This window comes from Cornus florida, unplaced genomic scaffold (assembly GCF_030987335.1).
Source record: "Cornus florida cultivar Cherokee Brave unplaced genomic scaffold, ASM3098733v1 CherokeeBrave_3.0.0_Hap2_Chr11, whole genome shotgun sequence".
Classification (NCBI taxonomy): domain Eukaryota; kingdom Viridiplantae; phylum Streptophyta; class Magnoliopsida; order Cornales; family Cornaceae; genus Cornus; species Cornus florida.
Genome location: NW_026775581.1, coordinates 21,525,793 through 21,597,881, shown reverse-complemented (window position 1 = coordinate 21,597,881; position 72,089 = coordinate 21,525,793). Strand labels below are relative to the sequence as shown.

At 35.6% G+C, this 72,089-nt stretch overlaps 2 protein-coding genes across 3 annotated transcripts; one reads left to right on the top strand and one right to left on the bottom strand.

Moving 5' to 3' along the window:
- The first annotated feature begins 31,795 nt into the window (after positions 1-31,795).
- Positions 31,796-41,091, top strand: LOC132280775 (uncharacterized). Of its 2 annotated transcripts, none has more exons than XM_059782512.1 (4): positions 31,796-31,910; positions 32,137-32,313; positions 35,728-37,035; positions 40,730-41,091. In XM_059782512.1, the coding sequence occupies exons 1-4, from the start codon at positions 31,896-31,898 to the stop codon at positions 40,763-40,765; spliced, it is 1,536 nt and encodes a 511-aa protein (XP_059638495.1). In that variant the 5' UTR covers positions 31,796-31,895; the 3' UTR covers positions 40,766-41,091. The 2 variants fall into 2 exon arrangements, with proteins under 2 accessions (XP_059638495.1, XP_059638496.1); XM_059782513.1 differs by lacking the exon at positions 31,796-31,910 and adding an exon at positions 34,080-34,505 and having other exon boundaries at positions 32,175-32,313.
- An 8,346-nt stretch (positions 41,092-49,437) lies between these two features.
- Positions 49,438-52,129, bottom strand: LOC132280774 (cytochrome P450 78A5-like). Its single transcript, XM_059782511.1, has 2 exons — positions 51,005-52,129; positions 49,438-50,200 (listed from the first exon to the last, which is right to left on the bottom strand). The coding sequence occupies exons 1-2, from the start codon at positions 51,977-51,979 to the stop codon at positions 49,586-49,588; spliced, it is 1,590 nt and encodes a 529-aa protein (XP_059638494.1). The 5' UTR covers positions 51,980-52,129; the 3' UTR covers positions 49,438-49,585.
- Between the last annotated feature and the right edge of the window lie 19,960 nt (positions 52,130-72,089).

The following is a 72,089-nucleotide window of genomic DNA, read 5'->3' as shown; positions in this document are numbered from 1 at the left end:
ATCATTCTTATCGAATGGAAATATCATCGTTCGAAAGTCGAAGAGGTCTGGCGACTGGTCAACACTTAGTTTCCTCTGTCGTTAGGTCAAGGTAGGTTAGGTTTATTTTTCCCTATCAGTACTCTTATAATTTAAGTTTAGTTATAAATATATATAATATTTCTGGGCTCGAGTTGGGGTTCAGGCTTCATCTACCCAGACTGAATTAAATTCAGGCTCAAAATTTATAACCCAGACCCAAATCAAAATTAGAAAAACATTGCTCAAGACCAAAAATTTCGGATTGGGATCAGGTTATTTTGGGTTGGGCCTACCCTAGTTGCAGCCCTAGTTATAAGTGATAACTAATAATTTCGACACATAAACGTGATTGGGGTGGAGTTTCAAAATATATTTTTTCACTTTTTATAATATATTATTATTTATTCCAAAAAATGTGTAAGACACAAACACATCTCCCAAACTATTAAACATGTATTCCTTTCTCTCCCCTCCAATACTCAATAACAATAATAATAAATAAATAAAATATATAGTGAGACCTCAATAGGAGAATGAGTTGTTAAACCAAAGAGAGAAAAAAAAAATGAAATAAAATAAATGGAGAGATAGACCACTATGAGAGTGGGAGTTGCTAAATTTGAAATGGGCCAAAAGAAAATAAAACGTTATGACACTTTATGTGTGTTAAAATTGAAAGAGGGTGTTTTGTTAAAATTGAAATCAAAAGAGATAAAAAAAAAAATAATAATAACAATAATAATAATAATAATAATAATAATAATTAGGGACAGAAAACACTCTTAAAGTATATCTCACGTAGTACTTTTATTCCTATTTTAAAAAGTGCGCAAAAGATATTCTTAATCTTTTCACATTGTGCAAAAATATCTCTATATAAAAAATTGACATAAATTACTGCTATAATACTCGTTTTACTCTTTTACTTTTCGAAAATGTCCAAGGGAGTATATATGCTACTAATCTCATAGTATAAGGGTGTTATGTGCACATTATCTTATTTTTTATTTTTTATTTTTGAAACTTTTTTCTCTATAAATATCTCTAAACCCTTTTTTTTTTTTTTTTTTTTTAAAAAAAAAAATTGAGAATTTGTAGAACATGGATTTGAATTTTTTGATATTTCAGTTTACTGTTTTCTACTAATTTTTTTTCTTTATTTATTTTTTTTTGTACCAATACTGTTAAAAAAAAGGAAAAAAAAAAAAAAAATCCCAATATCAATGTGCAGTACTGGTTTTCAGAGTTTGGAACAGATTTGTTTTCTTTAGTTTGCACTTTATTTTCATTTTCTATTTTCTTATTTTATCTTTACTTATCCATTGCCGGTGTACTCCAATAGTGTCATTTTCGAACATTTTACAAAATTATTTATTTTTATATATTTTACAAATAGTTCAGTAAGGGTAATTTAGTCAACTTAGGGTTCAAATTTGTCAGATTGACCTATTTGCGCCAAATTAAAACTTTATGGGTGTTTTTTGCACGTGAGGGGCGTCCTCCAATAGTGTCTTTTTTGGTCATTTTATAAAATTATTTATTTTTATATATTTTATAAAATGGTTCCGTAAGGGTAATTTAGTCAACTTAAGGTTTAAATTTGTCAGATGGACCTATTTGCACTAAATTAAAACTTTAAGGATATTTTTTGTATGTGAAGAGGAGTGATATGCACTGTAAGCATACTTTTGGGATGTTTTTTTTTGCACTTGACCCTTTCTAAAATACACATATATGCATATTGACAAGTCATAGTTGATTGAAATTTTGTTTCATGCATGTGAAAATTGAGCGTCGGACCACATACATTACTCTATATACACTTATGCATACACACACACACACACACACACACATATACATAAATGAAAATACAATCAATAAGAGTGTTGTGGCCTAGTGGTATCTTGTTACAAGTGGGGACTTATTCCACATCAGATCTGGATGGGAAATTGGATATGTATATATGGGTTGGGTGTTAGTGTGATGACTAGTTTTCTTTTTCCATTTTCTCTATTTTCTTTTTCCGTTTATTTTTGCGTTTGGATTGTGTGGGTCGGGTCGAGTCAAACGCTTGGGAATTTTTTCGACACTGTTCCTTTATTTCATTAGGGCACATTCATCATTCATATTATTATGGGGTATTTTATCTATGTATGTGTATTTATTTATCTCATTTGGGGTTTTAATGTAGTTGTAAGACATGTGGGACTTATTGTTGACTTTTGTGATTTATGTGTGTGGTGGAGAATGAAGATGGTGTTGTGTGTGATATATGTTATACATGTGAGGTGAGAGTATGAAGCGAGCCAACCCCATTTTCCTCTTTCCATCTGGTCAAACTCTTTCCTAGACCTATCAACGGGTTGGATTTAGATCAGATCAGTGTTAGTTAATTCGATCCAAATCTGATTAGTACAATGAGTGATCCGATCCGATTATCTGACGGATCGTTACTTGCTCAATCCAAATACGATACTTACCTTTTTGGATGTCCGATCCGATTAGAAATTATACCCTTTTGCAATTTACACAAACATGAATCAACACAAACCAAACAAACTGATTCAAGTAATCATCGTACTAGAGAAATCAAACACTGAATCTCAATATGCATGATATGGTTTCGGCTACTGAAAAATATGGTTAATATCTTCTGATGAGCGCTGAAAAGTACGCATTTAAACCTCTTAAGCTTAGGTATTCTAGGAACTTTATCTATCTTATTTTCATGCCTTAGATTAATTTCGTGTGTGACGACCCTGGTTTTTAGGCCAGCATGTCCTGTGATAAACCGTAAGGATGATCCGATAACGGATCCGAATGCGGAAGCGAAAACAGAAAACAAGACTCTAAGAAGTCAAAGTGACCTTCCATGAGGTCGTGAAACTCAACAAGAACTGATGCGGAAGTAAAAGATCGAAAACATGACAAATAAGCCCCCAGGGGCAAAATACTCATTTCTAAAAACTATAGATTCGGGTGCCACCGAGCATACCGCTGGAAGGACAACGAAAAACTAATCAAGATGGACTCAAGAATCGCATGATTCGGAGTCCGGACGAAGGAGAAACGGCATGACGAAGAAAAACGAGTACTTAAGGCAAAAAGGGTAAACTGGTAATTATCCAGGAAGAACTGGGTGCAACAGAGCATACCGTTGGAAAGAAAGCGAAAAATTAGTCAAGTTAAAAAAAAATTTCACTTGAATCGGAATCCGGACGAAGGAGAAAAGCCCAAAAGAAGAAATGACGTCGCGGCGGCCCGACGAGGGGCCACGACAGCCCCATGTGCACGCCCATGCGCGCGCCCATGCACGTCGCGCACGCGCAGGTGCACACATGGCTGGCAGCAGCAGCCCATAAAGCTGCTGTGGGTTTGTTTTTCAGAAAAATCCGGAACAGAGGCTGAATTTGGAGGCCTAGATGATTTTTTTTGCAAAAACACAGAGAAGAAACCCCCCTCAAAATTGAGTTTTCTATGTGACTCGCGAGAGAATTCAAAAAAAACCGCAATGTAAAATGCCCAAAATGCCCTCCCAAGAAATCTGGTCCAGAGGGTCGAAAAAGCTGCTAAATAGAAAACTGAAAGCTGAACTTTGCGATCGATTTCCGGCGCCAAGACGACATTTTCTGGAAAAACACGAAAAAGAAACACCCCCCCCCCCAAATCACGTTTTCTATTCAACCATGTTGAAAGAAGGAAATAAAACCACCGTGAAAGGTCCATAATGCCCCTAGATCAGAATATGCAAAAAAAAAAATGCGAAATGAATTCACAATAGGCTCAAAACACAAACGATAAGGTTTTGCCCGGAAACGACCATGCACGCAAGCGTAACTTACCTATTTGGACGTGCTACAATGGTCCACGACTTAAAAATACTACCGATACAAAATCCGACCCCCCAACGGGCTAAAAGGCAAAAATGGAACTTGGAATGAAAACTCGGAATCCAAAAATACAAAACGGGATCAAATGACCGTTTGGCCCTTGGCCACACTTCAAACATGATTTATAAGACCCTATGAAATAATGAAAATGGAATTCCCACACCCAATGCAACCACGGTGAAGCAATGACTTGCGATTTTTCAAGATTTTCACAATATTTCAAGAAGTTAAAAAGTACATAGAATACAATATACATGTCATTGGCTTCCGGCCTCATCTCATACACATCAAATACATTGAAAGGAGTGTACTTAATGTAATACCCCTAATTTTAAAAAGATATTCTCGGTATTTATTTATTTGTTTTAATTGTATTTTTTAATTATTTAATTAATTATTTGACTAATTGCTTATGTGTTTAATTGAATTAGGTATTACTTGATTATTTGATTATGTGTCTATGTATTATTTGTATTTGTCTATGTATTAATTGTTTAATTAGATTATGTGCTTAAATGGTGTTTTGATTAATTGTAAATTAAATATTTTCTTTTCTTTTATTATTTTATTTTATTTTTCTTTTATGGTTATGGTTAGTAGTAATGGGCCAACCAATTGGGTCCCATGGACTACTTGGATAGGAGGTTGGATGTGTATGAATTATTACCCATGGATAATGTATGTGTATATATAGATATATATTATATACATATATAAAAAGGAAAGTAATTTATTAATTATTTTTATGGTAACTTGGGTAGTAATATTTAATCTGATGTATATGTTTTATATTTGAATAATAAAAATATACATAGATTTGATACGTATTATGTTTTAAGTTACTTTATAATATTATGTTAACTTAAGTATTATTGGATAATCCATTAATAAATAATGGAATGTGTATAATTTATTTATTTAATAAACATATACATAAATTATATACGTGACATATTTTACTTACCTTTTTAATATATATATAAAAGAGAAAGTAATTTATTAATTACTTTTATGGTAATTTGGGTAGTAATATTTAATCTGATGTATATGTTTATTTAAATAATAAAAATATACATAGATTTGATACGTGTTATGTTTTAAGTTACTTTATAATATTATGGTAACTTAAATATTATTGGATAATCCATTAATAAATAATGGAATGTGTATAATTTGTTTATTTAATAAACATATACATAAATTATATACGTAACATATTTTGCTTACCTTTTTAATATTTTTATTTTCATTTTTTTTTTAGTTGACTTGAATTGGGAAAAGGGTTAGGGTTATTTTATTTAACCTATAAATATATAGCTATAGGTTGTAAAAGGGGGTTAGAAATATTCACGTGATATATACTGGAGAGATAATGTTAGAGAGGGAAGGAGGAAAAGGAAGGAATGAGGAGAAAAACCCTGGAGAGAGAATATTAAAAAAGAAGAAGTTTAACTTTTTATCCGAAAGTTTAAGGCAAGTTCTTCTTCTATCTCTTTCCCTTTGATTCGTGTTTCTGTACATGCCTAGGAAATTCCAGGATTTCTTAAACACATAAAATGAAATAATTATGCATGTTTAATTGGGTTAGAACATAGGTTTTATGAAATTTGTTCAAATCTGTTCTTGTGTTATGAATTGATAAAATGCACGATTTTGATTTGATTTCTTATGTGAATTTTTATATGTTTAAATTATGTATTTTTCATATCTGTGGAATGATGGAACGTAGAAACATGCCTAGGATTCCTGAACATTAAATATGGATTAGGTTTGGGTTTTAATAAATTTAAATAGACTCAATCATAATGATGTTTGCTATTTGAATGTTTTAAACAAACGAATGGATTTAATCTTTTAAAATATTTTAGCAATTGAGATTAAATGTGTAGGATGAATTGGATATAGAGAATCCTTATTTAACGGAATAATAAAATATCATCATGTATAAGATTCAGTTTGTGTAGGACATATGATATAGGAAGTTTAAAGAAATAATAAGTCATTCCTATTATGTGATAACTTGATATCATATTTATCATAGTTATTTATGGAATGTTTGATGTATTTCCTTAATTGTTACATCAATTGTTGGATTGTGTGGTTTAATGCACCGGTATGGGACGATGGCATTCTAGGGATGGATTAACTTATCAGTTAAGTCCTACCTATTTTATATATGGGAATGGATTAACAAAAATCTTAAGTCCTACTTATATTTAAGTCAGATTAGCTGAACAAGTTGAATGACTTATGGAGGATTAATTTATTATATAAGGGAATGGATTAACTAAAATATTAAGTCCTACTTATATTCAAGTCAAGTCAGCTGAGCAAGTTGAATGACTTATGGAGGATTAATTTATACTGGATAGGATGGTTACTAGATTATATATATATATAAGTATGGTGCCATGATATGAGCTTGAGTCTCAGGATCAATGGTTAGGGCGCGTATATCGCCAGGGATGTGTAGCTAGATATAGTGTAGTTGTATACCCTGGTAGATCTAGGTACTCATGCCCACTATATGTGCGTCTTGCATGTTGACTACTATTCAGGTTGAGACAACCCTATAGTCTACTGAGGTTCCTTTAGTGTGTATATATATATATATACGGACTACTAGTTACTGTTGGATTGACTAGGATGTATATGTGTATCGGATCTTTGCTTGGCTTGTAGTAGAGTAGAATTTGTTTGTGGGCCTGACCCACCATTATTTTTCAGGTGTTCGTCACGAGTAGAGGTTGTTCATGCTGAGCGGGGATCAGTCTACTTTATTCTTCCGATGCTATATAGGAGTTCCTTTATGATTCAGTTTCCTGTTTTAGATTATTGTCATTTGTTTAGTTTGGATTTTCTAGGGGTCCACACAGTATGGAATCCCGAGTTGTATTTTGGAGGATCAGTTGTATCAGAAGAGTTATTAATTAATGGAAATATATTATGAGGTTTATTATTAGATTATCATTTTAGTTTCTTGTCAGCATTTTATTTATTCTTCTTTATTTTTTTGTACTCTGTGTTCGTTTATTATCAATTTGTTTTGATATCCTCGGGTATTCGGGCGTGGGCCTGGCCAACCCGCATTCGAAAATTCGGGGGTATCACACTTAAGTACACATTACATACATGGAATCAAATATACATATTTTGACATATAAGTCTACAAAATGGCATTTCATGCTAACATTCGCATGAAATGGAAACTTAAAAGCTACACGACATCCAAGGAATGCTAGGCGTCACGAACCAAGTCTTCGTACCTGAAATATGCCCCAGTATCGTAGGGGTGAGTAACATAAAGCTACTCGTAGGAGATGAGCATGCATCAACCTAACATTTTACAAATTTATCACCTTAAGGTGAAACATGTTAAAGGGGCTCATGCCACCTAACGTCTATGTCCAAGTGAGACTCGGGGAACATCCTAAGCTACCTTAGAGTCTAAGCAACAAGAATCATGATATACATACGTGTATGAAACGAATCATGGTTGGGATAATCCAAAGAACACGACAAGAAGAATTCTTGAACATAGATTAATATGAATTGCATTTTTAATACAATTGAACTAGGTCTAGAGTAATCCATACAACATGACATAAACATATTTGAATACAAGTTAACAAGAATCACATTATCCATGCAATTCAACAACAAAAGAGCATGTTATACAATGCAACAAGGTTTAAGTTCTCAAAGCCATCAACTTAGAATCTAAAGCACAAAATAACAGTAGTGGTTCATGCCACCTAACGTCTATGTTATAAATGAATCAATAGGATCAATCCTAAGCTTTATTAGAACATCAAAACACGATTTTCAATATCGATGCAATTTAGCCAACATTGAAACTTCCAATACAACGCATAAAGCACAATTTCGCAAAGTTAACATCTTGTAACTTAAAATGGAACGACAAATAAGAAACAACAAGTTACAACATCATCTAGTTATCAACTTGAAAATGAAATGCGAAATTAAACAAAGTGGATACTCGGACGTCACGCCGGATCAGATCGACAACATAGTTACTTTAGGGTTACTAGCCCATGGGTAACCTCCCTATGTGCGCACTAGACTATATATAGAGGGACTATCCCCCGTACTAGAACCACGTCCTAGCTATAGTCAAACAACGATATTCCCAAGTTTTCAAAATCAACAAGTTGTGCAACAACGCATATATCAATAAGAATATGCAAGATAATCAACTATCTACCAAGCACAACCAAATTTGGAAACCTATACAATCCATGCTCTAAGTCCACAACTAATATGATGTGATGAATGTTGAATCTTCAGTGTACGATTCGTTATACGCTATGCATGAATGATGTTAAATACGAAGTGTGCAAATCATTACACAAGGCAACAATATATTCAATAAGGAAAACATATTCTCATGAATACAAATATAGCAACTATGTTATCCAATGTTCAAAACATATCCAAATGAATATACAACAAGTCTAAGTCCATGATTTGAATATAGAGACCACTTCTAAAACACAACTAGATCATGCAGCAAATTAATAGAACTTAAATAGATAAACACAATTAAATTCTCTAGATTTCCGATTCAATTTCAATTAACCTCAATTTAATACATGTTAAAGGTCATGGCAAGGTCATCACCTATATTCATTCTAAAACTCAATTAGGTTGTTAGAACAACAAAGTAGAACTTTAATTAAATCATGCTAATTTAAATCCCAAGGTTCTAATACAACTTCTAATAGTCCCAAATTAATATATACTAGTAAACAAGTCATGGCCAATACAAATATCAAGTTAAAACCTTAATTAAGCTAATGGGATCACGAAATAGATTTTAATTCATTCTTTTAATTAAAATCTCTAGATTTTTCAAACTTAACCAAATGCTCTCAATTTAACATATCTTAGAGAACATGCCAAGGACTAATGTAATATCACATTTCAAGCTTATTTCATGCAAGTTACACCTATGTAAATTAAAATTTCACTAAAGTTAAATATAAAATAAAGGTTGAAATTCTCATGCAATTAATCCCAATTTAATAAATGTGAACAACCACACCAAAGCTTAATTTTCTAGCATGCCATAATTTAATTCCAAGTTGTATATCATCATGAGGATTAAATCTTAAAGAAGGAAATTAATTAAATGAAAGGTTTCAAAACGTCACCAAATATTCTAAATCAAATATATGTGAAGTTATATGGCATGTAGATCAAGAATATCAAGTCGGAATTCGAATGGAGTGAATAGTGCACTCGGGGCAAATTAATTAATAATTACTAATTTTCAAAATACCTCCAATTACTTTCAAATTCAACTATGTTGAAGAGCATGCTAAGGCCTAATATAATATGCTAACACATATTAATTTCAAGCTAGTTAAGGCCATGTGAATTAATCTTTCACCTAAGATAAATATTAAATAAAATCTTTAATACTTATTCAAATGTTCCAATTTTAATACACGACAATGAGCATATCAAGGGGCAATATAAAATCATGCTACATGTTTAAACCAAGTCATGAGCAACCGGGAAAATTAGATCCCGTACAAGAAAAATAAATAATAAAATCTCTAGATTTAATATTTAATCATACAAATAAGTAGTATAAGCATCACAAGCATGCTATATAACAAGAATTTAAACCGTGAACATCTCCTACCTCAATTTGAGATGAAAATCCCAAAGACCCACCAAAATAAAAGTGCTCTGAATTCGACGATACTGAGAGGTTTTGTCGGGGACAACACCGTGAACAAGAATCCGCAAGAAGCCCCATGAAAATCATAACTTGACCTCAAAACCAAACTCAAGAAATGGTCAAAACTAAATTCTAATAAGGGGGAAAGGTAGAGCACGGCGAGGGGAACAACAAACGTTAAAGCCGAAGACTTTCCATCAAGGAAAAGTGAACCAAAAGAGGAGAGAGAAGATGGCAGCACCCCTTGGGCTACCATGGGAGCTCCAGGTCGTGCATGAAGAGGGGAGAAGATGAAAAATGAAATATCTCACCCCTCTTTTATAGAAATCTCAAAAAGTGCCCCGAACGGGCCCCGCCGGGTCCGAAAAAGTAAAATTTGAGAAGACGCACTCAAATGGCAAAACTTTGTGAACAAAAAAGATTCAAAATGATAAAATATGAATAGCGGAAGAAACGGTGTCAAAAACTGAGTCCCGAACAGAAAGTTATGCCCAAAACAAGTTTGGCGCAAACCGGGGCCAGAAACCCTGAAACTGGAAAACATCAACCAGGAGGAAATTCCAAGAGTACACAACTCGATGAAATGTGAAAATGAATCCCGTACAAGGATTCAGGCTCAAAACAAGACATTTTGCAATAACTTTCATTAATTGCACAATGGCCCCTCCAAAAAGTGAAAACTGCACTTATGGCCCAGAATGAAAATATTTTCCAAAAATATTTTCTTTAAAACCCCTGAAATAAAATATCTTCAAAAGATATTTATGAAAAACACCCCAGGAAATGAAATTAATTCCAAAGATTTATGCATCCATGCCCCTATGGGCACTGAGAGCAACCAGAGTACTTTCTTGCAAAAGTAAAGATACATATTTCGTGGAAACCACTCACGATAAGGATACGTGAAGTCAAAAACCAACTCCGAGCTTGAAAAGTGAGGTTGTGCCAAAAACTGACAAACGGAGATAAGACAAAATAGGGAAAAAGACGAAATAGCGCATAGTATCGAAAAATGAAAAATGTGAAAATGACTCGGTCCTCAAAGGAAGTTGTCAATTCACATGAAAGAGTCTCAGAAACCAATTCCGAGCACTCGAGATGACACTAAGCGACACGAAACAGAGCTCAAAAAGGAAAATTAAACGAAAAAAATTCATTCGTAAAATTTCAAGAAAAAAGAAAAGAAGGCAAATGACCGGGTCGTTACATCGTGTCATTTCCATTTTCCGGTACTTATCCCCTAAATAAGCTAACTCAGCTAAATAAGAGCAGAAATGAAGCAATTCTGAGATGAATCAAAGAAAGGAGCAAAGTAGAGCAAAAGGAAGCTCAAAGGTGGAATTTCAGCATCTTCGATCGATCCAACATCAATCTTCGATCGATCGAACTTCCGTTGATCTCAGCACTTCAAGATAGATCCAAGCCATGATGATATTTTCAGAGATCCCAAAAGTTTGATCGATCCAACATCATTTTTCGATCGATTGAACTTTCTTGTCCTTATCCAGATGCCAGATCTTATCTAGCTGTACCACCCTACCAACCGCTTTTATCCTTTTCCTAAAAATATCTTCAAAATATCTCAGATTTGTTTTTATCCAAAAAGGCGCCGCCATTGAGGATCGATCCAGCCTAAGTTCGATAGATCTCAGCTATGTTTAATCGATTCAAGTCCAAGGTTCGATCGATCGAACTTCCTCTAATGCGAAAAAGTTAAATTTTTAGCTCACAAAAAGTTGTCCTTTATCCAATCATTGGGGAATATTTGTTGTACGACCCCAGCTTATTTTGGGTGTCATTTGACCTACCTATATAAGGATAAGGATTACTTTTTACATCATATGATATCATACCTTGTAGAACTCTTAAAGAAGAAGCTTAGAGGAGGAGGAGGCTAGAGACACCATTGGAGACTCTTCATCAACCAAGGAGCAAATCTCTACCATGGAGTTAGCCCTTGAGGGTTGGAGGACACCATCCATGAGTGGCTAAACATCCTCTTAGGGCTAGAGTTAGCCCTAAGCATGCTTCATACATCTTGATTTATGTATTTTTGAGGGGATTTGTATTGTGATACTTGTTTTGACATATTTATATATATAGATCTTGTTTACTCAATGATTTGTATGGTTTAATGCTTCCAATTGATCATTTCATTCTATCCATATGTCTATGTATGCTAGAATAGATGTTCATGTGTTTACCTCTATTTCTTGTGTTGTTGATGCATGTCTATGTGTGTTAATGCTATAGATATAGAGATTGTCAAGACATAGTGCTTAATGGAATGTCCTTGTGGTTTATTTGATGGTTTATGCTTATTTCTTGATGGATTGTGCCTCTCCCTTAGTTTAATTAGCTTAATTTCATGTCATTAGCTTAGTTGTAGTGTAGTGGTAGCTAGATGTTAAATGGGAGGACAATCCATGCTTGTTGTTTGATGTTCCATACTCATGAAAGCAAGTGGCATATCTCTCTAATTTTGTGTTGTGTTTGGTTGTAAGCTTAAAGAAATGATTAATGGCTTAATTTGATATGTTGTGCTACCCACTATGTTGCTTAGACAATATATGCTTAATTTGTCATCCATGCTTGTTGAAACAACCACACACCTACACCATTGTCACAATACATGCCTTTCTCCTTATTAATCATTCATTAAAGGTGTAGAGGAGTTGTGCTTAGTGGTGATCTTTAAACCCCAAAATCTCTCTCTCTCTCATTTTACCTCTATTGCATTATTGTTTAGTTTAAAGTACATCTTAGCTTAATTCAACCACTAACCAATCTTTTGATCACTCGACCTACTAACCTTAATTTTGATTCCACAACCTTTTGTGACCCTCACAATCCCTTGAGACGATCTCTGCTCACCCTAACTATATTTTTAGTGAAAGGTAGTAGTGGCAAATTATAAATGTAAAACTTGGCCCTCGCCTTAATGCACACTCTCTAAGCTTGTGGTATAGCGACGACGGAACCCACCACTAAGTTTTTGGTGCCGTTGCCGGGGATTGATTGATTGACAACGTCGTATTTGTGGAATCAATTTGGAATTAGTACTCTTTTGATCGTGTCCTTACTTTATTTTTATTTTTATTACTTATTGTGTTGGTTCTGATTTGACTAGGAGCATTGAGCAAGAAGGTGAGCAAAGAAGCATCCAAGCAAAGAAGTTAAGCAAAGGATGGAAAAAGGCTAAAATTGAAAAAAATTGCTAAGCTAAAAATTTTTGGAGTTGAAGTGTTATAGGACCTTTGTGAGATCTTTCTAACTCAACCTTTAGTTAAATCGTCGGCCCGCGTGGAGGCTTGTTTTAAATTCTTAGATAAATCATAAGCCCGTGTGGAGGCATTCTTAATTGTTCTTGGCATTCTTAATTGTTCTTTGCATCATTGTTGTTAAAGCATAGGAGTATGAGTTAAATGTTTGTGGAGGAAGTTTCATTGAATTGTTGTGAAGTCGAAGTGTTTGTTCATTCATTGTGTTTGTGTGTTTTTACATTGTGTATGCATGGTCGTAGATCACTAAGACCCACTCTTGTCCCTTTAAATTTTCATCTTGAATCCATTGTTCGAAACCCTAGGGGAAGAGGTAGTTCTAGTCAATCCATTTCATCAATGGAAGGACACAATGAGGACTATGTGGAGGACCTTGGTCACATAGACTAACAAGGTATCCTCCACCCCAATGTGCATCATGATAACATGAAAGTACCATTAAGCATGCCAAGGCTATTCATTCATCCACCACAATAACAAGGCCAAGTTCAATTGGAATGTCAAGGCCAATTTATGCTCCACCACCACCCACTATTCAAGGTAATCAAAGAGCCCATGTTGCACCTCAAATTGCTAATCCTCCACTTGCTTTAAGAGATCACTATGTGCCTAATGAATACAATGCACCCATATGCATTCAATTGCCACCATTTAGAGCACATCACTATGAGATCAAGCCACAAACCATTCAAATGCTTCCTAACTATCATGGACTTCCAAGTGAAGAACCTTACAAACATTTGGATGAGTTTCTAGAAGTATATTCCACCGTAAAATATACGAACATGTCGGAAGAGGTCTTAAGACTCAAACTTTTTTCATTTACTTTAAAAGACAAGGCAAAGTATTGGTTTAACAATCTTAGGCCTTTTTCAATCACTTCTTGGGCAGAAATGCAACAAGAGTTCTTGAAAAAATACTATCCGGTTTCTAAGACCAATGCCTTGAGAACTTCCATTAGAGAATTCACATATGGGGATGGAGAAACATTTCATGAGGCATGGGAATGCCTTAATGAATTGCTTAGGAAGTGTCCACATCATGACATGCCCAAATGGCAACTAGTTCAATATTTCTTTGAGAACTTACCAGACAATCACAAAGGCATGGTTGATACTTCCATTGGTGGCTCTTACATTGATAGGAATGAGGATGACGTGTGGCGTCTTTATGAGAGCATGAGTGAAAATTCTTTGCATCAAACTCTATCTTCTAAGAATGGTAGGAATTCTAGTGGAAGAAAGAGCGTTGGCTTGCATCAAGTCGACCATTCCAATGAAATAGCTGCCGAGATGAAATCCTTATCTCAAAGGTTTGATCAATTCTTGATCAACCAAAACTCAGCAAATCAAATATCTTCCATTCCTAACCATTCACATCATGCATCTAATGAGACATGTATGACTTGTTCAAGTGTTTTACATTCTACTTCCAATTGTCCCCATGGACATGTGCAAGGTGAACATCATGAATAAGTCAATGCAACTTTTGTTAATCAAGGGGACAATCCTTATGGCAATCATTATAATCCAAGTTGGAGAAATGATCCGAATTTTTCTTGGAAAAACCAAGGGGAAGGCTCAAACCATCCCCAAGTCGATTTCCTATGGAAATGCATTCTACCTCCAATGCAAAGCCAAAGTTCCCAAGGATATAGACCATTTCAATCACAAAGAAACCAATTCTCTAATTCTCATTTTCCAAGTCAATCATATTCTCAAGGGAATTCTAGGAGTCCCGCTTTTGAAGAGAAAGTTTTGACCACTCTAGGCACTTTAGAGGCTAACACTCAATTGCTTCATTCTCACTTTCAATCCATTGCAAAGTTAGAAACCCAAGTAAGGCAAATAGCTAGCACCTTAAATGCTAGAGAGAAGGGAAAAATGCCTTTGAATGCCCCACCAAAGCAACAATGTGTTGTGGAGACTCATTCCTCTTCGGAAGGTCACACAATAGAGCATGTCAATGCGGTGACAACCTTGAGAAGTAGGAAGATAGTGGACAACTGTGATACCCCTCGGATCTGAGACACGGGTTGATCAGGGCCAGGCCCAAACCCGAGGGATATCAAACAATTAATACGTTATAACGAACACAGATTACAAAAGACATAAGAATTAAGTTTTAAAAGCTGGAAGAAACTAAAATATAAAATCCTTTAATAATTAAATACTTAAATCTGATAATCCAAAACTCCATAATTTAAACAACTCAGGAATCCATCTCCAGTGGACCCCTAAAAAAATCCCAAACTGAAATGAAAGTAAAGCTGAAGATAAAACACAAATCTATTATCTGGAAAGAAGTCTTACATTGCTGGTAGAGTGGAAGATCGTCTCTGCTTAGCAAGAACAAGCTCAAGCCTGGAACTGACGTACACCTGAAAAATAGAAGTGGGTCAGGCCCACGAACAAGTTCTATCCTACTACAATCCAAGCAGAGACTCGATACGCATGTATATACTAAATAGTTCAACAATAACTAATACTCCATACATAAATATATCCACACTACTGGACTCTCACTAGACTATGAAAAGGGTCTCAACCTGGATAGAAGGCATCACACAATACGCACCTGAGTGGGTATGAGTACCTAAACCTAAACAGGGTATACCTCAACCCTCACAGTCAGCTACACATCCAATTGCATATACGCACCCTAACCGTCGACACTGAGACTCAAGCTTATGGCACGATATCATAAAAATATATCTAAACTCCGTTCCTAACCATCCACAAGGAATCCAATAAGTCATTCGGCGTATTCAACCGTACCGACTTATATATATAAGGAGGATTGTATTTAATAACTCGTGCCCTTATTCCAAAATAGGTAGGACTTAGCAATTTGAGCTAATCCAAACCTAGTATGACACCGTCCCATACCGGTGCATACAATTCCATCCATCCAACAGTTGATAAGATATTGACAATTAAATAACAATATCAACAATTCCATATTAAGCATTTTAGAATACATTATCAAATATGCTTTAATCAATCTAGCAGTTGATAGAGCATTGACAAAATAAATATCAATTTCAACCATTCCATGATAAGCATGAAAACATAATAAATATAATATTTACATGCTTATATAATACCGTTACACAGAAACCATCTCGTAGAACACATCACGGGAACTAATACTTGACCCCATGAAGCTGTACTTGTAAATACAAAATTTACTTCCCAGTATTCTTAATTAACAGCGCCTAAACAAATTTTGTCTCGTTCAATTCCATAACATGCAACAGAAATATCAGTAAATTCTCATACGTATAAATTTCTGCTCATCAGATTAATGCACTGCATTCTAGGAATTTAACTACCACTTAAGCCTAAGATGACATAGATTCCTAGCATCTATTTCTATTCTTTGAAAATGAAATTTACAGTGAACCCTTCACAGAAACTCCTAAAACAATTACGAACTACACTGTCCAAAACCAAATAAGTCTATAAGGCACACAAAAATTCTATACAGTTTTAATGATTAAACTAGGTGTTTAAATCTGTATTATTCAATCCCTGGGAACTTTAACCCCACTCCAGACCACTGTTAAACCACCCATTACAGTATTTAGTTTCTATTAGAAAACTTAGAAATTCCATACACAAGAAGCTGTCTCACTGCAAACCAACAAAAAATGTAAAAACTGGAAAACAAAAGATGGAGCAGGCTCCAAAAAAACACTTGGAGCCGCCTCCAAGTCCAAAGGAGCCAGCTCCAATCCCAAAAGGAGCCGGCTCTCTCCCTCCTCTTCTCTGTGTTCTCTTTTTCGGCTTCGTCTACACCTCCGACACTTCACTGTGTAGGTTCTTAGAAACTGTACCTAGATCCCAGTATATTTCAATCCTTGTTTAGGTCCTTACAACACCTATGAACATGAATTTAAACCAAAAACAATGTATAGCAGTTCCAAGTTTCGACTATTAACCAATAATAAAAATTACGACACAAAGTATTAAAGCTTGCAAACAGATTACGTTTTTTTTAAACATACAATCATCCTGTAACTATTTAAGTATGCAAAGAACACGAAGCCTGAGGGAGAGAGTTAGGACAGAACTTGCCTTTGAGACTTTTGTTCAAAATCTCTACGCCGTCTTCGAAGGTTCCGGGCAATTCCTACTGACAACTTCCTCTGTTCCTCCTCTCTATTTCCATAGACGTGTTTTGGTTTTGTTTGTTTTTAAAACCCTAGGTACAACCTTATTACATCTGTTTATAAGGTTACACAAAACCTAATACGAATTGAAACCCTAATGTGAAACCTAATCGGGCCATAATACCATCTAAGTGAAAAACATGTCGGCCGCTTACAACCAACCCTACTGTAACGTGAAGTTAGAAAACAATTAACTTTAACTAAATAACTTCATACATTAAATTACATAAAATAAACAAAATAAAATAAATAAACAAATAAAAATAAGAAATTCATATAATACTAATAATTCAAGTAGGTCAAATAAGTCAAAGCAACAATTAAAACAAACAAGTTAAAATTAACTTACAATTTAAATTCAAACAAAAACACCATTAAATAAATAAAACGCAACTTAAACAATTAAATAATTGAAAAACCAATTAAAAGAAAAATTAAATACCAGGACTATCCTTTTAAAATTAGGGGTATTACATTCTTCCCCCCTAATAAAAGGAATTCCGTCCTCGGAATTCGCTCTTACCTTCTTCAAATATTTCAGGAAATTGCGAGCGAATGACATCCTCCCATTCCCAAGTGGACTCAACCTCATTGTGATGACTCCACTGAACACATACCAAAGGAATAACCTTATTACGAAAGATTTGATCCCGACGGTCGACAATACGACGCGGTGGCTCTAGATAAGTTGCATCCGGTTGTAACTCAATCTCCCCAATATCGATATGCTGATACCGATCCTCATCTCGCAGAAATGTCCGCAACATGGAAACATGGAACACATTATGGACACGATCCAAATTATCTGGAAGTGCCAACCGATAAGCGATAGCTCCAACTCGATCCGTAATCATAAATGGACCGACAAACCGCAGTGACAACTTCCCTTTCTTCCCAAAGCGCATTACACCCTTCATAGGTGACACTTTGAGTAGAACCTGATCCCCAACCTGAAACTCCAAAGCACGAGTGCGACGATCAGCATAGCTCTTTTGCCTACTTTGAGCAGTACGCATGTGATCTCGAATAAGAGCAATCTTCTCAGAAGTATCCTTGATGAACTCAGGACCCAAGAATCTACTCTCACCAATCTCCAACCAACAAACAGGCGATCGACACGGTCGGCCATATAACACTTCAAATGGTGCCATCCCAATAGTCTTCTGGAAGCTATTGTTATAAGAAAACTCCACAAGCGGTAGGTAATCCTCCCAGTGGCCATTGAAATCCAAAACACACGACCGAAGCATATCCTCCATGATCTGATTCACCCGCTCAGTCTGTCCATCAGTCTGAGGATGATAGGCAGTACTAAGGTGTAACTCCGTACCCAAAGCCTACTGAAAACTCTTCCAGAATCCAGACACAAAGCTCGAATTCCTATCCGATATAATAGACAATGGAATGCCGTGCAACTTCACAATCTCAGCAATGTAAAGTCTCGTCAACTGCTCCGAAGTGTAGTCAGTACGAATAGGCAAAAAGTGAGCTGATTTCGTCCGTCTGTCCACGATAACCCAAATAGAGTTGTGATCCTTGAAAGAGTTTGGCAATCCCTCCACAAAATCCATAGAAATGCTCTCCCATTTCCACTCCGGCATTGGTAGTGGCTGTAGAGCTCCTGGCGGCCTCTGATGATCAATCTTGACCATCTAACAAGTACTACATCGTGAGACAAAAAGAGCAATGTCCCTCTTCATACCGGCCCACCAAAACTGCTGCTTCATATCCTGATACATCTTATCGCCTCCTGGATGAACAGAGAACTCAGAGTGGTGAGTCTCAGTCATCACATCCTTCCTCAAATCATCAGCAGAAGGTACTACTAACCGTCCCTTGTACCACAAACCTCCATCAGCCCCAACATAGTAGAATGGAACCTCTCCGGAAGCTATCTCTGCAACCTTGTCAATGCACTGCTGATCCGTGAGTTGTGCCTTTAAAACCTTGTGAATGATAGAAGGTGTAACTACCATACAAGCCATGAACGCATCCGACAATTCATCCACCGTCTTCAACGCATTCCACTCAATAGTGAATAGAGCAGAAAGACTACCAACAGGTCGGCGACTGAGTGCATCCACCACCACATTCGTTTTCCCTGGATGGTACTATATAGAAAAATGATAGTCTTTCACAAACTTTAACCACCTACGCTGTCTCATATTCAACTCCCGCTGAGTGAATAAGTACTGCAGACTCTTGTGATCACTAAATAACCTGAAGGACTCACCCAATAGATAATGCCTCCAAATACGTAAAGCAAAAACCACAGCTGCCAACTCCAAATCATGCGTTGGATAATTAAGCTCATGAGGCTTAAGCTTCCGAGATCCATAAGAAATCGGTTGCTCCTCTTGCATCAAAACACATCCAAGACCCTGCAACGAATCATCTGTGTAGACAAGATACTCTATCCCGCTCTATGGAGTAGCCAGAACCAGTGCAGAAGTTAACTTCCTTTTCAGCTCATCAAAAGCTCACTGATAATGCTTATCCCACACAAACTGTTCACCCTTCTTGATCAGATGAGTGAGTGGTCTTGCTATCTTGGAGAACCCCTGGATGAACCGACAATAATATCCTGTAACCTTGGCTGTCCTATTCGTCCTTCATTGCATATACATGATTTTTCAAATAAGAATGTATTGAAAAGTGATTTTGAAAAGAAAGGTTTGCAAAATGATTTGAAAACTTCTTGTGTTGAAAAGACTTCAAAGAAAAATTTTGAAAAGAGTTTTGAACCAAAAGCTCCATTTCCGGATGCCTTAAAAGGATCTATTTCAAATGACAAGCAAAAGGCCAAAATTAATGAAATTATAGATGTGTTTAGGCAAATGAAAGTTAATCTTCCACTTTTGGATGCAATCAAGCAAATTCTAACTTATGCCAAGTTTTTAAAAGACTTATGCACCCAAAAGAGGAAGAACAAAAGCCAAGCACCTAGGAAAGTGGTCTTAACCGAGCAAGTAAGCTCAATTTTGCAACATAACACTCTTCCAAAGTTTAAGGACCCCGGTTCACCTACTACTTCTTGCATCATTGGTGACCATGTCATTAATCGGCCTCTTCTAGACTTAGGACCAAGTGTTAATCTTCTTCCATATTCGGTGTATGTGAAATTAGGCTTAGGAGACTTGAAACCGACGTCGGTGGTTTTGCAACTTGCCGACCGATCCATCAAGAAGCCTAGGGGTATCATTGAAGATGTTTTGATTAAAATTGATAAGTTTTTCTTCCCCGTTGATTTCGTTGTCATTGACACGGAACCGGTCCCCAATCCTAAAAGCCAAATTCCTGTCATCCTTAGCTGTCCTTTCTTGGCGACCATGAATGCCAACATTAATTGTAGGATGGGGATAATGAAGATCTCATTTGGCCACATGATAGTGAAGTTGAATATTTTCAATCCAACCCCGAATTCATTTGACAAGAATGAAGAAGTTAATGTTGAAGAGAAATGTCATAACTTAAATGTGAAGGAATTGAGTTTTTGTGTGGTTCCAAGGTTTCAAATAGTTCATCTTCAACCTTGAAACCAAAGAAAATTGTTTCAAAATCTTGCTTTGAAAGGGCATGGAAGCCCAAAGATTGTTTTGACCAAGGACCAAAAAGTTCCTTTGAGCCTAACCCAACAAATTCTCTAGGGAATCATTTGTTGGGTGGAGCTCAAGGCATCCATCACCCCGTTAAGGAGGGGATGCACTATAAGATGTTTGATCCAGGCTAAAAGAGCCCAACGTCTTGCTAGAGACGTTAAAGACTAGCAAAACATTTCATAGGGTGTCAAAACCCTATTCCTCCCTTATTTCTATCTTTAATTTCATTTCTTGCGAAGTCCAGATACTTGTTTTTGGTTCATATGCATTGCTAGGAACTTTGATTAGGATTGCATGCACTTTTATGTTGTGATTGAGCATTCTGCATAAGTTCGATCGATCTCAAAGGAGAGCTCGATCGATCGAACTTCTACCTGCACCCAACACTTAGAAAAATTTTCAACCTGCATCCGCCTGCATCCAAATCACCTCTCTATCAGATCGATCGAAAACATTCCAAGATTGATCTAAAGTTCTTCGATCGATCCAACTTCATTATTGGATCGATCTTCAGTTCCAACACTTAAACAAATTTTTGAACCCAAAAACCTGCATATTTTTGCTCTCTGTCAGATCGATCGAACATTTTGTTCAGATCGATCTCAGTTCTTCATCTCACAATCTTTGACTTTATTTGACTTTTTAATTTAAAAAAAAATCCAAAAAGATTTTCTTTTCTTTTATTTTATTTTTATTCTTATATTTCAAAAAAAAAAAAAAATCAATTAAAATTCCAAAAATTGAAAGGTGGATCGATCCAAGTTCGATCGATCTGAGATTTCAGTTTGATCGATCGAACTGGTTCAGGGGTGTTTTTAAAAATAGATCTAGGGTTAGATCGATTATCAAAGATCGATCCAACCCTCTCGCTCTTCAAACCCTCGTCCCTCATTCCCGTCGCCACTGTGCACTCATCCACCATCTCTATCTCCGGCGAGATCCAGTGAGCTTTGACTCTCTTTTCTCTTTCTCTTCTCTCGGATTCCATCACCCCTTCGCATCTCCACTTCTCTCTTCGTTTGGGGTAAGATCCGAACCCCAACTTTGAATCTAATTGTTGCCTAAATGTTTATATGATAGATCTAGGTTGCTTAGATGATGAATCTGCCATTGTTGAGCTTTGAAGCATTGTTTATATATATATATATGTATATATATATATGTGTGTGTGTGTGTGTGTATGCTTCATGTTGATATATTTGTGTATTTTGAATCCATTTTGGGAATATGGGCCATGCTATGTGAGTAGGATTGATGATTTAATTAGTTGATAGGCCCACGACCTTGTTCATGTGGCCCCCGTGCTTCCAAAGTCACAAATCTGTGACCTTTCAGTTTTCACATTGCATAGTTCAATCGATCGAACTTTTTCCCAGATCGATGAAGTTTCTTCAGTTCGATCGATCTCACTAATTTTCGATCGATCGAAGTTTCTTTTGTCAGATCGATCTCACAATTTTTGTGATCGAACAAACTTCACAAATTTTATACATACATTCCATGCATCTTATCTTGTGTCCATGCTATCTCAGTCATGCCCAATGCCTGTGATTTTCCATATTGGATGCATTTAACACTTATACTACGTAGCATGCTTCATATCCTGTCACTTGCATAAATTCATGTCATATCTGTTTTGTCTATCTTATTTGACATGCATGTTTCTATTTTGTGCTTTCAATTCTTTATTCTGGCACTGACTTCCCTTTGAATTTCTTTTAATTTGCAGACTATGGTTCGAGTTAAGACTGTGGCCCGCGAACACTATCACCGCCGAGGCAGGCCACGTTTCGATGACGAGGCCGGTCCATCTTATGTCCGGGATCCCAGTCCCGATGACACTCTGAGGAGAGTCCAGCAGCGGACAGAGGTGCCAACAGAGCCCTCCCATGAGCCTACTCCACCTCAGTCACCTTCTCAAGCTCAAGCTGCGTTTACACCATCTCCATCTCCTCCACCAGCTCAGCCATGAGTATCTCGGAGATGTTGTCTTGATTTATGGTTCTTCGATTATGTGCTCTACCGAAACGTATTTATGGCCGACCACAAGATCCAGAGGTACGGCGACTCTCTTACAGCCCTATATGCTTTCTACTCAGTGCATTGGCTTTCTATCCCTTCTCTCATCTGGTGCGTGATGAGGAAGTTATATGATGACTATATCAGCAGGGACCGGCCCAGGCAGCCCAAGTCCCTCCCATTTAGCCACCTCATCACCTAGATTCTACGTGATCAGCGCTACCCTTTCCAGCCACGGGAGCGCCCTGAGAGAAGATCAGGTATCTTCGAGAAGAAGGATTGGGATAAGAGCTACAATGCTATTATCACCAGATTGCAGGATCACGCAGTAGTGGCTACAGAGGAGCTCGAGGCTGAGGAAGCAGAGGCAGCAACAACAGACCCCACAGCGGATAATATACCAGTAGGTCCAGCTGCCGAGCACATAGACATTGATTTAGAGCGACCTGCAGATGACGCAGAGTAGCACTCTCCAGCTGGGTCGCCAGTACACGAGGAGGAGCAGACTTAGGATCTTTCTTCTAATTCATCCGTACCTGAGGCTCCTAGTCAGACCCCCGGCTTTGGAGAGCATTTTCAGGCTCTTGAGGATGCAGTGGTTGCTGTCAGAGCTGATACTGCTGCTATTCAAGCCGATGTTATAGCCCACCAAGTTGATTTTGCTACATTCCGCACGGATGTTATGATTGCACTCCAAGACTTATCTCACGATATTCACGGAGCTCGCCCTTCCCGTCCTACCTCGTCCACCTGAGATTCCCAGTTTCTTCTATCTTTTTATACTACACAACTGTGATCTATACTTCATTTGTGTCACTGTATATTATTTGCGGCCGGATATGTCGGCTTTGCTCTTTGATGTACTCTATACTTTATTTTCTTTATATATATATTTTTGCTATGGATGTCATCTATTATGTTCTCATATCTATCTGTTTGACTCCATTAGGTGCATCACAGTGACTACAGTGAGAGAGAATGCTACATAATTTTCAGGACCACCCTTATACCTCTTTCACTGTTTTATTTCATTTATACTTCCATATCCACTGTGTACTGATTATCCCTTTTTGTTATCTGATGAGTTTATCCGAGTGCCAAATTTCAGGACCACAGTTAATCCCAAGTTTGGGGGGGGGGGGGGGGGGCATGCTACCCACTTTGGATACTTCTGTCCTGATCATTCTTGCTATAGTTACACTGGTATACTCTTTCCCTTATTCTCTTTGCACATTGAGGATATTGTGCCGTTTAAGTTTGGGGGTAATGGTATATGTTACAATGTTTGCTTTTAAATTCAAAATTTTGAGTATAACTTGTGTATTTGAGGGATTTTCTATATTGGTCCATGATTAGCGATGATTTTGATCTTTTAAGGACTATATTGTTTAGAATTTAAAAATTGCTTGACTTGAGAGTCCAATACTCCTTGTATGCCTTGTAGATGCCATTTAGGAGTAAATTTTTCGAAAGATTGATATCTTGCTTGTACTTGTGGTCCACATCATCTTGATTTTGTGATTGTTTTGAGATTCACTCTAGGATTCTACACTAGCACAGGTGCACACTAGCATTCATTTGTGGGGTACATGCTTTGTTGATTATCGAATTGATTATATCCCAATTGGGCTAGTAGCGCATTGAAAGCTTTCATTCTTGATAAAGGTGGATAACAACCCCTTTTCACTAAGTAGCCGGGATTCCAGCTTCATCAAGCATTGAACTTCTCGCGCCGAAAGGTGGAGGACCCAAACTCTAGGTTAATAATTGAACTTGTAAAAAAGAAAAAAAAAAGTGAGGACTTCTCCTAAATGGTGAGAAGTAGGAAATGATTAGATAGAGGTTGTCTTGATTTGTAGCCTAGTTGATTTGAGCTTGTAAGTCCGTAGGTGTGTTTGAGCGCCTAATGCCCTAAAGCCGTCCGATTTGGGAGTCATTAACCTAACGCTCGACCTCATGAATCGCTAGAAAGCTTAATAGATCAACACATTGCACCATACTTCCATCTTTGATCCTAAAAAAATAAAAAAAAAATTCAAGTGAAAAGAATAAGCGCACCTAGAACAATAAAGCTTTAATAAAAGGTCAACTTTTTGTCTTGATGATCGGTACTAGATTTGTGTGTTAGTTTGAGGGTAAGGATGTGCTCATTTCTTTAGTTGGCTTAGATAACAACATATTTGATGCCGGTCCACTCAAAAAGGATTCTAATGTTGTTTTGATTTTCATAATCATTTTCTTGATGAGTGGAGGACCACATTTGCTTACTTGATGTTGAAATTTTGAGAGATTGCTTAGAAATGTTTGAAACATTGCATACTTAAGGTAGTTTTCTTCCAATACTTGTTTACAATATTGGTGCCTCTTTTGAAAGAATGAGCTTAATGTTTGTGAGTATCATTTCTGGAAACCCTCATGAGACTTCACTCGTCCACTAGGGGTAACCTAGGGGTTTAAAAGGCTTGTTGCATATGCTAAGTGCAATCGTGTCCCTACGAAAGTTGCGTTATCCATTTATTGTTTTCTAGATTCATACTTGCACAGTTATTCATTTCATTCCTTTACTTTCTAGTTCATTGCTAGGGACTAGCAATAATTAAGTTTGGGGGTGTGATGAGCGCTGAAAAATGCACATTTCAACCCCTTAAGCTTAGGTATTCTAGGACCTTTATCTATCTTATTTTCCCGCTTTAGAAAAATTTCGTGTTATTTTCATTTTCAGGTACTTATCCCCAAAATAAGCTAACTCAGGCAAATAAGAGTAGAAATGAAGCAATTTTGAGATGAATCAAAGAAATGAGCAAAGTAGAGCAAAAGGAAGCTCAAAGGTGGAATTTCAGCATCTTCGATCGATCCAACATCAATCTTCGATCGATTGCACTTCCATCGATCTCAGCACTTCAAAATAGATCCAAGCCATAATGACATTTTCAAAGATCCCAAAAGTTTGATAGATCCAACATCATTCTTCGATCGATCGAACTTTCTTGTCCTTATCCAGATGCCAGATTTTATCCAGCTGTACCAACCAACCAACCGCTTTTGTCCTTTTCCCAAAAATATCTTCAAAATATCTCAGATTTGTTTTTATCCAAAAAGGCGCCGCCATTGAGGATCGATCCAGCCTAAGTTCGATAGATCTCAGCCATGTTTGATCGATCCAAGTCCAAGGTTCGATCGATCGAACTTCCTCTAGTGTGAAAAAGTTAAATTTCCAGCTCACAAAAAGTTGTCCTTTATCCAATCATTGGGGAATATTTGCTGTACGACCCCAGCTTATTTTGGGTGTCATTTGACCTACCTATATAAGGATAAGGATTATTTTTTACATCATATGATATCATACCATGTAGAACTCTTAAAGAGGAAGCTTAGAGGAGAAGGAGGCTAGAGACACTATTGGAGACTCTTCATCAACCAATGAGCAAATCTCTACATGGAGTTAGCCCTTGAGGATTGTAAAACACCATCCATGAGTGGCTAGACATCCTCTTGGGGCTAGAGTTAGCCCTAAGCATGCTTCCTACATCTTAATTTATGTATTTTTGAGGGGATTTGTATTGTGATACTTGTTTTGACATATTTATATATATAGATCTTATTTACTCAATGATTTGTATGGTTTAATGCTTCCAATTGATCATTTCATTCTATCCATATGTCTATGTATGCTAGAATAGATGTTCATGTGCTTGCCTCTATTTCTTGTGTTGTTTATGCATGTCTATGTGTGTTAATGCTATAGATCTAGAGATTGTCAAGACATAGTACTTAATGGAATGTCCTTGTGGTTTATTTGATGGTTCATGCTTATTTCTTGATGAATTGTGCCTCTCCCTTAGTTTAATTAGCTTAATTTCATGTCATTAGCTTAGTTGTAGTGTAGTGGTAGCTAGATGTTAAATGGGAGGACAATCCATGCTTGTTGTTTGATGTTCTATACTCATGAAAGCAAGTGTCATATCTCTCTAATTTTGTGTTGTGTTTGGTTGTAAGCTTAAAGAAATGATTAATGGCTTAATTTGATATATTGTGCTATCCACTATGTTGCTTAGACAATATATGCTTAATTTGTCATCCATACTTGTTGAAACAACCACACACACACACCATTGTCACAATACATGCCTTTCCCCTCATTAATCATTCATTAAAGGTGTAGAGGAGTTGTGTTTAGTGGTGATCTCTAAACCCCAAAATCTCTCTCTCTCTCATTTTACCTCTATTGCATTATTGTTTAGTTTAAAGTGCATCTTAGCTTAATTCAACCACCAACCAATCTTTTGATCACTCGACCTACTAATCCTAATTTTGATTCCACAACCTTTTGCGACCCTCACAATCCCTTGGGACGATCCCTACTCACCCTAACTATATTTTTAGTGAAAGGTAGTAGTGGCAAATTATAAATGAAAAACTTGGCCCTCACCTTAATGCACACTCTCTAAGCTTGTGGTGTAGCGACGACGGAACCCACCACCATCTTCCATGTAAAGGTAAAACAAAGCAGATCAAAATTAGGATAAAAAAAAAGAGGATTGAAACCGCGGGTTCTCTTACAAAGAACCAAAATCTCCATAATCAGGAAAAAGAAAGAGATAGGGAGGAGAAGAAAATAAGAAAAATCTGAAATAATTTTTGCTTTGAAAGAAGAAAAATTAGGGCTTGTAATAGAGAAAAGTAAAGGAAAATAGAAGATAAAGGATAGAATAAATAACAAGAAACTACTCCACAGGATTCAACAGTGGATTGCTAGCTTCCCCTTCTCTATCGTGCTGATAGATGCCTATTAGTTGTTCTTTGGTGTACTTGTGGCTGTGGTTTTGTATTAAACACTTGTGACAGATTAGGGTTTCAAAACCCTAGTGATATCTGTGAGCACTCCTTACGTGTTGTAGTGATTATCTTGATTAAGAAAAGAGTTTAAATACTTAATAAGTTGGAAGAACCAATTCACCACCTCCCCCTCTTGGTTCATCACCAATAATGAGACATTTGTTCCAAATATTTCCATTGGGATGCTCTAATGGTATCTACTGTGCTTTCATAGATGATAGTTAATTAGTGTCCATGCATGGTGGCTCATAGATGATAGTTAGTGTCCATGGTGGTTTATGGGAAGGATGGAGTACTGCGGTGATATGAAATTCATTATGTTCCACAACCTGCAGATGAACTGAATCTGTCCACCAAAGAACAACCCACAGGCTCAGAGACACAAGCATGGTGATACCCTAGTGTAGACTGGATGTGTGCAATTCAACTGTGTCTATTTTTTGTTTCCAGAATCGCAAAAAATATAGGGGAATGTAGCTGGTGGAGTTTTTTAAAGTTCTTGGACGATCAATCAATTACCCTATGAAAGGTCTAACTGAGCTAGTCCTTAGTAGGAAGGGGCGTTTGCTCCTAGTAAGCCAAAGAAATGTGAAATGTCCTCTCTCTTTATACCATCTGAGTCATCAGTTACTATACCAAAAGGGGAAATGATGCTCATAATTTTCTTCTCGCTGAATCTAGAAGAGATGGACTTGAAAAAATAAATTAAATTACTATTACCAAGTTTACTATTTATTGGTTAATTTTTTTTTTTAATCATATTATTGTTAATGCCACTAATCATAATTGAGAGTGCTGGGAGTCTAGAGATTTGAACCCACTGGTGTCCTTCACAAAATTTGTAAGGAAAAAAAAAAAGGGGAAAAAAGAAAGAAATATATTTTACAATTTCGAGCTATCCTAAATCCAACAAGGTTTGACTTGAATCTAAACTTCCCTCCCAGTTGTCTTCTCTTTTCTGCTCCCCATTCCCTCCCATGGGAGTGAGGAGGGGCCGATCCTTATCTTCCACCAATAAAAAAACTCGGCGTGGTGTACATGGTTTCGTTCGGTGGGTGGTTTTACGCCGTTTTGATGTTGTTTTGTTAGATCTGCTCTTAGTTTGGCTTGCTTTTGGCTTAATAGGGTGGATCTGATGTTTTGTCTCCGGCTAAATCCCTAATCTATGTCAGGTTTTGGTGTCCCTGCCTTTTTGTGCGGGGTTTGGATAATTTTTTTCCCAGTTGGCGGCACCTTGTGGATGCAATCTTGGAGCTGTTGTCTTGATGATGGCTTGACCTTTAGCTCACTCCCGTTGCTGCTCTTCTCCCTAGGTGATTTGCTGGTATTTTTTAGCTTGTTTCTCAACAAATCGGAGGCCTGTTTCTTCAGTTTTTATTGTATTGTTTCTTGATTTGTTTGTCTTTATACGGTGTTTAAGATTACGTTTGTAAATGCCATATGACATGGCTGTTTTTCTTGGCATGATTAAAAAAAAAAATAATAATAAATATGTCTAAAAAAAATTGGTAGTATAATCTAGACTCCTAGAGTTAAGTGAAAAAAACCACCCTACACTATAGATTTTGTGCGCTATCAACTCTTAATTTTCAAAAAATAAAACATGTCAGTTCTTGTTTTTCAAAAAAAGGTGCAAATAAACCCCCACCCTCAATCATTTTTTGACGAAAAGTAAATATGAAAACCAAATTTAGCCATTTTGTCATTTCACATTATATACAAAGTCGTTAGAGTTAGAGTAGGAGGGAGAGGGCAGATTTTTTTTTGAAAAAGATGAGAGAAAGATAACGACATTAAATGTAGTTAGAGTATGGTTAAACGTAGTTAGAATATGGTGAATTTTCTTTAATTCAAAACACGTTAAATTTAAACTTTGGTAAATTTTTCTTATCTCAAAACGGTGCAGTTTTCAAACTTTTTTTAAATTAGTTGATGTGTTTTAATACCAGTAGTAGATAAATTTTAAATATTATGTGGCGAATTCAACCTAGAATAACTTACAGAATATTTAACTTAACAGATCCAACTACATGGACATTTAAAATCTATCTACTGTTGGTGTTAAATTACGTCAACTAATTTAAAGAAAGTTTAAAAATTGTACGATTTTGAAATAAGAAAAATTTACCAAAGTTTAAAAACTGTATCGTTTTAATTTTAAAAAAAATTATCATACTTTAACAATGTTTAAAGTCGCTATCTCTTCCTTATCTTTTCCAAGAAAAGAATCCTCCCTCTCTCTCCTATTCTAAATTTAACAATCGACTTTGTATCATGTAGTTGTAGAAAATATGAAAAGAAGAGTGTTTTATGTAGCCATGCAATAAAGATTCTTAGAGAAATTTTGCATGCTAAGGAAATACTGAGTTTTCATATTGTCTTTGGAACTCATTACAAAAATTATATGCAGATTCTTACCAAACAAATTTCATGCCAAGTCTTGGTTTCCAATCACTCTCACCTATTAATCCATTCATATGATTGTCAACCACTAAAGGAGGAAAAAGAAACTATCAGTAATGTTCTATAAATATAATAGAATTTGAAGAGTAAATAAGAGGATGGGAGATAAATACTTAAAATGTAATGAATCCGTTAAAGTATAATATAATGCGAAATAGGTTCACAAGAGAATGGGAGTAATGTTCTATTAACTTGCTCTTTTCTAATATAAAATTTAAATAATATTAAAAAGAAATATTTATTTTTTTTTTGTTTGATTGGCACCTGGAACTCTCCTAGGCAGGGTCCGATGTTTTATTAACATGCTCTTTTCTAATATAAAATTTAAATAATATTAAAAAGAAATACTTTTTTTTTTTTTTATTGGCACCCGGAACTCCCCTAGGCAGGGCAAATTTGGGGATGTTGTCGACGGCCCCACACCTCTGCACCAATTTCAGTCAGAAAATATAATGGGAATGGACGGGCTTGAACCTGGGACATATGGCACCCCAGGCCATTTTGGATTAATAATCGAAAAAAAGTACTTGTGTTGGATTCCCACTACATAGATTCAAGCAAAAAAAATGTAAATGCTAGAATAAGTACGAAGAAATAGAATGAGCCATTATTTTCATATTAACTCTCAAATATTTAATGTATATAAATTCACAATTGAAGAGAATAATATTTTCGTAATTAGAGAGTGTGGTAAATTTTCCTTAATTCAAAACACATCAAAAATTTAAACTTTCGTGTCAATTAATTGCGAATTCAATGTAAGATAATTCGGACAATATTTAACTTAGATGATCCAAATCCGTATATAAAACCCCCCTCCCAACCCTTTACTCTCTCTCTCTCTCTCTCTCTCTCTTTCTCCCTCCCTCCCATAACCCGTTGCTATTCCTTTTTGTAATTTTTATTTATTACTATATATATATATATTTGGTTTAAGCAACTTGCTCTTGCAAGCTTTCTTAAATTATTTTTTGATAATTGGATAAAACAATCATTTTATTTGGCCTTCATTTTTACCTATTACACGAGGGCATTACAATTATTTTAAGTCTAAAACAAGTACTTGCGTCAAATTAAAAATGTAAGATAATCTACTAAATGTTATTATATATATTTATATTTTTTCGTCGTGTATAATCTAATAATCAATCACATTCTATTGAACTTTTTGAAATTGAATTTTTATTAAAGATCACCTTTTTGTAATTCAATATTTTATTAAGAAACGGTAATGATATATATGTTATTAACATAATCTGATTGATTAAAACATGAATGGTACTCCATATATACTACGTATATTTGATTTTGGTTTGGTTTGTGAATGGTATTTATTTTCTAGCTACATTCTATATACACTATACACTAATTTTGGTCACAATTTTTTTTATTTTTGTGTAGTTTTACCGCCATTTTCAAAGGTAGCCCAGTATCTCTCTCAATTATTAAAAGTGTTTATTACATATTCGCAAAGTTTCAAATAGTTAGCAAGGAAACCCTAATCTGTTATGCCGAACCACATAGACCCTCAATCACGTCAAGACATGCCCAATCAAACCCACTTCTTGGCATCATGCAATTGAAAAGCTTAGACGTGGAGCTCTCCGCCACAGCCACGTCATCCCAGCTGGTCTTGTGGGACCACTTTATTTGGCGGAAACTACCGAAATCGTTTTGGTGTCGCAGATTTGTGACTTCGTAATTAGTATGGTCCGTTCGTGATTATGAGTAATTTATAAGGGCAATATGGTAACAAACGCAACAGAACATTCATTCAGTTCATAACAGACAGCTTTCTTGTAGAAGAAGTGGGAAAGAGAAACAACCTCGCATTCTCTCTCCAGAAGACCTCGGTCCTAAGTCACAAAACACACTTCGACCCATTTAAGGTACAAAGAAATGGAATCCGACGAGGTAAGCAATTCTTCCCCACCACCACCCCTAACCGGAATCTGACCCACACCGCCCCCAACCACCCTCTGATTTTTCCCCCTTTTAACGGTTTCTTCTGTTGGTCTTTGTTAAATGGGGATCGATTTTGATCCTCTCCCTACATATACACACACTATAGGTGTTGAGTGGGTATTTTGGTAATGGATTGTAATGTAATTTTTTTTGGTGGTTGTATTTTTTTCTGCAGAGATTGACGGCTTTGAAGAAGGCGTACGCCGATATAATCTTGAATATGGCCAAAGAGGCGGCGGCTCGGATTATGGCATCGGAGCGAAAAGCGCTCCGGTTTGAGCACGACCTCCGTGTCACCAAACAAGAGGCGCTTCAGATGCTCCTTCGCCTCAAACAGATGATGGATTCTAAGGTAAATTGCCTTTTTTTTTTTTTTTTTTTTTTTGTCTCAATTGGGTTTGGTTTTAATTTTGATTTAGAATTTGTATTACTATTCTTAGTGTGTGTGTTTGTGTGTGCATATAATTATCTAGGTTTTAGTGCGATTGATGTTTTGTACTCTAGGTCTGATGTGAACTGCTGTTTGATGATGATCTATTACTTCTTTGATCTTCAATTAATTTGGCTGGGAGGTTTTGAGTTATATTTTGTTGTTTATGTCACTTAAAAGTCCATAAACTATTTAGCATTCATTCTGATTGATAGATTTTATGTTGTTTTGGTCGTTCTTTAATTAAAAGAAGTTTCTTCATAATGCAATTGTGCTCTTTTCTTTGTGACATTTGATGAAAATCATGAAATTGAAATTTTTTTTATTTTTTATTTTAGACATCCAGTACTGTCTCAATGATGGCACCTGTTTTCATCTATAATAGGATCAATTTAGGGAGATCATGTTTGTTACAGGGTAAGATATAAAATTTACCCTTTTTAAAACTGACCCTCTTATTGTGGGCTTCAAAATGGTGGATGTGGAGAATGTTATGGAAGATTATCTTTCATTTTCCTCATTGATCAAGTGGAAATTCTTTAGTGATATTGCATTGGGTCAAGGATTACAATTTGGTTTAGTTTAACTTTGCTTGTCTTGGCAGGTTATATTTGCTGTTTTAAGCTGTAATGCAGTTTTTGCAGCCCCTATGGCATTTACAACTCGTTCTTTTTCCTTTGTCCACCATTCAGTCGTACCTTTCTGGCTTCAATTTTTAAGGAAAATTAGCCCTAAAAAATTACAGGAATAAAAAATTTATTAAGTGTTTATGTACATTTTCCTCACATTATCACTAGTTTTGCTGGAATGTGACTCTCTCTTACACATTGACCAGCAATATGGTACTTGTTAAAAAATTTATATTCACTAATTTAACAGCAGTTGTGTGATTATTAAAATGTTCAACAATTCATGTGGATAGTGCGTGCCCAAGTCAATTTTTTGTTGAGACTTTCAATTGATTTTGTGGTTATAGCATACAGGGACCCTTGATTCCAAAAGCAAAATAATTAGTTTTGAAATCAATTCGAACAGTACCAGAAAAATGCATAATGACACGGAAGAAATATTCTAGATTTGTGGTTTCAATTTTAAATGTTTGGTGTTATGGGAAGCGCAAAGTAACATCAAAGGTCTCTTTTTTTCCTGTAGAATCTCCAAATTTGTATTTGAAGTACCTTGACTACGCAATTTTGCTAGTTGTGGTCGTGCGATTATCTTTGGACATTTCCTTGTCTCAAGTATTTCTAACATTCTATGTTATTCTCATTAGAATTGTTAACTGGTGATGCTTTTCCTGATGCAGAAAACTAACATTTTATGACATATTAAGTGGCCTGCATTTAACGGGAGTAAATAATTAATGGATACACAGATCTAAACATACTTATGAGTTCTCTCAATATGTGATTGGCCTTGAATATATATTTTCTCCAAGGATTACTCCCTCTATTCTCCTTGACGTACCCTTGTTGACATGACAAAAAATATGCACGGGTGTACCTTAACTCAAATCGGACATACAGATACTTTACAAGTGATGATGGAAGAAGAAAAAAGTTCAAATTTAATAGTATAGAAGATTTTGTACTTCTTAAAACATCCCCTTTATTTAAAATTCTAATTCATTAGATATTGGAATAATTATATCTTGAGTTATATAACATATAATGTATTTACTTGTGCAGGTTGTGTCTAGGCATTCGTACTCAACTTTTGGACCCTTTTGAAGTCATGTACCTGTGTCCTAAAATTTGGGATTCAGTGCGGTCTGACCCTTTTACACACAACTGCACCTAATATACATATTTGAATCCATACAAAATAGGTTACTTTGGTTCACATATGAAATAACAATATTGTTTTACATTTCTATTGCCAAACAGAACAAACTTCCTTGAAGATGAGAGATGCTTTGCTGCTGTCATTATTCACATAAAGAGATTGAAAAAAAAAAACTCGAGACAACTGTGTGCAGCATCTTATAACTTTATTGAAATTTGTTTTGATTGGTATCTTAGTGAAAGTATTCTCAAGTTGCTCTACTGATTTGACATATGGGATAACAATTTGCTAGTTCACATCCAAATTCATCATTAGAGAAGAGTAAGAAGGTGAAGAATTGTTTGACCTGAACTCCTCTATCTTATCCGTTGGTTTTACATAAGACTTACAGTATTAAGCGTTTAGAAGAAGAAGATATAGAATTAAATGTTTTTTATTTGGGGCCTTAGTGAAAGAATCCCCAAGCTCTTCCACTTATTTCTTTTAGGAGTTACACTTTTTTATACATTTTTATATTCCTAATAAAATGACAACTATCCTTGAAGACTTGTTGGTGAGCTCTCTAAGCCCTTCCATTGATTTCACACATGGAATAACTATCTTTAGAAGAAAGACAGATAATTAATTTACTGAGATATAGCAGAGATTTTTCTGTCAATATATTGTTCACTCAAGAAGTAGTAACTTGGAATTACACTCTACTAACCCGAAGTCATACTGTACCATAGTAACAAATGCAGTGGCAGTTTAGTTCTGTTTCTTGCTTGTTTCATGCTTAAGGAGAAATGGTGCCTAATAATACAGATTCGCAAGTCTTTTGATATAAAATAGCACACTTTGAGCCTCCAAGTTGCAAATTAGGTCCAGTACTAGACTAGGCAGTCATCAATTGAATTCATCGTACACTTGGATCATTTTTCCAAGGTAATAATAGGATACCATAATGATAGGCAGAATTTCTTTTAATGATGATAGGGCTGGTTGCTATGTTGCAGGTGAAGCTCCTGGTCAAGGATTTCCATTTTAATTTGGGCTAACTATAAGAATTTTTAATGTAGGTTGACAAGTTTTAACTTCTAGTTCTGTTTGAGGTTCATCTGCTCTTGAATTTGAATTAATTTGTTGAAGTTTGTTGAACTTCAAAGCATTGTTCCTGTAGTCAGCACAAAGTCAAAACCACTGAATTGGACCAGGAAATTTAGGCACTCTGACATTCGGAAAGCTGCCTTTTTTTTTTTTTTTCTGGATCAATCATGTAACTTATTTTTTATTTTTTTTATTTTTCATAATTCAATCATGTAACTTTTATTGGCTAAAGTATAACTTTTCTGTCACTTCTTTAAACAGTTAAGTGGGTTTGATGACCCTTACTTTTTCACCTTTAAATCAGTATTTTTAAAAAGCAATACTAGCGAAGCAACTGACAACATAACCAAATATTATCACATTGTTCAAAATTTTAAATATATTCTGCTCTTTATTTTGATATACTTCTTTTATTATGCTACTTCTGTTAAACTATGATGTTGAAAAATCATGCCCAATTTACAGATTAGTGAAGCGGAGATGAAATCATTGAGTCAACGGAGTAAGATTGAAGAGCTCGAAGCACAACTTCAGGAAGCTGAGGATATAGTAAGAGACCTCAGAGAAGAGTTGAGTGAAGTCCAGGCTGAATTGGAGAAGGTGAGAAATAACAAGCTACGACATTTGGATGAATGTGATGCCATTCCCGAAGAAACCGCACTGGAGAACAGAGTAAATACTTGTCAGTCTGCTATATTCCTTCCTTCAGAGTCAAAACTTGAATATATCAGAGCTTCTAAAATGGAAAATTCAACTTTGGATTGGAGAAAGGAAGGCCACAAGTGCTGTATTACAAATGATTCTTGTATGGAGAAAACCTGTGTTTGTAGCCATGATTTACCCTCTATAATAATGAGAAGCAAGGAGCCAGAGCTGTACAGGAATGGTTGCACTCAAAGAATTCGTGCATTTGGAAGGAACCTGTTGGATGAAGAATTGTCTTTCTCTAGAGAAATAGACGATATACAGAATGAAGCAAGTGACAGGGAGTATCAAGAAGGCAAAGGGGTCTGTACAATACCCACTCACAAGGCTGACAATACATGTACTACAGAGAAGAAAGTAGTGCATTCAGATAACAGCTGCTACCAAGTTCAGTCTGTTGCACGTTCCCATAGAAAAAGGAAGAGAGCTACCAGGTACAAGAAAATTACAACTCCATCATGCAGGTACCTTTCTGATCTGGTCACAGGGAGAGATCAAGCATCTGATATATCTTTCTCCAAAATTCACCCAAGTTCAATTGATAACAATGCTCAATCTGGCAAAGAGCATTCTAAGATGGGCCCATTATTATCCTCAGATACAACTGAAACAGGCATCCCGTCAGGATTTTCTGGAGTTACTGAAAGTGAAGCAGAGTTTGTTAAAGCTTGTAGTGGTCAAAACATAATAGACAGGGATGAGGCATTGATAGATAAACTGGTGCCGACAGGACAGGAAAATGGATGTGCAGAGAGTTCAGGGGTTCTGGTTTCTAAAATAGATCTTGAGAAACTTGATGTGCCATCAGTAGACTCAGAATCAAAAGCTTCTGATAAAGCTAATGGGATTTCTAGTCAACCAGTAAATGATAGGATCATCAAGTACACATTCCAAAGGAAACGAAAGAAAGACTCTTTTAGCAGCCCTGACAGGAATACCTCTCCTGTAAAGAGTACTTTGGAGAGAGAGATCGAAGACAAACAAAATGGTTCTCTGGAGCCACAAAAGCTTGGCTCAACAATTGATTCATCTCGAGAAAGTCGGCGAATAGCCCAGGTTGCTCGTCAGGTTGGTGTTATTATTATGTCTTGTGTGTATGCACGTATAATGCTTATATGTCTTATATATAGTATACCATACACGCCACACTTCTTAATAATGTTTTCTAGAACAGTAGAACTCATCAAAATCCTGTGAGGTTTTAGTTAGTGGTTCTGCATGTCATGGTGGATTGGGATGGAAGATAAAATTCTAGCCTCACTGGTCTTTCTAAACCTTTACCAAGTAACTTAATATAACAAAGCCTATGCCATAATCAAACTTTATGAGTTTGGATTGAGACTGAACTGGCTCAAAGTTGGAGGACCATTAGCAACTCCATCCAATTGCTGGCCAAGTTGTTATGTGGTATTGTAGTTGTCGTAGTTAAATATAAATTATGCCACCCAGGAATTGATGTTTAGAAAGGGCATTCTTTTTCACCATTTCCATGTATGCAATATGCTCTTACAGAAGCTTAGAAGTTTCTGAATATCTCATCTCATATTCCACATTCTCCGAGAAGTAATATAGAATAACACCAACAAGTATTATATGGTAATCTCGTCAGTATAGGATTTGTTCAGTGTTATTGTCTAGCAAATCAAGTACCCTTACTGAAGGCATTGTTTTCTGTCAAAGTGATTTTGTTTTTCTCAGAATTTGCTATGCTTAATAAATTTTTTGATCTATAATAGTTGAGGATCAGAACAGGACCAAATGCACATGCATCGCACATGATCTACAACTACATTATATATAAGGTCAAGAATAGATAAGGATAGATCCCTTTTTGGTATTTTTGATATTTTGGTAGTTTGTTTAGGTATCTACTTTTGGTTGCCCATGTATATGCCTTTGGTGTAAAGGTTTTGACGCTTTACGATTGAATTTTGGGTTGTTGATGATGCTCCTCATGAATAAATGGGTACCTTAGCAAGGTATTCTATGTAAATTTTCACTATAACGATTTGTTTTATTATGCCAAGCCCAATCTTGTTTATAGTTAGGAACTCTATTAGTTCTGTCATTATTTGACTATGCTTTTTTGCAAATTTTTGAGCCAAAAGGACATCTTTTTGTTACTAATTATTTGTTTGTGAGTTGTTTCTATATATATATATATATATATATATATATATATATATATTGGCTTTCCCATCGCTAGTTATCATATTAATTTTTTACCAAAGGCATCTGAATCTTCTAGCTCCATTTTGATAATTGCATATTTTTTGAAAGCTCCTTGTTAGGCCAATAGGACTTCTGTCAGAATCTTGAGTCTGTACTTTTATCTGAATTTTAGATAGATTTTTAAGAGTGAGTTAGTGACCTCTCGTCCAAGGGCATATTTGGAAGACAAAGCTACAATCAGGGACAAAAAGGTAAATTCAAATCTCAAATATGCACTCGCCCTTCGGGTTTATACATTCATTCAATTAGCGTTTCATGCATATCATTTTTTTGATCCATAAAAATCCCTTCTGAACTGCAGAAACATGTTTTCAGACTTTCCCTAAACAAAATCCTAATGGGAAAAGGATAGGGTACTTCAATCAATTGAAGGCTACTATAGGCCATATATCGATTGATCGATACTTGGTTCGATCAATCGAACCATGCAATTTTATTTTAACATTGCTTTCTTCGGAATTCATCATCATCCATGCCTTCATCCCACATGAGCAGAGTCGGTCACATGAATTTTATTTTTCTTTCTTGTCTACTACAAACCATTTCACCTATTATATTTATTTATTTATTTTTAATTCATTTCTAGTTACTCTATTTTAATTTTGGTTGGTCTCCTCGTCTTTTACATTTTATGCAAATTAATCTTATTTTTCATATCAGTGCATCCAGGGGTCTTTGTTGCGTGTCTACTTTCTTTTAATTTTTCACTGATAGATATGATTCCTAATTTCTCCCTCACACATCAATTATTGACCTTATATCTTCTAATCATTTAAATCATCCATATCAGTATTCTCATTTCATTTACATGAATTAATTGTTAATGTTTCTTCTTTAACGCCCAACATTCTAATTTCTTCGAAGATCTTTCCTTGAGTAGGACATGTTAAATATCATGTCAAAAAGCGAGAATTTTAAGTTCCATTGCTGGAAATTTATACTCTGTTTTATATCGACCATATTTGGGATGGTATATTTTGAATCCATTATCATCCAGAAAATTGTTCATTTGGTCAAACAAACTATGAAGTTCTTTGTTACTGATGCAGCCCCACTGCTCTACTTTTGGTTAACGTAGAGTCTCTTTTTCCCATTAAACCCATTCTGCTCTAATTTTAGTTTGCATATTTCAACCTGTCCATGTTGGGCTGCATGTTAACCTCGTATTATTATGGAATCGTTTCTTCCAAGGTAAGCTTCTATTGGTTTTTCTTTATGTTTATTGATCGAAATGCCATTTATGGTCCTTCAACTTTGTCTCCATTCATTAGTAGTTGGAGCCTGGAGAGATATTTCTCATTTGGAAATTAGTCGTGTATGGTATGTCTGCCCCAGGTCCGGTCAGTATAGGTCCTTCAGGAGGAGGTGCACTTGAAATGATGACTAGTTTAGGGAAGGCTTTCAAAGTCTAACATAATTTATCAATCAGTGTATATTTTTGCTCGATTGGTGTTAATACGCGGCTTAAATAATACTTATAAAAACAAAATACACAGCTTAAATAATAAATGGCTTGCTCCGAAATCCCATTCAATTTCTTGGGCAAGCAAGCTGCCGATTGAATCAACTCAAAAGTTCTTCAGTTAACTTGTTTTCTTTTACTGCCACTAGCTCACCTTCCTAGTAATTTGAAGTCCCGTCTATGCCTCCCCTTCTTTGCTGCTAGTCTCGGGGAGCTTCAAGAGAGGAGTTACCCTGTTATCTCTCTTCATTCAACCTCTTCAGCTTTGTTCCTGCTCTTACTAAAATCAGTCTTTACTGGTGCTCTAATGGATGAACATCGTTTCTATTCAAAGAATATCAGGTTTAAGAAGTCCTCTTAAGTCAATCTTCCGAAAATGCTTGGAAACTACTCACAAAGTTTCCGGATTTTATCCACTCATGCTTGAAAGAATCCTCATCCATCTAAGCCTTTAACTCTTCTTCTATTATAATAAATTATCTTGTTTCATGCCCTCATTTATCCTAACCTGATGCATGGAGTTCGGGCATTGGGTTGCCACTCTGTCAGCTGGTTTTAGGTCTGTTTCCTTTTCACCTTTAGGAAGACACAGAAAAATAGATTTGATAAAATGCATGTTATGAAAGTACTTCATTTAGTGCATAGGAATTGTTAGAGATAATGTTGAGAAGTTATCGTGTCTTTCTTGGATCAAGCTTACCATGAACATAAAAGCTTTTCTGTAGTAAGCTATATCTCACACGTTATTCAACTTCAACCAGAAAGATTAGTGGCAACACTCAATTTCAGGATAACGTCCATCAAAATTTGGAATTAGATTTCATTCAATTTTTAAATTTTGAAATGAAAAAGTATAATGGAGAATTTCAGGCAAGATGAATTTTCTGGGAAGTGCATTGCTCTTCAATTTTGCTGTGGTCCTCTATGGGGATCAATCGATTCTCCCACGAACGTTCAAATTTCTATTCGACAGATAATAATCCCTTGTCTTCTATGTAATATGTTCTTTAATGCTTTCCTTCTCGTGGCTAAATGTTAATTTTGTTTAGCACGTTCGTTTTTTTGCAGCTTATATCTTTGTCTGAGAAGAAATGGTGGCAGTGAATCCGGTTTTTCCTTGCATTCAAATGGTAAGGTTTTTGATCTCGAAGGCAAAGTATAGTAACAAACAGTTCTCTAGCAATGTGGCTCTGAAGATGGCTTCTTGTTCTGGAATCCTTGAAAATGACCCCTTTTTCAAGAGAATTGTAGATTCTCGAGTTACTTATTTATGGGCATTATAGCCAATAAGTTATTACCATTGATATATTTCTTTGATCTCTCTTTCCACCATAAGTGTGTCGATTAAGCTGACTATTTCGATGATGGCATTCACTTTAAGTGAGCTCTACTGAAGTGAGAATTTTGCATATATATTTTCTTTCAATCCATTTTTTCTCTCTATCTTGATAACGTGCGGTGGATTAGGTCACGTTCTGGCAGCTATAAATTATAGAAACTTGATCATACTATCTATTATATTTTTTCTTTTATTCATCTATCCATAGAGACTTGAAAGAACCAAAAAGAGAAGTTATAGGAACTCTCTGATGTAGCGAAGCTTCAGTTTTGGAGATCTAGTTCGCTTGGGTTTCAGTTTTGAGTGCAGTAGCTAGTTTCCTCTCCAAAATCATGTTTGGATGGAGCATACATTGGGTACTGCACTTAAATAGTAGTAGCCAATTTCTTTGGAAAAGCTAGTGATTGTTTGGAGCAGATTCACTGCCACCATTTCTTCATTTTGTAAACATGCTTTAGAGCAGTGTGTGCCCAAGATTATTGAAAACTTCTATTTAGTGGTTGGACTTGGTGCAATGGTAAGATTGCTCCATTACAAAATGTCCACCTTTTTATTTTTGGCTGACCTAAAATAAATGTTTCAATTGGAAAGTCGAGGTACTATTTTTTTTTTTTTTGGGTGTAACATTACCAATTTAACCTTCTTACATTAAACTTATAAAAAATAAATCATCACATCTATGTGAACTCACTGTGGATAAATTTGTTAATTTATTCACTTCTAATAAAATAAAAAATAAATGGTAAAAGTCATCCACTTAAAAAGTTGGTTCCCAAAAACGAATTTTTTTTTGGGATACTCCTCCGTGCCATAAAGGGAACACATTCAAGCATTGTCCCCCTTTTAAATTGACCAAGTTGTCCTCTCAAATTTTAATATATATATATATATAAAATAAAGTTGGAAAATTTTGAAAGTTTTAATGGTTTTTATGGAAAGATGTATTTAACTTGCATTAATTTTTAGAAGTGGGACAAGTATTTTAAGACATTCAAAAAAGGAAAGATGCACCACTAATATGGAAAAGAAAAAGTACATCTTTCAATATAGAAGTGTTAAAGAGTCACGTGACTCTTCTCATGAGAGTAATGCTCCTAAAAGAACCTCTCATGAGAAGAGTTATGAACTCTTCATATTTAATCATTGGATTGAAATAATTTTTTGAAATATGTGAAAAGTCAAATGAATTACTTCTCTTCCAAAAAAATGTCCACCTTTCCAATTTTGGTTATCCAAAAGAAATGTCCCTATTGGAAAGTTAAAAGTACTATTGATGAACCAAGAGGGGGAGGGGGTGAATTGGTTCTTCTTTTATTGACACTTGCATAATTTTTCTGAATCGAAGAATACACCACATCAAGCTTAAGAAATACATAACGCAAGCCAAATGCTTGAAACCCTAATCTGTGATAAGTGTTTGATGAAATTCCTTAACCATAGAGACACCAAGTTTTTAGAAGGAAAATTCCCCTCTCTAGTGGTAAAAAAAAAAAAAAAAAAAAAAAAAAAAGAAAAAAAAAAAAGCCTACACACCCACTATTACTACCCAACAAAACAATCGGACCCTTGACCCGACAATCTAGACGAACAAAATTGATTTAAGAGAAATGGTTGATTAGAACATATCTTCTGTCAATTTGGTTCAAACAATCATGTCATTCTTGTCTTCAGGTTGAACTCTAAAGATGACTCTCATATGAGAATATCAACAAACAAACACCTCGATTACTATCATCAGGTTCACAAATCTTAACAAATACCTCAATCATAAGTATCACGTCAAAATCCCAATAAGAATCCCTATCACAAATATCTTGATAAGATCAGAATACTACACATCCACCTGGACAACAATCAGAATCTAAATCTCTCAAAACTATACTTGACAACACCAAACTAGAACAAAATACCTCAAAATATATACCTTTCTACTCATATCAATCCTTATCACCATTCCATAAAACAACTACCAAGATCACGATCCTTTAACCCAAATCTAGCCATAGCTAGAACAAAAAGACTCCACAAATAACCACATCCAAATGCGATCCTTCGAAATATCTCCTAAGAATCAGTCACATCCAAGACTCCAAAACTCCAACAAATCTCTAAAAGACAACCTTAAAGAAACATCATGCTCAGTCAATGAATCAAATGAATCCTCAATGATACGGACACAAGTCCCCGTAAAGTGACCTAAAATCAAACCCCACTCTCACCGAGCACAACAAACCCACTAGCAACCATGGCTAAAACTCTCTAAAGGAAAAATAAGAAATGAAAACCACCAATCCCAACAAGGACAGTGCCACCAACTCCATCTCTGGAACGAAAGACACAAAGGTCAAAGACTTCACCCCTATATGGAAGTAAGTTGACCAGAATCAATCAAATCCTCACCAAGGACTCGAGACAAAAAAATGGTGATCCCACAGATCAACTAGCCTGTGACCATACACAATGCAAATGAAACAATGAGACTCACCCACTGTGAAGTCCCAAACACTAGCTAAGGAAAACGAGGAAATGCCTTGCTCTCCCAAGAGTGCCAACGACAAACAGGAAAAATGAAAAAAATTTCCCACCTTAGGGAAGTGGACAACCCATGACAAAACAAAATGTGACAACTCCCTCCCGAGGAATCCCACAAGGCAACCCACTACAAAAGCCTGCATGCACACTACGCATAAACGAAATGAACATAACACCTAACCAGTGCTCTCTTGAAATGAACCCAAAAAGGAACCCCGTATAGATACCATATATCACGCGAAAAGGAAATGGTCTCTATATTAGCATGGAAATTCAATACATATAACCAAGGAACGCAATGCCATAAAAATAAATCTACTCATGTAGACAAAATCAATGATAAGAGTAACATGTCCACACGTAGGCACAAAATCATGCTATTAAAGTGAAACAACAACATGGCATCTTAAAGCATATAGACAAGGAATGCTAACGCCATAGAAACCTACCAACTCATACCTTTAGCAAAGGAATCTTTCTAACCAAGTACTGTATTTTTCTTTCACGTCCAAAAGGCTTTGGTGAGAATAAAGATGGAAAAGGTTATTACTTGTGACTACGTACTCATTCTAATTAATATCCCTATTTTTGTTAATAAAACTATATAAGATTTTTATATTTATAATTATAAGATGAAGATTAGATCGAATAATGACAGTCTAATACTTGTTTAATTAGCTTTCTTTTTTATACAGAAGATGGTTTCTGTATAAATTCCTCAAACATTGCAATATATATAGCATAATAATAGAAAGAAAAAAAGAAGTTTTAAGAACGGTGAACACACTGATGAGACACATCACACATGCAAGAGTGTCATAGTGTGGAGAGTTGTCATTTGTATCAAAAGTCTAGTAACTACTACCCCTGCCTCAAAATAAATGTGAGTCACAATTTTCAAGATATTTTGAGATGGAAGGAGTAATATTTTTGTCATCATATTCTTTGATGACCATTATCATAAGAGCAGTGTTTTTCGAGTTGCTATTGTGACTAAATCACTCACAAGAGTGATGAATCCTACCTCTTTCACGTCAGATAGGTCAAAAAAGTATTTTTCTTGTCACGAGAGTACAATAACATTCTAGCACAAGCACCTTGCAACTTAAGAGTGAAGAGGAAGAAGAACCTTTCATAATATATATGCCCCCGCCGCGCCCCACACATCCCCCCCCTCAAAGGGATTATCTCAGAATCTCCGAAGGCAATGGAATAGTAAGCAAAAGATCAACTTGCATGCCACTATTTAAATTTCGGATTTTTCATGACAAAGTTCTTATTCAATTCCATGCCTCCATCACAACAATTTGATTCCAAGTTTGGGCCCTCGAAAGCAAGGGCGGCGCAGACTATACTCTCGTCATTATAGGATCATAAGAACAATTAAAACATACTAGACTGTATTTCTACATGCAGAGAGATTGTTTTTTCCTTTTAAACATGTGACTTTCTCATTGCTACTGACCAACTTTATTTTCTTTAATTTGTATAATTGTTTTACTTAAGATACATCAATTTTCTCTTCAATTTTTTATAAAAATCTTGCTTAAAATATAATAAAATAAAAAATTATCAATCAATATAAAGTCTTTACATCTATTATTTTGTTCAAAAACATTCTTTTATCTTATCATTTTTTAACTTGATTCTGTCTCCATTATTGCAAAACGCCTATATTGATTGTAAATAAATACGGCTTTGTAACAGGCATAATTTCTTCGTTTTAAATCTAAATGGGGTCATTCTTGAGCCTTGAATATCCACTCTAACTTCGTTAAAAACATAAGTTGATTGGTGGTGCTAATAAAAAGTAGGGTTGAGTGAAAAAAAAAATAGAAAAAAGAAAAACCTGGACTATATTACTCTTTTACAAATAATTCTTTAAAAATATTAATTTGTTGTAATTAAGAACAAATTCATCACAAAAAATTATTTTAAATTATTTTATTACATTTTTTATTATTTAAATATTAATTATACTATTTTTCCTTAATTGGAACTGACTTTATAGCTATAGCTCTATAGGGTGGTACAGAGCTCTCGTTTATGGTGTGGCTTGCATGCTTTTGGTAAATATGCATATGTATAAGCAGGTATGTCAGTTGATCAGACCAGTCGGTGTTTGTGACGTGGGTAGGTGGGTGCAAAAAAGAAGTAGTAGTAGTAAATTCTGTTGAATATTTTAATTGGATAGAACCATATTCCACAACAAATCATTGGTTGATTTGATAACGTAATAAGTAAAAACAATAAAATATATTCCCTCACCAACCACAAGTAGTTGTTTTGTCGACTTATATTGGGTTGAGTGCAAAAAATCTTTCCTGCGTTCGTGCAGAATTAGTCTATATATTTTAAAAATGTACGTATTAATTCATAAAATTTTAAAAATATATAAATAAATCCTTTTGACCACCTTTTAACAAAAACTAAATATAAAAATCTTATTTTACCCTTTTGATATCCATTTTATCCCTCACCATATATGCATATTAACCCCCCTAAGCCCATACCCATTTCCACCCCTCTTTCTCTGTCTCTCTCTCTCGGTTATGAGATATATATATATATATATATATATATATATATATATATATATATATATATCTTTTTGTGTGAATATATATAAAATATATATAATAGTCAACTATAAAGATTAAGAAGATAGTTTATGAGAGAAGCCAAAAAATAGAAGTATTTCAATTTGGCTACAACTCTTTGAAAATAACAAAAGTTCATATAAAAAATATATATATTTAATCGTCAACTAACTATTAAGAGTGTGTGTGTGTGTGTGTGTGTGTATATATATATATATATCAATTCCTTAGCTCTTCTGAATTGGGAGTACGAGATATGAATGAGGCAATTGAGAGACAGACCTTGGAAAGATCGACTTTAGGGAATCTCTTGACGATTTCAAGGACTCTCCCGATGACCTCTTCTTTGTCGAGATGATCGTCGCCGTGAGACGACATAGATCGGACGTTGCGGCATAGGCTCAGCTTCGATCCATTTAGGGTTAGGGTTTGAGCAACATGGACTCGAATGTTACGAAGTACAGCTGCTCTCAAAGCTGACTCCATCCCTCTCCTCTCCTCTCCTCTTTCCCTCTCTCTCTTCCAAAGAGTAATAGTAAATTAGACCACTGTGATTGCCATTTGTTCTATTAAACTCTTGCCATGGAGTCCAACCATTAGATACTTAAAATGAGTGTTTGATGCTCCAACTTCTGCCACTGCGACATTGTGAACGACGACGGTGAAGACCCCATCCGTGCGGCCATTGTTGTCATCGAGTAGAGTGTGTGTGTGTATGTGTGTGTGTATATATATATATATATATAACACCCAAAAAAACTATAAAACATAAACTATATAAAATAGTTAGGGAATGTTTGGTTTTAGTTTTAATTATATTCAGGTTTAGGTTATCCCTATTTTATATAATTTGAGATTTATTTTATTCTTTTGCCAAACAAACACAATTTTACTCAAATTTAGACAAAAGAATCATTTTACATGGTCGGTATTTATAATCATTAATTTATTCAACTGAAGTGAGGGTATTATCGTCATTTTACATCATATAATTTGAAGTTTATTTTATCCTTTTGCCAAATAAACACAATTTTACTCAAATTTAGACAAAAGAGTCATTTTACATGGTCGGTATTTATAATCATTAATTTATTCAACTGAAGTGACCTTGGAAGGATCGACTTTAGGGAATCTCTTGACGATTTCAAGGACTCTCCTGATGACCTCTTCTTTGTCGAGATGATCGTCGCCGTGAGAGGACATAGATCGGACGTTGCTGCACAGGCTCAGCTTCGATCCATTTAAGGTTAGGGTTTGAGCAACATGGACTCGAATGTTGCGAAGTATAGCTGCTCTCAAAGCCGACTCCATCCCTCTCCTCTCCTCTCCTCTCCTCTCTCTCTCTCTCTCTCTCTTCCGAAGAGTAATAGTAAATTAGACCACCGTGATTGCCATTTGCTCTATTAAACTCTTGCCATGGAGTCCAACCATTAGATACTTAAAATGAGTGCGTGATGCTCCAACTTCTGCCACTGCGACATTGTGAATGACGATGGTGAAGACCTCATCCCTGCGGACATTGTTGTCATCGAGCAGAGTGTGTGTGTGTGTGTGTGTGTATATATATATATATATATATAAAACATCCAAAAAAACTATAAAACACAAATTATATAAAATAGTTAGGGAATGTTTGGTTTTAATTTTAATTATATTTAGGTTTAGGTTATCCCTATTTTATATAATTTGAGGTTTATTTTATCCTTTTACCAAACAAACACAATTTTACTCAAATTTAGACAAAAGAGTCATTTTACATAATCAGTATTTATAATCATTAATTTATTCAACTGAAGTGAAGGTATTATCGTCATTTTATATCATATCGGGATTTATTTGCATTAAATTGATAATATAGAAAGATTTTTAATCACAGGTGAATCAATATGCAATAGTAAAAGAAGATTTTTTTACACTTCGCCCACTTATATTACTATTGCAAGAGTGGATATGTGATTGATATGGCAAGATAAAAACAACTTTACGTTGCTAATCAAATATTTTATTAATACTTTTTGTCAGTCAAATTAGGCAGCGTCATTTGAAGCATGAATTGTGGCTTAGAAATTGTGATTGGCCCTTCACCCTATCCGAATTCTATTTAGATTCATACATTTTTTATTTACACTTAAATGGCAAAAAGTCAATAAATTTCATGTGGATTGAAAAGACATGCTCAATTAACGAGGATTGAAAACATGCTCGATTGAAAACATCCACATAAATTTAATGTGGATTGGAAAGACATGCTCCATAGATTTAACATCAAAAGATATGCTCAATTAATGTGGATTGAAAACATTGCAATCAATAAATATATATATATATATGTACATTAAAACCGTGTCAAGATGTTAAACTTATTCCCATTTTCCATTGTGATAATAAAATAATTGTAAAAGATTTAAAATCAACCAAAAAAAAAAAAAAGTGACCCTGATCCATTGAATCACGACTATATCTCCTATTCTGATACTAAAATTCGATAGCGAATAACAACTCAAGAAGTAAGAAGTTGTTTGGTAGTGGTTGATTTCTTGATTTTGTAACAGGCATAACTTTTTCGTTTTAAATTTAAATGAGGTCATTTTTGAGCTTAAATTTAAGAATTTTGAGTCAGATTTTCAATGATACCAATTCTAATCTCATATTCCAATCTTACTGAGAAATATTCATGTTTTAGTGAGATAATATCGAAAAATCACTTAAACCAAGAAGAGACATTTTTGGAAAATCATAAAAAAAAGTCCTTGTAAAATTTGATTCCAAGTTTGGGCCCTCGAAAATAAGGGCGGCGCAAACTACTAGACTCTCATCGTTGCAGGATGATAAGAACAATTAAAGATCATAAGAACAATTAAAACATACTAAACTTTAAACACGTGACTTTCTCATTGCAAGTGACCAACTTTATTTTCTTTTGTATAATTGTTTTACTTTAAGATACATCAATTTTCTCTTCAATTTTTATAAAAATCTTGCTTAATTAAAATATAATAAAATAAAAAATTATCAATCAATATAAAGTTCTATTATTTTGTTCAAAAACATTCTTTTATCTTATTATTTTTTAACTTGATTCTGTCTCCATTATTGCAGAACACCTGTGATGATCGTAAATAAATGCGACTTACTCGTGATAGGGAATTCAATAGTCAGAAATTGATAACATAATGATAACGGCACAAAAATGAGCATACAAACTGCTATTGCTTTATTTATGTATGGAACACTAAAGGTGTGTACCAATGCATAAAGCTTCCATATCTGTGCAAAAACATGAATCTTAATCCTCCAGTCAGACCAAAACCAAACCAGTTCATTAAACAAAATCACCAAAGAGTTTGTCCCCAATATCACTACTACTTCGACAACCTAAAACAGCAAATAGTTCAATATATAGATTAGCATATGTGACCACCCCATGTAAATTTCCAAAACGCAGAAACCCCACTATTCAAACTTTCCAGGAACCCTAGCAACAGCTTTGCAAACCAAGGGGTGCTTCATCTCCATGGAGAGTTTGAGGCACTCAGACAAGTCCACACCATTATCAGAAGCACACCATTTCAAGTTCTGAAGCAACTGGGCTAACCAAAGCTGAACAGTTGCTAGGCCCATGGCTTTACCGGGACAGACCCTCCTCCCAGCGCCGAAAGGAGCCAACCTGAGATCAGACCCCATAATGGGAACCTCCTCCTCCACGAACCTCTCTGGTTTGAACTCATTTGGCTCCGACCACACCTGCTCGTCGTGAGTAATGGCCCACATGTTTACCATAGCAGTGGTGCCAGCCGGAATGAAGTGCTGGCCGACATGGGTGTTGTGGATGGCGAGCCGAGCCCAGGACAGTAATGGTCCTGGTGGGTGCATTCGCAGTGTTTCCTTCACTATGGCACTGAGATAGGGAAGGTGAGGAAGGTCAGAATCGGATACTGCTCGGGAGGTTCCAACCACAGTGTCAATTTCAGATTGGGCTTTGGCTTGGATTCCAGGGTGTAAAACCATTCTTGCAAGTATCCACTCTAGGAGTATTGCCACTGTATCAGTCCCCCTAAAGATCATTTCCTGCAAAAATACAGAAACCTCCATTCACCCATAGTACATTTGTATATTTGACGATAAAACATGTACAGAGTAGTATTAGGAAGATAATGGCTCAATTTCTGAAAACAGGTCTTAAGAACTCAGAAAACAACTTTTGTGCAGCCCTAAAGTAAGTTTTTTTTTTATGATATAAATGTATAAAACAGTAAAAGCATCACACAGTAAAAGCATCACGAACAAAATGAGAAAGGATAAGAAAATATCATTCTTATCATCAAGCAAAAAAGAGAGAAATCATTCAGATTCTCTATATCTTTGGAACCCAGATAAAGAGAACAGAACAGATTCAATTCAAGCATCAGGTTACAACACTATGAGGTACAATGGTAACACAAAAAACAAAATAGAATTAAAGATGATCAGCAACAATCTAATAAATTCATAGAATCCCATCAAGTAAGGTCAAAATAATTCTAATAATGATAAGGAAAGGAACAAAGTATAGAAGTGCACAAGTTCTGTTTTCTAACATTAGTTTTCATGGTTATGTTTTCTCAAAATAGTTGGAAAACTGAAAAAATAGTAAACGTTTGAAAATTCATTTATTTGAAATTCTCATTGAGGTAAAAAAGAATGCATAATTTAGGAGAATATCTATTGTATTGTCGGAAAATTGTTACTCTATATATTTTTTTAGAGTCATTGAAATCTGTTTTAAGGAACTGAGGCAAATAAATTAAATCATCATCATAAGCACAATAAAAAGCAACACAATTCACAAACTAAAAATTAAAGGTTGAAAAGCAAGGGTAGTAAAAAAATTACCCAAAGAACTGCAACCATGTCAGAGTCATTGAGTCTGTTCTCCATTTCTAAATCAAGCAAGACATCAACAAAATCAGCAGAGCTCTCATCAACACCACAACCATTTTCAACCCTCTTCATCCTATGCTCTTCAATGATCTTCCCAACAAAAACATTCACCTTAGCAACCAAATCTTTGCATCTCTTTCTCACTCCCTGCAAATCCAACCAGCCCAGAAGAGGAAAATGGTCACTCCAGTTGAAAATACCAAGCAATTCATACCCTTCGCTCACTAAACCCTCCAGTTCACACCCACCACCAACACCACCAAACTCATAACTCCTTCCAAACACACTCATCATCACATTGTTCAGAGACCCAAAATGCAAAACTCTCTTTATATCAATCTCTCCATTTCTCTCCATCAAATCCATGATTTCACCAACCATTTTGATCCCAATATTTTGCCGAAACTCCCCAAAACAGCCGATTCTCTTGGGACTGAACAAATGGGTCGCAGAAATTCTCCTCAAATTCCTCCAATACACACCATATGGAGCGAAACCCATTGCTCTGTGGAAGAGAAGCTCGTAGGCAGACTCTTTAATGGGTCGATCGGCGAAAGCCGAGCTGTTGAGAATGTCTTTGGCGGTCTCGGGTTCGCTTGAAATGATGAAACGGGTGAACCCAATCGAGAACGCCATTAACGGTACGGCCTTAAAACTCTGAGCGAGCTTTGCCAGGACTCTGTGAGTCAAAGAGCCAGTGAAAGCGAAGACCAGACCTAGAAGAGGAAGACCAGAGGGTCCTGGAATGGATGTTTTAGGCTGGCCTCTGATTCCAACCTTGGAGAGAGCCCAAGCGAGTCCACCAGGTGATAAACAGAAAGCAAACGAAGCAACAAAGAGGAGAACACAGACAAACAGCTCGAAACTGAGTACTGAGGAGGAATACCCTGTCTGAGGAATGCAGAGAGAATAAAATTCGGATGACATTTTGGGCTGTTTTAGAGAGAGAAAGAGGGTAGTTCAGAAATGGATGGAACCAGTGCGGAATTCTAACGGAAAATAGAACAACGGAGGAGAGAGAAAGAGAGTGTGTGTGGAATAGGAAGCGCCGAAGTGGCTGGCAAGAGTGAGCAGACGAAGAGCGTGAGAAGGCGGTTAAATAAGGATTGCTTCTCTATTGAAATTACATTTCTACCCCTAAATAACGACGGCGTTTCCATTTTTTCCATTTTTCTAGCAAGCATGTTGTGGCACCTTAAAATAACTGTTATAATTTTTTTTTATAAAGTTTATACGTTTTTAGTGTGAAAAAACGTGTACAAGCCAACCAATCAAATTGCTCATATTCAAATAATTCTCTACAAAATTAAAATATTTAAAATAAATTTTGCAAATTAATTAAATGGACGTCTGAAAAAAATAAATAAATAAATGGACTGACGGTTCACTCTGACCCAAAGAAAAAAAAAAAAAAAATTAGGTACAAAGATCAAATTATGCATAACAGCCAATTGTGACCGTTCTAATTAATCAAAAGAAGAAAAAAGATTTAGAAAATTAACTAAAGCGTGTGATGTTGTGAAATAATCTTGATATGGAATTTCCACCTTCTAATTCCATAATTGTTCTGTTTTAGCTACTCTGTGCCTTATTATAATTTTTCTAAACTTTCTTTTTTCATACCTTAAAAATGTCATTGCAGTTTTTAATAATGTCATCACAACAAAATTCATAAAATTAATAAAAATAAATTTCCTTCTCTACCGGCTGGGACATAGGAAAATTATAAATCATAGCATATCCAGTGTATATGATAGACGATCGTATTGATTATTTATATGGGTTTAATTTTTTTACAAATATAAACTTAGAAGAAATTTTAAGTACTCTATTAATTGGTATTAATGCCGGTAAAGAGTGGGATTGTTGTGCTATTGTATTTTTTTTTTCTTAATTTAAAAAAGTAAAAATTAGCTTGTTGATGCATAATTACTTGGAAAAGATGTAAAGAATGATGTGCTATCTTGGCATAAAGATGGAAGCCAGCAAATGCCATTAGTAAGAGAGCCAAATGAGTCAAAAACAAAAACATATACAATGTGCTCAATGCATCGACTACATTATAATTATTCATGTGAATTTATGTGTATGCACAACACAAACAATTACGATGTGTCCGATGCACATTGTACATTTTTTCGTCAATTGGATTACTTCAACCCTTTTCTCTTTTTTCATTTTTCTTTTTTTCCACTATCACTTATTACAGTATATAAAATTAAAATCTAAGACTCAGCTTAGCATGGAATTAACTTTTGTTTTAGTGACAGCAAGTTTGAAGATGAAAGAAAGGTAAGCATTGGAGTTAGGTCTAATCAATACTACGTTAGTGGGAGAATCAATACTATGTTAGCAGGTGTAATTTGACATTTACATGTAATTTGTTATACATATTTTGTGGCCTGTACTTTTCTTTTTCTTTTTCTTTTTTTCTTGTTTTTTTCACCAATTGTGGCCTGTACTCCAGCCATTTAACAAGTGGAATAAGCGAATAAAATATTTTTTTACAAGTTCCTCCCTTCCCTTCTCTTACAAAATTATTGACTTAATTGTTCTAATTTTTAAATTTATGGCGGATTTAGTACTCCTAATCACAACAATAAACCTTCGTCATAACAATTTGATTCAAACAAAAACTTCACTGCTACATAAATGCAAAGAAGAATTCCATTGAACTAAGAGAGCCCCCTCCATATATAGATGACATTGTCGGACTGAAAAGTAGTGAAATATAAAATAACCAATATCAAATACCATATAAGCAAACAAATTAACAACAACTACTTTGGAAAATATATTATATACTACTAGTAATGTACAACAAAAGTTAATTATAGTGCATTAAACTTCCGAGACTGCAGGAAAGAGCAAGTTGTCAACCCTTCCACCAAACACAGTCTAACCAACTACACATCTTACATGCAAGAGTGTCATAGTGTCAAGAGTTGTCATTTGTATCACAAGTCTAGTAATTACTATCTCTACCTCAAAATAAATGCGAGTCACAATTTCCAAAATATTTTGAGATGGAGGGAGTGATATTTTTGTCACTATATTCTTTGATGACCATTATCATAAGAGCAGTGTTTTCACGACGAATAGGTCCAAAAAGTATTTTTGTCTTGTCATGAGAGTACGGTACCATTCTAGCATAAGCATCTTGCAACTTAAGAGTGAAGAGGAAGAAGAACCTTTCATAATAGGTCCCCCCCTGCTCAAAACAAATAAGGGATTATCTTAGAATCTCCGAAGGCGATGGAACAGTAAGCCAAAAGATCAACTTGCATGCCACTATTTAAATTTCAGATTTTTCATAACAAAGTTCTTATTCAATTCCATGCCTCCATCATAACAATTTGATTCCAAGTTTGGGCCCTCGAAAACAAGGGCGGCGCAGACTATTAGGCCATCATCAAAATTTTTTTTTTTTTAGTTGAACAGGTAAGCTTTTATAAATAAAGGAAAAAAATTGTACAACATCCAAGAAACTGAACTATAGCTAGCTGTTACAAGGTCACCATGGACCCTAGCAAACCAGTATACCAAACTAATTTGGTAGCAACAGAAGACCAAACTAACACATAGGAGCTAAAGAAGTATACAATAGAAAATCACAAAGATGGAACCAGTGCCGCCATGCTCTATGTCATAGCCCCAATACTGTAATCATCTGTAACCTCAAAGAAAGAACCAGGACTACCCATGAGCAAAAGCACAGCCCTGCTGGAAAAGTGCTTGGAGGTCCCTCATCGATCCAATTCTCCTTAAGTCTTCACCTCTGCTTAACTTTAGTGAGGCAACTCTTGCTCTAACACATCTCTTGATTGCTCTGATGAGAAGGTGTGGATGGGAGGACTTGTTCCTAAAAGCCCTTGAGTTTTTTTTCCTGCCAAATGAAGTATATTGCAGTTGAAAGAAACAGCTTGTGTGTAATGAAATTCCCTTGATTCCATGACTTAGAGCACTATTCAATGAGGTCTGAACAGCAACTTGGCATAACATAAAACCCTGTTACATTCTAGATGAAGTCCTAAATGACACAGCTATATCTGCATTTGAAGAACAAATGGTCCAATGACTCCCAATCAGCTAGAAAAAGAAAGCAGACATTGGTTTTATGCTTGTGTCTCATAGGCTTTGAGTCCAATGTGTAAAGCCTGTTCCAGATAGCTATCTAAACAATATGTCCATGCTTTGGGATATAATGCTTAAACCAAATGATGTGATGCCTTGCAAATAACATTAATGGAGGGGTGAAGTAATCCATAGTGAGTCTATGTGAGTAGCCCATTAGGGCTCTTGGTAACCATTGGATCAGGTCTGGTATTGATGATGGATTATCTGTACTATGGAGCTAGGATATGAAAGATCGAGATTGGAAGAATGGAATGTGTTGAAGGGATGTTGGGATTGCCCACTGAGAGTTGGAAATTAGGTTATCAACTTTGACTTGATAGTCCAGTTGAAGAATTTCCAATTCAGTAAGGCCTAATTGAGCTGAGATATGGCTATTTGGGAGCTAATAATCCAGCTATAAGTTTGTAGATAAACCTGAACCAACCTTGCGCCTTATAAAACCCCTTGTCATCCCCTTTAGTTTAAGAAGTCTTCTCCAAAATCCAGAGCTCAAAGTTGAAGGCTTGACAGTCCAAACACACTTAGGCTTTATGAGGTATCTATAAACCCAAGCAACCCATAGTGAATCCTTCATAACACAAAGCTTCCATATAAGTTTGAGACTTGATCTTCTGTTTGTCATCTCCAAGCTAGGAAATCCCAATCCACCATTAGCTTTTGGTCTATAAATGGCTGTCCATGCAACCTTAGCTCCCCTCTCTTTTAATTCAACTCTAGACCAGTGGAAACTTCTAATAACTTGATTGATTTGGTCAATGACTTTTTGTGGCAAAATGAAGTCTTGAGTCCAATTGGCCTGAATAGAGTAAAGAATGGACTTAATCAACACTACTTTTCCAGCATATGATGAAAACCTTGAAGACTACATAGTGATTCTTTTTGTAATTCAGTGCACCAGTGTTTGACAATCTGTTGCATTGATGGCTAATAGTGATAAAGGTAATCCCAGGTAGGTAATTGGCAAATTCACAACATCAAACTGAAGAAGAGAGATGATATTTGCCCTTGTGTGTACAACCACCCCAGCAAAGGAGCCTAAAAGATCCATAACCTCACCCTAGCCCGAAATCAACAAATCCCTCTTGATACCGAGAGTCCAAAACCATCAATCCCGTAAAAAACCCACAAAGCACTAAGGCTACAACAAAAGATTCACCTCACAAGAGCCTAACTGAAAATTGTCTCTCCTCCTATCCCAAAACCAATGCTAGGTTAATAACAACCTATATTACCATAAAATCGGGAGAGCAATCACAACCAAACCTTAAGGAAATGTGCCTAAGAAACAACCTAATCCATCCACCATCACATTATGTGCCTAACTCACCATGCATCTCGTTCTCAACTCATGAAACCTACAACCAATCCCATGTCATGCCAAGTATGCAACAAAAATCATGCATATGCATGTCCAAATCTAGCATACATCACATGACATGCTCATTACTTTAAATCAAATCATGCTTGACTAATAGCATACACACTTAGCACATAAACAAAGCAACTAGCATGCTCCTTTAGAATGCATCTAATAATGCATGAAATCCGAAAATGAGAAGCTCACATGTTTATTTCACATCCCACTAATCTGTCTAAGTCAATGACACAATGAGCACTAAGAAATTGATTAATATATATGTAAGTCAGTAATCAAATTCAAGTGCTCATGACCCTATGCAACTCACCAAATGAATACACAGATAAAATCCCACATGACAAAACACATAAGCACTTAAATCATGTTAAGTCATATAATGAAAACATTAAACACTTTTTTTTTTTTTTTTTTTTGTTCCTAGTTGGGACTCACACACTGCCTCCACTGAGGTTTGAACACTTGACCTCCCTTTGAGAAGTAGGAGTCTTGTACCGCTAGGCCACAGGCCTATTGGTAAAACATTAAACACTTAAGCATATAAAATGCCAAGTCAATATGAAGCATGAAAAAAACCTAAACCCGTCATCCATGGTTTTTGAACTCGAACGCTCTGATACCACTTATAACAGCCTAATTTTTCATAACCCGGAGCATTAACGAGTAACCCGAATACTCGATCTGATCGATAACGAGTCCTAAATGCAGAAAAGGAAACGAAGAAAGAAATCACTAGAGGCAAATACCACCTCTAAGATAATAAGAGAACCTCAAATGAGTTAGCAAGACCTTACACGAAAATGAATGTGGAAGCGAAGAATAACGAATGATAATCATTCCAAGAATGAGAAAACAAGGGAGTGAAATAGTTCAGGTCAAATCGACACATAAGACATCATACAAGGTCTCAAACACGTAAACATCTATATAATGTATCCCTAAGTGCTATAGTTCAAGTGAGAAGGGTCAAAAATGAACTGGGAAACAAATAACAAAAGAAGAAGGAAGAAGTAGAAATCAGTCGACGGGTGAGATCCGCACATCGACCAATTAAGCCGATTCAGTCAACGTGTAGGTATCTCATGTCGATCGAAACCTGGACTCGCCCCTAAAAAGTGTACTTCCTAAGAAAAATGAGATACCGGTCTACGTAAAGTGACCAGGTTTCGACCGGTTCTCTGCTGTCAGCAGCTCCAAGGTGTAGAAAACTACAAAAATAGATCTCGGTCACTCTCTTGTATGTCCAATGCTAAAATATGATGGAAAAATGTCCCTCTAAGATGTCTAAACATGGCAAGGACATCGTAAACCCAAACGTGTGTGAAACATACGTTAAGTTTACATTTGAAATAAAATCTATACATTTAAAATAAAATGGCTCTAAGGCCTCAAGTTACATTTCTTCCATGTCTCGAATATAATCATACATTGTAATTGAAATGATCTTAACTCAAATATATATAACTCATTTTACATTATCTAAGAATAGCCACCTTATATAATGGAAACTAAAGTACATAATTTCCTAAATACATCATTTAAATTCATACATCAATTATACTATAAAGACATTAAAAAGGAAACAACGCCTTTAAGAGCTTGCTTCAACCTGAAAGGGGAATCAACGAAGAGGTGAGCTCACATGGCTCAGTAGATCAATGCTAGGTACATACACGCGCTATATTTCTGTGGTTCCACAAGTTAAGTCCGTGTAAACAATGCAACGGACATGGTCCCTGACGTCTAATTTTCGGGAAAGTCCTAAAGCTATCATCCTAAGCTAGCATTAGTAATTAAGCATGAAATATACGAAATGGAACTCTAAATGAAACATGTACGAATCATATCATTTCTAGTAATTAAATATAATAAATAGGATACGAATATAACAAATAGTTATTACACATGAATCCCAACTTATAATCAAAACAGGACTAGAGGAGAATACATAAACCAAGTCGTAACTATGCAAGTGTATCAACTTAAATAATAGATCTCAAAATCATCAAAGTGTGGGATAAAACAATGAAATACGCACCCCAAGCACACGGACATTGCATAAACGGAAAAAGCCGCCGGTAAACAATCGTAGTGTTTTTCAAGCTATTAACCCGTAGGGAACCACTCAAGTGGCCACTAGTTTAGGGAGCCCAAGCTCACCCATGAGATCTAAACCATCATAAGATACTATGTACCAAAAGATAACTAAAATACACCTCACAAGCGCACCAAAGCTCACACATCTTATACAAATCATACCCTAGAGTCCAATGCTATAATGGCATACTCAACAATACAATGACAACAATTAGAGCATGATATAGTCACAATTATGCCCATTTTCTCAATTAAGCAATATATGAACAATAAATCCCATTTTATCTTCTATAAATATTATATCAATACACGTGTGTTAGGCAACCTAGAACCACATCCCCGAATATAATATACATACACAATGACATCCACATAGCCACAAATGCAATATAACAAGCACACCAACAATGGTATCTCACAAAATCAACTAAGCAACTTAAACATTATTTAATATCGCAATATAGTTTTCAAAAACCATCCTAAGCATACATTCTCTAATGACATACTTGAATCATCATAAAATAGCATTTTTAATCCGCATAAACAATTCTAACTATACGCACACACACATATGCATATAAAACCTGATACTAACTCCCAAAACTCAAATAAAGAGTAGCCTTATGTACGTAACAAATCCCTACCTCAACGAGATGAAAATCTCAAAATTCCAAAAGCGAAAGTGCTCCAATCAAGTTGCCATTCCGAGTGCACAACAAGGAAGGCAAGAGGAGCAAAAAAATGCCTTTTACGACCGCCTTTGAATCCAAACTTGAACTCGGCCCTAAATACTCAAAATACTTGGAATCGAAAACAAAAAGGTGGGTTTTGCTCCCCATGGTGTCCCCGTCATATCTCTCTTCTATGGCGATGCAAGAATCTCGACAAAAATGGATCAAAATGGACAAAACCTCAAGAACACTAAAAGAAATAAATAAAAGAAAAAGAAAGGAAAAAGAATAATAAATGGGAGGGGGGCTGCTATCAGCTGATCCCTCTCTCTCTCATCCAATATACGTATATATATTTGTATACAAAAGGCAAAATATCTCTTGTGGACCCCATAAAAGCAAAAATTACAAAAGGCTCAAAAATTAGAAAATATTTAGAAAATAATAACGCAGACAACTGATAAGTATACAAAACCTATTATTTTATGCACCAAAATAAGCTTTTAATTAGACTTTTATATTATTTAAATATTCTTATATATTTGTTTTGTATTTTGTAGGTATTAATGCATGAATGAGAAGAAAAGAAACAAAAATGGAAAATAAGTGAAAAAGATAAATGAGGAGAGAGAAAGAAGAAAAGAAAAGAAGAAAATAAAAAAAAACAAAAGTCAATTGCAACAAGAGAAATAATGTGCACGTGAAGAAAGAAGAAAAGAGGAGAGAGAAAGAAGAAAAGAAGAGAAGAAAAGAAAAAGTGAAGAAGTGGTTGAAATAGAGTAAGGAAGAAAATGTGAAGAAGTGGTTGATATGTGAAGTGGTCAGAAAGGTGGCGTGAGGAAATGAAGAAGCAATTTGGGAAAAGCTATCATCACAGCCTACAAGTGGGTTGCTTCCTTTGGCTATAAATTGTACACTTCGGAGGCAAAGTTAAATAGTTAGAGATAGAGCTAGATAGAGTGCCAAGTTATAGTTTTTGATAGTTTATTTCTTTGTGTAATTTTCTTTAAAGCTTTCTTTAATTTAATACAAGTTATTTTCACAAGTTTCATGCTCATTTAATTTCAAGCAAGTCAGTTCCATTTACATGCTTTCATTTCTTGTTGATTATCAGTTAAGTGTTTAATGTTTTATAGTTATAATTTCATTTTCATAGTTCGGGACAAATCTCAAAATATCAAGGGCTTTCCCTCAAAAAAATAAATAAATAAATATCGTGTGCTCTTTGGTGTCCATTTTGTATGCCCAACTGGTTGAGAGTTAACAAACGATTAATCCGTTGTTCTAGTGATCCTTCAATCTTTGCTTTAGAGAAAGCATCATTACTTTCTTCCAAATCCAATTATTCTCCAATGGATCTACCATTTGCACCACCAGTTCCACCAGTTGTTCCATCAGTTCCACCACTTATTCCACCAACACAACCGGTTGTCCCACCTGCTCCTAGAACTTTGAATGACTATTTTGCTCTTATCATAGCCATTCCACCCAATTGTATTGTTCTTCCTCCAGTCGGGCCTTAATTTGAGATTAGAGCCCATATCATTAATATGTTGCCTAAATTCCATGGATTTGAAAGTGAACAACCTTATGTCCATTTGGGGAAGTTCCTAACCATTTACACTACTTTCAAAAATCAGCATTTAGATAATGAGGGTGTTAAATTGCATCTATTTCCCCTGTCCTTAGATGATAAAGCTTCTTCATGGTTCAACTCTCTTCCTCCAAACTCCATTAGAACATGGGATGAACTTGTTAAACAATTCATGAACAAGTTTTATCCAATGTAAAAAACTGAGTTAATGAGAGATGCCATAAGCACTTTCAAAGGGAAAAATGAAGCACAATTCCATCAAACTTGGGAGCGTTTTCATGATTTTCTTCTCAAATGCCCATATTATGGCTTTGAGAAAACACAATTGGTTCATTCTTTCTATAATAGGGCTTTTTCCTACTAACCGAACCATGATTGAGTCAATGCACCAAGGAAAGTTCAAATCCCAAACTCCTGAAGAAGCTTATGCTTTCTTAGAAGAACTTGTTGAGAATGCCCAAAGTTGGAATTGGAACCGTTGTGATGATGAATTCTTTAAGAATGATCCCTCCAAAAGAACTTCCAATCCTTTTGAGATCAAACTCGAACCTGAATTCAAATCAGTGATGCAAAGTCTAGCAGAATGAGTCAAAGATTTGAATAAAAAATTTGATGCCTTTGCTCTCATGTCAACAATTGCAAAATGCAATGTCTATCAAGTTCATCTCATCCCACTGAGGCTTATCCAATCTACTGTACATCTGAACCTTCAGATGCACAAGTTTGTGCCTTTAATACCTATAGGAAACCGACGGCTAATTCTTTTAGTCAGACTTATCATCTCGATACAAGAAACCATCCAAATTTTTCGTGGCGACAAAATTTGCCTCCACAAAACTTAGGTGGTCCTCCCGATTTCCAAGGTAATCCTAATAGGCCAGCATAACCTCAAGGTCCTCTTGTCCCTCCAGGATATTTTCCTAGGAACAATCAGTTCAATCAAAATAGAAAACTTGCAATTGATAGAATGAGTAATTATGTTGCTCCTGCCCCACAGCACCACCGTGCTACCAATTATGAGAACACTCTGAAAATGCTTACCCTTAATCTTGATCAATCTAACAAGCAATCAGATCAAAGAATTCAAAAGTTAGAGAGTCACTTTGACCTCTTAACTCAGAGTCAACTCCAATTTCCACAATCTATCCGTAGTCAGTTAACTCAACTTAATTCTGCACTGTCTGAAAGACAAAAGGGTACCTTGCCTAGCCAACCTGAAATTAATCCAAGAGGTAAAGAAGTGAATCACATTGGAACTTCTCCTCCCACTGACCAATCAAATAATCAAGTGAACTCCATCTTAACCATTTGGTCAGGGAAGAAAGTCAATAATCAAGTTGAGCTACCCACCCAAGCTACAAGTGCACTATCCAAGTCTAGTGCACCAGACCCACCCAACACTAAAGAGGACCAAGGTTCCGAATCTGATCCAATCCATCTTCAGTCTTATGTTCCCCCCGCCCCATTTCTTTCTCGACTAGTCAACAATAAGAAGGAGTCACAATACAGTGAGATCTTAGATATTTTTCAAAATCTTTAGATCAATATTCCATTTCTCACTGCTATTAAACAAGTTCCTTCTTATGAAAAGTTCATCAAAGATTTAGTCAAAAGGAAAACCAACATCCCAAAAGAAGCTTTCATAGCCTAAAATTGTTCTTCTTTCCTACAAAATCAAGCTGTGGTTAAACATAAAGACCCTGGGAGTCCAATTGTCATTTGTAGGATTAGAGAAATGTTTGCTGACCATGCTTTATTAGATCTCGGTGCTAGTGTGAATTTGTTACCATATTCAGTTTATTTGAAGCTAGGCTTGAATAGTTTGAAGAAAATTGATGTTAGGACCCAATTAGCTGATCGTTCTGTCAAAATTCCAAGGGGTATAATTGAAGATGTGATAGTGAAAATAGCTGATTTCTATTACTCGGTTGATTTCGTTGTTCTAGATACCCAACCTACCCAAGGTACGCAAATTCCTATCATCTTAGGTCGACCATTCTTAGCTACCGCTAATGCTGTGATCAATTGTCAAAATGGTAGTATGACTTTAACCTTTGGAAACATGAAATTAGAAGTCAATGTGTTTAATTTGATAAAGCAACCCCTTGACTTAGATTCCATTGAAGAAATTTGTCTCATTGAGTCATTAGCCGCTCACACCTTTGAGAACTCTTACCCTGAGGATCCACTCCAACAGTGTCTAGCACATTTTTGTGATGAGTTTGATACGGATAGTTATATTGGTGAGGTCAATACTTTACTCGATTCCACTCCAATCTTTAAACCACCGAAGATTAGGTTTGAACCATCATCTGTTCCAGTTACCACTGCTCTTGAAACTAAGAAGAAGCTACCCAATGTTAAACTAAAGACTCTACCTGAGACTTTAAAGTACTCTTACCTAGGTGAGTCTGACACTTTTCTCATGGTAATTGCTTCGGACTTGACTACCAATCAGGAAACCCAGCTTCTTAAGGTTCTTAGGGAAAACCGTGCAGCCATAGGGTGGTCCATTAATGATATTTGCGGCATTAGTCCTTTAGTGGTTCAACATCGTATTCATTTAGATAACGATGCAAAAACCTATAGGTAGCCCCAAAGGAGACTTAAGCCTAATTTAAAGGAAGTTGTTCGTGTTGAAATTATTAAACTTCTTGATGCCGGTATCATCTATCCCATTTCTGATAGTCAATTGGTAAGCCCCATTCATGTTGTCCCTAAAAAATCAGGCATCACTGTCATATCCAATAGCCATAATGAATTGGTTCCTACTCGTGTCCAAACTGGATGGCGAGTTTGCATTGATTATCGAAAGCTCAATACTGTCACTCGAAGGATTATTTCCCTTTGCCTTTTATTGATCAAATGTTAGAAAGATTAGCTGGCTAATCCTTCTATTGCTTCTTACATGGTTACTCTGGGTATAATCAAATCCCTATCTACGTTGATGACTAAGATAAGACCACTTTCACCTATCCATTTGGCACATTTGCCTATCGTCGCATGCCTTTTGGTTTATGCAATGCACCTGTTACATTTCAGCGGTGTATGATGAGTATTTTCAGTGACATGGTTGAAAAGTTTCTTGAAATCTTCATGGATGACTTCTCTGTCTTTGGTTCATCATTTGAGCAATGCCTTCACCATCTTACTCTTGTTCTTCAGCGTTGTCATGACACTAACTTGGTTTTTAACTGGAAAAAGTGTTATTTCATGGTTAAAAAAGGAATTGTCCTTGGTCATGAGGTAGATCAATCCAAAGTTGACCTTATCTCGAGTTTACCCATTCCCAAAACTATTCGGGATATTAGAGCTTTCTTAGGTCATGCTGGTTTTTACCGTCGTTTCATTAAAGATTTCAGCAAGATAACAAGACCTCTCATCCATCTGTTAGGGAAAGATATACCTTTTGAGTTTACCAATCCCTGTCACTCTACTTTTGAACAATTAAAGTCAACTCTCACCACTGCACCCATCATCGGTTCGCCAGACTGGAACTTACCCTTTGAAATCATGTGTGATGTATCAGACTATACAGTAGAAGCTGTCTTAGGTTAAAAGGTTGAGAAAGCATGACATATCATCTATTATGCTAGCAAAACTCTGAATGATGACCAAATCAACTGCTCCACCACGGAGAAAGAATTGTTAGCAGTCGTGTTTTCCTTTGACAAATTTCGCTCCTATTTGATCGGTTCCAAGGTTATCATCTATACCGATCATGCTGCCTTAAGACATCATTTGTCCAAAGTAGACGCCAAACCTCGGTTGATCTGTTGGATCCTACTTCTTCAAGAGTTTGACCTTGAGATTCGTGATAAGAAAGGCTCCGATAATGTGGTAGCCGATCATTTGTCTCGTCTTGTTATTGAATTCATTACTGAATCCATTCCAATCTTGGATGCTTTTCCGAATGAACAATTATTTGCAATAACTCATGCCCCATGGTATGCTGATATTGTCAAATTACATTATGACAAGTCAAATTCCTTCAACTTGGTCCAAACAGGAGAAAGATAAATTCCTAGCTAAGGTTATGGAATATTTTTGGGATGACCCCTACTTGTTCAAATATTGTCCTGATCAAATCATTCGTAAGTGTGTCCCTAAGATAGACTAGGAGTCTGTCATTTCCTTCTATCATGATCAGGCCTGTGGTGGCCATTTTAGCTTTAAAAGAACCGCTGCAAAAATCTTGCAGTCAGGATTTTATTGGCCCACCCTTTTCAAGGATACCCACACCTACTGTTTGGCTTATCATAGATGCCAATTGTTAGGTAAGATTATCAAGCGTAATGAATGGCCCCAATAACCCATTCTAGTTGTTGAAATTTTTTATATTTGGGGTATTGATTTCATGGGACCCTTTCCTTCCTCATATGGATGTCTTTACATCCTTCTGGCTGTTGATTATGTGTCCAAATGGGTAGAAGCCTTAGCCACCAAGACAGTCGACCATCGAGTTGTGGTGCGTTTCTTCAAAGACTTAATTTTACCTAGGTTTAGTACACCTCGAGCCATTATAAGTGATAATGGTTCACATTTTTGCAATAAAGTCTTTGGAAGTTTATTGTTCAAATATGGTATCACTCACAAAGTGGCCTTGCTATATCACCCACAAACCAATGGTTAGGCTGAGGTATCCAATAGGGAAATCAAGCAAATACTGGAAAAAACAGTTAATCCTATATGGAAAGACTGGACCTCTGGCTTCAGGATGCTTTATCGGCATACCGAACTGCTTGCAAGACCCCTATAGGAATGTCCCCATACCGTTTGGTTTATGGCAAAGCTTGTCATTTGCTTGTAGAGCTAGAACACCGCGCTTATTGGGCCATTAAGGCCATGAATTTCAACTCTGATAAAAGCCGGTAAACATAGGAAACTCCAGCTTGATAAGTTGGAAGAAATTCGAAATGATGCCTATGAGAGTTCCAAAATATATAAAGCCAAAACAAAGTTAGAACATGACAAGCACATTCTTTGAAAGGATTTCTGCCTTGGACAAAAGGTTCTTTTGTATAACTCCCGTCTTCAATTGTTTCCCGGGAAGTTACGGTCATGTTGGTCCGGCCCATACTTTGTCAAACACGTGGCAAGTCACAGTGCAATTGAGGTACAAGACCCCACGACTGGGAAATTGTTTAAAGTTAATGCTCATCGCTTAAAGCCTTTCCTTGAGCTCGAGTCTCATGAAATTGAGGACATTCTCCTCATCGATCCTGTCTATTCGGATTGATCTCTTTAGGGGTATTATTCCCCTTGCGTCTGGCTGAAGACGTTAAACTTAACGCTCCTAGGAGGCAACTCAATTCCTTGTTTCTATTTCTTTAGCTATGCTTCTATTTTGTTTGAGGGTACAATCTGTCATAATTTCAGAACACTTGGTCTCTCTTTTGCAATGACTATCTGTAGGGATTGTACTTCAGAAGCACCAAATCAATTGAGGTAATTCGTTCCAATTTTTCTTTTTATCTCCAGTAGTACATTTTATATTTCATTCACCACTTTTCAGTGCTCTATTTTTCAAACACTAGGGACAATGTTTTATTTTGTTTGGGGGTAGGACAGATTTATCAAAACATGTACCTCTTTTGAAAATCTTTTCACAAAAAAAAAATAATAAAATAATAAAATAAAATTATTCCTGCTTTTCTACTTTGTGAAAGGTAAGAGATGTCATTATTCTAGATTGAGATTAAGCTTGTTATTAAGGTGATATAACGATAGACATTATACCATGAGAATTTAGAAGTAGAAATATTTTTGCACAAAGTCGCAGCTTGAAAGAAAGAAGTGAATAATCTCCCAAGAATCTAGAATCACTGGAGACTTAAAATCATGTGAGCTTTTGTGTTTTTCATCTTTTTAGAGAGCTTTACGCTAACTCTGAGTCACAAGATGGATTAAATTTCTTGGATAGCGCCATAAAACTTTGTTGTTAGTCTCATAATCCTTCTTCTTGGTAGATCATTGAGAATGAAATCACATCGAGTTAAAAGAAATATAAGTCTTCTAGTTTACTATGTACTATCATACCTTCATTACCTTTTGTAATCTTGTTATTTTTCTGAGAAATGTTAGGGATGACTGTATGTAAAAGAAAAAGGGATCAAGAAGTCATTCATATCCTCTTCAAAAAAAATGAAAAAAATAAAAAATAAAAAAAGAAGAAGAAGAAAATGAAAAAGAAGAGTAAAATATCGCTTTCAAGTATTTTGAAGACCCCTCATTCTCAGAAACATTTTTATACAAATTGAGCTCAATAATATTTTTAGAAAAGGTATGATAGTGCATAATAAATGAATAGGCGTTATGGTAGTGACTCGACATTCTCTCAAAAGTGATCAACATTCCTGTCATGAAATTCTTCTATTATATCTATCGGTCCTTTAAATAATTAGTATGTGAACTTGATTTTACTTTGAAAACAGAGTTCCTACTCACATACATTTGAGAGATACAATTAGCCAAATCCTCGAGAAATGTTCTTTTAAAGAGATATTTATTATGAGATTTGAAGTCAAAATATAGTTTTCTAAAGACTTGGGAATTTCATCACTTAGATTTGAAAATTGATTTTTGCCGACTTTGCACACACACACTCTCTGCTTCTAGGTTGTTAATGAGTGACCTTTCTTGTAATATTTGTTTTTATAACACTTTAGTAGCTCGTTGTATATAAAGAACTTGATATTTTCATCTCTGAAACTTTTCATTTTGTAGATATGCAGGAAAATTCTTTGAAAGTTTGTGGGTACCTTCACTGGAAACCTTTACGAGGCTATAACTTGTCCACTCGGGGTAACCTAGTGGTTTAAGGCCTTATTGCATATGGTAAATGCAATCGAAAGTAGCCTGCGAAAGTGGCACATCTTTTTGTGAATAAAAGTAATATTATTTGTGAATTTATCTATTTTTGCCTTTCTTTGCTAAAGGACTAGCAAAAGCTTGTTTAGGGGTAATTTGATAAGTACACAAAACCTATTATTTTATGCACAAAAATAAGCTTTTAATTAGACTTTTATATTAATTAAATATTCTTATATGTTTGTTTTGTGTTTTGTAGGTATTAATGCATGAATGAGAAGAAAAGAAACAAAAATGAAAAATAAGTGAAGAAGAGAAATGAGGAGAGAGAAAGAAAAAAAATAAAAGAAGAAAATAAAAAAAACAAAAGTCAATTGCAATAAGAGAAATAATGTGCACGTGAAGAAAGAAGAAAAGAGGAGAGAGAAAGAAGAAAAAAAGAAAAGAAAAGAAAAAGTGAAGAAGTGGTTGAAATAGAGTTAGAAAGAAAATGTGAAGAAGTGGTTGATATGTGAAGTGGTCAGAAAGGTGGCGTGAGGAAATGAAGAAGCAGTTTGGGAAAAGCCATTATCACAGCCTACAAGTAGGTTGCTTCCTTTGGCTATAAATTGTATACTTCGGAGACAAAGTTAGATAGTTAGAGATAGAGCTAGATAGAGTGCCAAGTTATAGTTTTTGATAATTTATTTCTTTGTATAATTTTCTTTAAAGCTTTCTTTAATTTAATACAAGTTATTTTCACAAGTTTCATGCTCATTTAATTTCAAGCAAGTCAGTTCCATTTACATGCTTTCATTTCTTGTTAATTCTCAGTTAAGTGTTTAATGTTTTATAGTTGTAATTTCATTTTCATAGTTCGGGACAAATCTCAAAATCAATGTTTTTAAATCTCTTGTTCGGAAATAAAAACTCACTTGAATGCGTGGTTCGACCCTACTTACCATTAGACATTTTTAGTTAAATGGTTGTAAGTATTTTATGTTGATATGGAGTGTATTTGATAACGACAAGTTCATAAATACACGCCTATCAAGGGCCCAGAATAAAATATGATGTCCAAAATATCTCAAATTAAATATATAGGTACAATATATCCTCAAAACAATAAATGCAAAGTGTCGAAAAAAATTTCTGAACACTTGACCCAGGTTCGGTCCCGCTTGACTCGAAACCTAAAAATGATGAAAAAAGAAAATAATGAAAATTGAAAAGGGGACAAGTCCTTGCACACCCCCCTCTTGGTTCATTAATTGGTATTAGAGTTTTGGTCTGCCAATTGAGGTTTTAACTAACCTGCAGAAGATCTTGAGTAATGGATGAAGGTCAAGTTACTAACAAAGCACCTAGTTTTGATGGTTCTAATTATGATTCATGGTATACTAGGATGGAAGTCTTTCTGATGTCACAGTCATATGATGTATGACATACCACCATTGTTGGTATTGTTGTTCTTAATCCAAACAATCCCTCAGTTGATGATAAGGCTTGGAAAATGAGGGAAGAGCAAAGCATGCACTTTTTTGTGCTCTCAAGCAACAAGAGTTCACAATGATAAAAAAATGCAAAACAGCTAAGCAAATGTGAGACTCTCTCAAATGCCTTTTCACAAGCACATTGATATCACGTACCACTTTCTCAGAGATAAGGTTCAAAAAGGGGAATGAAATATGGGACTCTCTCAAACAGCTAAGGTTTTTTCCAATTGAGAGAGTTTTCCTTGTAAATGCCTTTTGTACTTATGGTTGCTTAACAAGTTGTTTTAAACCTACTGTATTGCTTCCATTGATATTGACCAAGCTAAGGAGAAGAAGTTTATACAAGAACCCCCCCTCTCGGTTCATCACATTCCAACTTATCATGCCATCTTTCATGTTTGGCATGTTAGAACAAAGTATGCACACTCATTCCTATAAAACGTCAAGGGTTAAATTTTCAACTAGGAAGTACGGATACTTCTAGAAGAGCAACGTTCTCGTATCGGATACATATCGGATACCAATATTCCACAGATACTTGCGGATTCGTGTTCGATATCCATAATTTAAAATTTTTATTTTTAATTTTTAATTTCTAATTTCTAACACTTACACGATACTTCTTAGGTATTTCGAATGTGTCTCAGACACTCCATAACACACTTTTAACAAGTTTGATCATTAAAATGTAACTTTTCCAACAATAATAATATAGTATAATTATCAAGAAAAGTTTAAAATTTATTAAGTGATAATTATAGATGCTTATTTTATATGTTGTGAAATGAACTACTATGTTATATTAATGATAACACTTAAATTGATAATATTTTTAAAAAAAGACCAAATATTAATATTTTTGTAGAAATAAAAATGACGGGAACCAATTGGGCTTGAATCCAGCTTACAAACACGACTTTTTCTTTTTCTCTATTTATTTTTGTTTTGGGTAAATAGAAAGCAAGGACTTTTTGTTTAAAAGGAAAGCATAGCGTAGAAGAGCAGGAACAATAAGCGGAGACGATGGGAATAGGAAGTAAAGCAGGCGATTGGGCATTCAAGGCTTTCACGGCCGGCCTCGGCGTCGCCACCATCTATCTCACCGCCACCTTCTCCGTCAATGTTTACAGAGGCCTCGCTTGGCATAACGCCCAATCATCGGTAACCTTTCCATTTTACAGACACACACATGATCCCCTATATATATGCGCATGTCTGTGTGCAAACCCTAAATGTATTTTGTTCTGATTTTTATGGTTGATAATTATTCCTATGCATAACTTTGTGATTTTTTTTAGCATTTCTAGCTTCTTTTTTGGGGCATTTATCAATCGGTAGTATAATTGTCATTTCGGTTACTTTTCACTTACTATTGAATCTTGGCTTTGGCTGTAGGACCTTCTGTTTTCAGTTAGTCGCTTAATATAATTGAATCGTCATCCATTCTTTTTCCCAAATTTATGCAAATTTGGGATTTTCTATGTCATATTTTTAGGCAGCAAAAAGGGGAGGGAAAAAAAAACATAAACGTTTTCCAAGAGAAATTTGCTTTGTAGTGAATTCAGTGGTATGTTAAGAGATGACATGGGCCAAGAATGAGTGGTTATTAGAAGTTACAAGGTGATTGAGTACCTATGCAAGAACAGATAGAATTAGAGATGACTCTACTCGTGAGAAGTTAGAAAAACATAATCGGAATTACTCTTGGGAGTTTTAATTCTAGTTCCATTGAACAAGAATTGTAATTTGGACCAGTTTTCTTTCCTGTTCTAATTGCACCACAAATGCGAAAGTTTAATCATGATCCCAACCCATATTCCAATATTACATCTTTAAACCTCCAACCCTACCCAAAAAAGTAAAAAAGAAAAAGTGCTGAATAAATCCCACTCTTCTTATAAGAATAAATAAATAAAAGCTATTCTCTTGTAGGAGTTGAACCTACCTCAGCAGTACCAATATGAAGAACTGTCAAATAAATTGCTAAAAATTACATTTTGCAATTTGCTGGTAAATTACCTGTGTCATTAGAACTAAAGTTTGAGTTTCAAGTTAAAGCATAAGTTAAATATAACAAAATACTCCTTGGCTTGGTTCAGTTTTTCCACAACAAAGTGACACAAAATGTCACACAGAGTATTTTTGGAATTATAAGGAGTTCAATCAGAAAAAGGAAACTAGGATTTCAAAAAAAAAAAAAAAACTGATAGAGTATTATATGATGTTCCCTTTCAAATTAGAGAACAAAGAAGCTGAGATATACTCCATTAATATTTGATTCAAACAGTTAAACTGATGATATCCAATTGGATAAAATGACGATAGAAATACAAAAATCCTTTTTAATGAGTTCCAATGTCTTCAAATAAGCTGTGGTTGTCTCCATGTGTCTGCATAAAGGGAGGGAGAGAGAGAGCTTTGGCTAGAAGAGAGCCCTTCTTATAAGTGACCCACCATTTTTCATAATAAAAGCTCATTTCCACTGAATTGATGCTGAACAGTATATAGTGTTGACTAATAATGAATTTTGACCAACAGGCTTGTGGTCTAGCGGTACAAGGCTCCTACTTCCCAAAGGGAGGTCAGGGGTTCGAACCTCAGTGGAGGCAGTGTGTGTGAGTCCCAACTAGGAAAATAATAATAATAATAATAATGAATTTTGAATCAAGAGCCTCAATCTTATTCTGTTTGATCCATTCCCCAACTTCACATACCAATCTAACCCTTAATTCTATAGGAACCTGAATTCAGAACCATGGGTTTCCCAAGGGGAAGTGGCTCTTGTAAATTAAGATGATCATTCCCCAATATATACTTGACTGATCTAGTTCTATAATTTATAATGTTCTATCATGGTCTGTGATTGCGAAATCATATC

What these genes read in the sequence shown, in the direction of transcription:
- LOC132280775 (XM_059782512.1), top strand. An exon ending in AACAGATGATGGATTCTAAG is followed by an intron (nt 32,314 to 35,727) that starts GTAAATTGCCTT and finishes CCCAATTTACAG; the next exon opens with ATTAGTGAAGCGGAGATGAA. An exon ending in TAGCCCAGGTTGCTCGTCAG is followed by an intron (nt 37,036 to 40,729) that starts GTTGGTGTTATT and finishes GTTTTTTTGCAG; the next exon opens with CTTATATCTTTGTCTGAGAA.
- LOC132280774 (XM_059782511.1), bottom strand. Translation starts at nt 51,979, where the DNA reads ATGTCATCCGAATTTTATTCTCTCTGCATTCCTCAGACAGGGTATTCC. An exon ending in ACATGGTTGCAGTTCTTTGG is followed by an intron (nt 50,201 to 51,004) that starts GTAATTTTTTTA and finishes GTATTTTTGCAG; the next exon opens with GAAATGATCTTTAGGGGGAC.